Below are 66,917 nucleotides of genomic sequence, written 5' to 3'. Positions count from 1 at the left end.
CCCCACCCAATACTCTGCCCCCAGCCTGGACTAGCAAACAGTTCCAGACTGAGAGGGACCATCAGGCCAGTCAGGTGTCCTTCCTCCTTTCTCCACATGCCACAGAGGGAGAGGGCATGGCCCCCACCCGCTATGAGTCCCTGCTGGAGAAGCTGGATGACCAGTACCCAGAGCTGGCAGGTGAGTGTCGGGGCGCAGCCCGGGGGGAAGGCACAACTTCTCCCCAGCCCCTACCAGCAGGACTTCTCCGGCCTTCCAGAGGAACTTCGCAGGCTGTCAGGCCTCTCCTCTGCGGGCCACGATCGGAGGAAGCGCATGGGCACTCGGCGTGGCCACCATGAGCAAAGCCCTGCTTCAAGATCCAGAAAGGTGAGCTCCCGGCCACCCAGGAGTTGCTAGCTGGGACCAGGAGCCAGGTACGGAGGAGATAGGGACACCCAGGGAGACACCCAGAGTGGGACCCCTACCTGTGGGCCAGACACATATGATGAGAGGCAGACCCTCCACACCAACTCCACGCACATACGCCTCGAGATGGGACACACTTTACCCTGAGACAGGTCCCCGCCACCCCACTGGAGTGCCAGCGCACAAAGGGCAGCAATGTCCTCAGGCCTCACAGATGTGGCATAGGGCCTGGCACACAGTAGGAGCTCAGTGCACAACTGTTGGACGAACTCAATGAAGGCGGCAGCATGTGTGTGATGGCACAGCCCGCACTGGGTTTGAAGGTCCTGTTCCTCTGTTCTGGCAAGCCCGGGGACCTGGCACACTACTGCCAGCTAGCCAAGTTGGACTCAGACCCAAGGGGGTCAGCCATGACCTCTGTCTCATGTGATCAGGTGCAAACAGACAGCAACCCAGCAGGACTCCTCTTGCAGAATCTGGAAATGCTGAGAAGTTGCATCAGCAAGAGGGGCAAGGTCAGACAGGATGTGAGGCCGCTGGGGGCCCCGAAGCCGTGGGTGCAGAGAATAGGATGCAGAAGCAGAGACAAGAAGGGTAGAGGTTAAATTAGCCGGGCATGGTGGCTTGCGCCTGTAGTCTCATCAAGAGGCGAAGGCAGGGGAATTGCTTGAACCCAGGAGGCGGAGGTTGCAGTGAGCTGAGATTGTGCTGCTTCAGCCTGGGTGACAGAGCAAGACTCCATCTCAAAAAAAAAAAAAAAAAAAAAAAAAAAGCGGGGGATAGAGGTGGCAGGCATTTCTGAAAAGGGGGAGATGATGGGTTTATCCTGGGATTTCACCCTCAAGAGTCAGGTGCACTTGGGATTACCTGCTAATGCCTCTCCACACCACTCAGGACTGTCCAAGGTATCTGTCCTGTGCTACCCACGGTGCAGATGGCAACAGGGCTCCTCCTCCCCATCCAGGGCCCTGATTAAGGTGACGGATTGCACACTGTAGTGAGATATCCATCTTGACCCCACCTCATCAGCCAGGGAGCTCCCTGAAGACCGGCCATTGAGAGAGGCACACAAGATGTGGTCTAAAATAAATTCTTTTAATTGCACATTTGTGCCTTGGGTTAACTGGGGGGTGAGAAACCTCCTCACTTGCAATCCCAGCTATCTGCATGCAATCTAGTGTTGTGGTCTAGCTGTTGACGAAGGGCAGAGGTTGATGCAGGGCTGGCCCCTGAGTGCACCGACATCTTCAGGGCAGGGAGCTCAGACCTGCGGAGGGAAGGGCAGCACAGGCTGGTGGTCAGCCTGCAGGTACAAGAGGAGGCTCTGCCTCTCCCCCTCCCTGCCTGGGTCAGGGTCCACTCACCATGGTTGTACTTGCATTGTTTCAGGACCTCGCTGAAGCCCTCACACAGGGACAGGTCACTCTGAGTGGTGGAACACTCCAGGAACTGCCTTATCTCATAGGCGCAGGGCCCCATCTGCAGGGGCTGGGAGGCAACATGGGTGGGCGCCTGGGGGTACAGTGCAAGAGGGTGCAGGATCAGCTTGGAGTTGGTACCTGGAGGTGTGTTTCAAAGCCAGGGACCACCTGCTCCTCCCTACATCCCCAGCCTGGGTGTCCCAAGGATCCTAGGCAGGCTGAGTGACTCAGCAGCGGAGGTGGCCACAGACAACATGTTTCTGTGCCTTTAGAAATGGGCACGTTGGGGGGGGGCAGGGGAGGGAGGAGAAGGCTCTAGAAAAGCCCAGTACTCTGCCTGTGCTCTCAGAGTATGAGCCCCACCCCCACAAGTTCTAGCACCTTCCTGGTTCAGCCACACTAATCCTCATGACCCCTGACCTAGCCACAGAGCACATTTGGCTTAGGGCCGGTTGGGTCCCCAGTTGGGGAAAGGTCATCAGAGACGTGGCTGACCTTCGCCCGTGGGCCCAGCGGTCACGGTGTCCAGACCTGGGTGTAGGGAGAACGGGGGCTCAGGAAATCCAACATCCCTTCCTTCTGCTAGGGTGAGGTGACCTTGCTTGAGTCTCTAAGCCCCCAGGACCTGGGTTTCCCCATCTTTAAAGGGCTGCTTGGTGTTTCTCCCTGGGAGCTTAGGGACCCTGGCCTCAAAGGAGGGGCAGAGAAGCCCGCCTTGAAGTGACAATGAACTCCAGAGGACGAAGACCCTTCCTGGGCAGAGTTCTGGGCTGAGACAACGGTGAACACACTGGACCCTCCTCACTGCACACTTGGGCAGCTCCCTGTATGGCCTGCAGAGAATCCTGCCTCAGTTTCTCTGGGACCCGCTGCTCACCTGCTGGGCGGCAGGCTGGGCCGGCTCCGAGCTCCCCCCGCTGAAGGCTCCGGTCAGGGCGCTGCCCATGACATGTCCCACAGCCGAGCCCACGGCTACCCCTGCGGCCGTGGATGCCATCTGAGCCATGAGGCCCGGCTGGCCCGAAGGGGCGGGAGCCGGAGCTGCTGCCGAGGGTGGTGGGTGCGCGGGCGGGTGGGCAGAGGGCGCGGCGGGGCGGCTGTGGGGGTGGGAGGAAGCAGGGTTAATAATGGCCAGACCCCAGGCCGGGGGGCTGCAGCTCCTGGAAACGACCCCCGGAGAGGTGGACAACCCCTGCCGCCACACGTGGGTGCTGCACCTCCTCCCCTCCCCCCGCCAAGATGGCGCAGCAGCAGCCAAGGTCACTGCGGACGCCCTCGGGGGAGTGCGGACGCTTCCCTAACCCCCTCCCGACCGGCCCTTGTCCCCTTCACACCTGACTGGCCGGGCGGCCGCGCTACGGCTTCCCCGAGGCATGGTGGCGGCGGTGGGACCCGGGCGATCTAGAGACGGCGGCGGCGGCAGCGCTTCTGCCGCGGGGATGAACGCCGCAGCGACCGTCACTGCCGGCGCTAGAAGGCGGGGCCTGGGCGGGGCCTCGGGGACACGCCCCCAGCGGGAGGCCCCGCCCCCAGCCTGCAGCCCTTCTCGTGCCCTCCGGACCTCTTCCAACAGCTCCGGATCTCCGCGCCCGTCTCGGCTGGGACCCTGTTCCCTCCCTGCGCCTGGCAGGCCGTGCGGGTTCTGGGGACCACGGGCCAGTGCCGCAAAGCGCCGAGGGCTTAAAGAGGGCGACAGCTCCTTCTGTTAGGACCACTGCACAGCGTAGGGAGCGGAGTTGGGGGTTTTTCGATCCCTGGTGGGGAGAGGAGACGGGGAGGCGACGGGCTAGGGCCAGCCGGGGAGGGCACGCGAGGCTCCAGGCCGGGCTCCGCCCTCTGCCCGCTCCCACCAGACAGGGTCTGCTGACCACGGCGTGACCTCGGGGTCCCGGGGGGCCTAGAGCTGAAAAGCGCGGCCCTGGGGAAGGCCTGGAGCCACCCATCCCCAGAACCCCCACGAGGGGGCGTCCCAATCCGTCTTCGACTCTCCCGGCCAAAATGCGCTGTTGGCGCCCGCAGCCTGGCGCAGCGCCTGCGGGGGATGAGATGAGGTTCCCCGCGCGGCCCTCAACCCCACCTAACCCCCCGGGCCGGCCCACCCCACCTAGTTCCAGGCCCCGCGGGTGCGGCCCTGGACACCGACGGCCTTTAGGAGACATCCAAGCAGCGTGTCTATCCCAAAGGCCTAGAAGCGTTTGCCTGGCTCTGTCAAACCTAGCACAAGTTTGAATCCTGCGGCCTTGCAATTTTAGCACCTTGGTTCCAGGCCAAGAAGGTGAGCTGGAGCACGGATTTAGAACGCTTTCTTGCTCTTCGGGAACTTGAGGTTTTAATTTTTATTTATTTCTTTTTTTGAGACGGCGCCTTGCTCTGTGGCCCAGGCTGGAGTGCAATGGTGCCATCTCAGCTCACTGCAACCTCTGCCTCCCCGGTTCAAGCGATTCTCCTGCCTCAGCTTCCTGAGTAGCTGGGGCTACAGGCACCCGCCACTACGCCTAGCTAATTTTTTTACTTTTGGTGGAAATGAGGTTTCACCATATTAGCCAGGCTGGTCTTGAACTCCTGACCTCGTGATCCGCCCACCTCAGCCTCCCAAAGTGCTGGGATTACAGGCATGAACCACTGCGCCTGGCCGAACTTGAGGTTTTTATAGACTTTTCTGGGTGACTTTGTAGTGGTTGTATTATTACTCCTAGGTGGAGGAAGGCAGGGACTGTCCCTCATTACTGTTTGCTGTGCTGGCCGAGGACTCCTGGCACCGGGATTGTGGGCAGGGTGCAACCACCAAGAGCAAAAGCACCCACAAGTGGGGTTGTGGGTCACCATGCAAGACAGGGGGCCCTTCTGTAAGGAAGGAGGAGGTCGAGGGGCAAGGGGAGCGGTGGCTGGAGCGTTTGGCCCTGCCTGGCACGCTCAGTTCTGTGTGTGCACCGCTGTCCCCAGCCATGCATGCTCTACGTGGAAGCCATGTGCAGCCCTGTGCTCTCACACACTGCCGTCCGTTCAGCCAGCCTGTGAATAGGGCTCTTCCCCAGCCTGTCTTCTGTTTCTCCTCTCTGAAGGGGGGTGACCACCCACCTTGAGGGTGGCCTCCCAGTGAGGTGAGCATACAAAGCGTGGGCTATTCTTTCCTGGCAGACTCGCCAGACCTGGTCCAGCCTCCCTTGCTCATGCAGTCCCTGCCCACCTGGTTCCTGTTTGCCAAACCAAACAAACTGAACACTCTCTTATCTTGGCGATCCCCTGAGCCTAAACTGCAGAGAGCTGTTACTTCGGCTCCCATAGCTGATGGACTGCAGGTCCCACAAGGCATGGCCTTGTACCTCAGAGGCACCCAAGACCATTTAAGTGAGTTACACAGATGAAAATGAGGCTGAAAGGATGAGACTGAAGCAACCATTGAAATGCCTACTTTTTTTTTTTTAATGGAGTCTCAATTTGTCACCCAAACTGGAATGTCATGGCTCAATCTCCACTCACTGCAACCTCTGCCTCCCAGGTTCAAGTGATTCTCCTGTCTCAGCCTCCCAAGTAGCTAGGACTACAGGCATACACCACCATGACCAGCTAATTTTTGTATTTTTGGTTGAGATGGGGTTTCACCATGTTGGTTAGGCTGGTCTCGAACTCCTGACCTCAAATGATCTGCCAGCCTCAGTCTCCCAAAATGCTGGAATTACAAGCGTGAGCCACCGCACCTGGCAAAAGGCCTACTTTTTAAAAGTGAGTCACTGTAGCAGGGAACAGTGGCTCATGTCTATATCCCAGAACTTTGGGAGGCCTAGGTGGGCATATTGCTTGAGTCCAGGAGTTTGAGACCAGCCTGGCCAACATAGTGAAACCCTGTCTCTACAAAAAAAAAAAAAAAAAAAAAAAAAAAGATTGCCGGCTGGAAGCGTGGCTCACGCCTGTAATCCCAGCACTTTGGGAGGCTGAGGTGGGCCGATCACCTGAGGTCGGAAGTTCAAGACCAGCCTAGCCAACATGGAGAAACCCCGTCTCTGCTAAAAATACAAAAATTATCTGGGTGTTGTGGGCACCTGTAATCCCAGCTACTCGGGAGGCTGAGGCTGGAGAACCGCTTGAACGCAGGAGGCAGAGGTTACAGTGAACCAAGATTGCACCATTGCACTTCAGCCTGGGTAACAAGAGTGAAACTCTGTCTCAAAAAAAGAAGAAAGTAAGAAAAGATTGCCAGCAGTCTAACAGTCTAAGCTGTAAAAATCACTGCTGTCTTACTTCTCCTCGTCCTCTAGGAGTCTCTATGGAGTCTTCTTGGATAAACTGAAGCGTTTCCCCACCTGCTTCCCTTTCTTGGCTCAGGCTTCCTAACAACAGCCTCACCTTAGAGTAGCTCAGAGCCCTGCCTGCCAGGCTGGGAGCCACTGCCTGGATCTTGGCTCTACAGGGCCACCCATGATGGAGCAGATCACCTGGTGAGGTGGTGAGGCCCTTCATCATTTCAGAGGGTGTACAGCAGGACTGGGTAAAGCCAAAAATCAGGGATCAGACTGGAGGATACCTTCCAGAAAGTGGACACACAACCTCCTTTGATTCTTACCTCCTTTCTTTAAGTCTCGGGTCTGCAGGGGCTTGTGGGGCCCTGACCAGGGGACACCCTAAGGGCCCAGTAGCCCACTCAGACACGTCCCACAGCCTTCTGATGGCATCTTCCCCCCAGCTAACCAGCTAGAGGACCTCCTGACCCCTCCACTTGCCTGCTGGTATGGAAAAGCCTGGCCCCTCCCTTTTGGAGCCTCGGTTTCCCTATCTGTAAACTCTGGTCTGCCCCAAGCTGAAGGACTGGCCAGTCCCTGCCATATGCCTCACTTTCCCCTGGGACACATTTTAATGTCCCTTTCTTGGCTGGGCGTGGTGGTTCACACCTGTAATCCCAGCAAGTTGGAAGGCCAAGGCAGGCAGATCACTCCAGGTCAGGAGTTCGAGACCAGCCTGGGCAACAAGGAGAAACCGTGTCTCTACTAAAAATACAAAAATTAGCCAGGCATGGTGGCGCATGTCTGTTGTCCTAGCCACTTGGGAGGCTGAGGCAGGAGAATCTCTTGAACCAGGCAGGTGGAGGTTGCAGTGAGTGGAGATCACACCACTGCTCTCTAGCCTGGGAGACAGAGCGAGACAGTGTCTCAAAAAAAAAAAAAAAAAAGAAAGAAAGAAAGAAAGAAAAGTAATAATAAATAAAATAATATCCCTTTCCTCACAGGGGCTGTGCTGTCATCTTCCAGAAGATCCGTTGAGGCTCTGAGGGGCGGGATAACTTGCCTGTGGGTAGGACCACCTGTAGCAGAGGTCAGAGGTCAGGCCACCAAGGAGACTCAGTGGGATGTGCTTTCCAAAGGTGGGGGTAGGGATGGGACCCATGAAACCCGACTCCCCTCAGACTCTAGCCAAGTCTAAGGCTTTGGATGCCCACCACCCAGCGGAGAAACCGAGGCCCAGAGCAGCACGGGTTTGGCCAGGGTCACTCAGCACCAGACGGGGACTTGGCCAGACCTGGGGCAGGACCCTGCCTCCGGCTATCGACCCCGCCGGTCTGTGCCCTCCCCGTCCACCTCCCTCACCCCGGCCGCGGCGGCCAGGAGAGTTTAGAACAAAAGGCGGCGGGGGGCGGGGCCGGGGCGGGCCGGGGGGGGTGGGGCGGAGGCTATAAGGGGCGGTGGCCCCGCGCGTCCCGGCAAGCCCAGCAGCCCCGGGGCGGATGGCTCCGGCCTCCTGGCTCCGCAGCGCGGCCTCGCGCGCCCTCCTGCTCCCGTTGCTGCTGCTGCTGCTGCTGCTGCTGCTCCAGCCGCCGCTGCTGCTGGCCCGGGCTCGGCCGCTGGTGAGTGCCCGCCACCCGCCGGCCGCTCCTCGCCGAGGGGGCGCCGGGCACGCGGGCTGGGCCCAGCGGCGGATCCGGACCCAAGGGGGCGCCCCGGGTGGCCTCCTGCGCCCGGTACCCGAAACGCTTTCTGGTTCCCTGTGGGCGTGACAGATGGCGAGCTTCCGTTCCCTGGGGGTGTGAAGGAGAGCCGGCGCCGGCATCGCTCGGGCGGGTGGGGACTCCACGCCGGACTCACGCTCGCTCCCAGCGTGGGGACCTGCCCCTCGAGCTCCAGCCACGGGTGCTGGAGTATGCATTGGGGAGGTAGCAGAGGGAGTGGTTACAGGGGCCCCTATTCATCGCAGGGACAAAGCCGAGCAGGTCCCAGGCAGGTGTCAGCCTGCAGGTGTGTGGCCGCAGGTAGCACACCTCCAGGTGTGCAATGGGATGGAGGATAAAGGGAGAGCTGGGGAGGGCGGCGCTGTGCTGTGGGAAATGGGGTCCGATCCTGGAGATGTCCCCCGCGGGTACCTGCCAGCAGCAGCTTCGGGAGGCTTGGAGCCAGGAGTACACGAGTATGAAACGGCATGAGTGCAGTGTGTGTGAGACTGAGAGGTGGCTGTCAGAACGAAGCAGGGAAAGGAAAGGGAAAAAATATGTGCTTAGGAGAGAAGAAAGCCCAGGTAGGAAAGGACAGCAGAGTGAGGAGGGCAGGGACTGCCATGGAGTGTACCTGACAGCTTGCATGTGTTCCAAAAGCTGCCCCTACCCTGGGGCACCTCTGGGAACCAGTCCCAGCCTGGGCCACTGTGGGTCCACAGCTCGTTGGGTGTCTGGGCGGCTCCACCCCACGCGGAGGCATCCAAACAGCTCCAGCAGGGAAGGGAGCAGGAGGGGGTGACAGGCAGGAGTCTTGGGGAGGCCTGGCCATGCTGGGACCCTCTGTCCAGCCACTCGGCTCTGCCCTGGGCAGCCTTATCCTATGCTGGCTATGGGTGCAGAAAGGGATGGGACGCGTGGGGTAGAGTGGATGGGGGCATTTCAGTCTGGAGTCCTGCCTCTTCCCCTGCCCCTCTTGGTCCCCTAGGACTTGGGACAGAGTCAGGAATCACTATGGGTAACCGTTGAACCCACAGGTTTGGAAACTGGAGAGCTCTGGGTTTGAACTATGTGACCCTGTGCCTCAGAATCTCACCCGCTCCATCTCTAATGGGGGTGAGGGTGGGAGGGGGCAACGGTACCTACTGCTGTGCCCACTGCTGAGCAATGAGGTGATGCCAGGCACACTGGAGACACTGCCACCTGTAGCTGCCACTTTGATGCTTGTGCACCGTCAGCGCTGGAGCTGGGGGCCAGCTTGGGGTGGGGTCTGAGCTGGACTGTGGTCTGTCACTCTGCAAACATGCAGGGAGCATTTGGGGTCACCTCTGATATATTTATTGCTGGGCTGCCTTCAGCAGGGCTGGGAGAGCTCTGTAAATATTTATTCAGCCCAGTTCCCAGCTTTCAGGGTTGACGGAAGCCCTGCAGCTCGATGGATGGGACAAAGCTACCATCCCTTCTGGAGCCAGCAGGAGAGGGGTGAGAATAGGAAGATTAGGTGGAAGCTTTGGGGAGAAGATCTCCCTGCTTGCCAACTGGCTGTGCGAGTTGGGCAGGTTGCTTGACCTCTCTGAGCCTCACAGGGGCGTGATGCTACATACCTGCATGGTGATGCTCCCGCTTTCCTCCATAGCCTGGCAAGTGCCCTCCTTGAAGGCCCGCCTCCCACTGACATCAGAAGGCATAACTATGATTAATTATACCCACTGGACCGCCTGCAAACTGAGACCCAGAAAGGGGCACAGCTAGCCTGGCCTTCCCCCATGGCTTCCTGGCAGCCTCCAGTCCTCCCTTATCTCCCCTCTAGCTGGTGCCTCCCATATTCGGGATTGCAAGTTGACCCCCAGGGTGGGGGTGACTCTGAGTCTCAGCTCTGCCAGGACACTGGGTCAGCTGAGAAATTCCTTGAATGTGTCTGAGGCTGAGGTTTGGTGCCTGCCAGAGGAGGGTGGGGCCAAGGGAGCTGAGAACCCACCACAGGGCAGGCCAAGGGAGGCTACTGGCCGAGACAGAGGGAATGCACTAAAGCAGAAATGCTTCTTGGGAAAGTGGGTTTTGGAGAAAAGCCGAGAGCTAGGGAGACAGGAGGAAGCTCTGGAGGTGGGAGGCATGAGCCCCAGATCTAGGCCCAGCTCTTGCATGACTTGCTGTGTGATCCTGGGCAAAGTCCTTGACCTCTCTGGGCTCTGTCTCATCCTCTGGGAAATGCCTGTTCCTCAAACTCCCCAGAAGTGTAGATGAGGCCAGGAGTGGCCTATGTCTGCCACCTCACCTCACTGAATCCCAAGAGTCCTGGGAAGACCCAGCTCACCTGTCTCACAGGTAGCAAGCTGCGTCACGCCAGGCCTTGTAGTTAGGGCATCTGGCGTGAGGCAAAGAGTGTGTGTCCTACCCCAGCCATGGAGAAACTGAGGCCAAGAGCTCATGGGCTCTAAAAACAACCTCACTAGCTAGAGGCCTTGTTTCTAGCCTCTCCCGCTTACTCGCTTTCCATGAATTTAATGAACGACACGTGAACATGGAGAAGAGACCCTGGTATGCCAGGAGACCCTGCCCAAGGCTTTTTTCTCCTCTAGGCCTGAAAGCTCTCTTCTAGCTTTGACTTCTGTTCTACCATTTAAAGCCTGGAGATTTTGCCGGGGAACTGGAGGGCAGGTGGGTGATGGTAGCAGTAGGGACTGGCATGGGTAGATTCCCAAGCATGGGAGGGGACAAGGAACAGGGCCAGGTAAGAGGTGCTTCTCTGTGTCAGATGCTGCAGCAGGCATTACAGAAGAATGTCATGTAGTCCTTTGCTGCAGCACCATCCCCATTTGACAGATAGGAAAATTGAGGCTAAGAGAGGAAAGTGACTTGTCTAGAGTCTCCACGGCATAGAACGAGGCCCTCTGAAGTTCAGTGGCTGGCTCTTTTTCCTACGCTAAGATTGTTATGATCTAGGGCTTTGGGCATGGCGGGGTACCTCATGGGGGAAGGACAGGAAGGGACAGTGGAGGGGGTGGGGTATGTCCATGTCACTCCCTCCATGGCTGGCTGTACCAGGCCTCACTGGAGACCAGAGGAGAGGGGAGATTTATGGCCATGGGCATGGACAGAGCTGGCAGGCTGGGCTCTGGGCTGTTTGGAGCTGCCAGGGGACAGTACAGCTCTGCCCTTTCCAGGGAGGGTCTTCATACCCCTGTCAGGCTGGGGAAAGGAATCTGTTTCTTCTGTAGGTCAAGGGGGCAGTGTGGCCAGGAGGAGGGGGCAGGTCCTTGTGTCAGCCCATGCCCTCCATGGGAGAACTTGGATAGGTAGCATCTCCACCTCCCTGGTGGGTATTGGAAGCACAACGAGCCTGCCTGCAAAGTGCCCAGGAGGTAGCAGGTGCTGAATAATGTGGAGTTCCTTCTCTTCTGTCACCAAGGTGAGGCCAGCCTGGGTCCCTGCTCCAGGGGAAGGGTGACTCAACCCCTGCAGAGCAGAGCAGAGGTAGAAGGGAGCCGGGTGGGCTGTGAGCACAGTCTGCTGCCTGCCAGATGTTACCTGAACAAGCTGTTTAACTCCTCGGAGGCCCATTGGGGTTGATGACGGTGGAGTTGGTGAGAGGTTCCCTCAGGGTCTAAGAGCAAGTCCATGGAGCTGTTGCCAAGGTACAGTGATAAGTACTTACTAACAATAAGCCCAGGCTGGCTGCAGTGGCTCACGGCTGTAATCTCAACACTTTGGGAGGCCGAGACAAGCAGATCACCTGAGGTCAGGAGTTCAAGACCAGCCTGACCAACATGGCAAAACCCAATACAGAAGTTAGCCAGGCATCCCAGCTACTCGGGAGGCAGAGGCGGAAAAATCGCTTGAACCCGGGAGGTGGAGTTTGCGGTGAGCCGAGATCGTGCCACTGCACTCCAGCCTGGGCAACAAGGGCACAACTCTGTCTCAAAAAAAGAAAACAACAGCAACAAAACAATAAGGCCAGAATCAGCCGGAACCCGTGACTCGGTGAGACTGCGCTCTGGCAGGTAACTATGCAATGAGCAAGCTCGGAGACTGGGGGGCAGCTGCTGCAGGCCTCACCCGCTTAGTAGTTCCATAGCCTCCATGTTCAGAAGGCTCCCCTTCATTGTGGGGTGTTCTTGACCGCCCAGCTCTGGGTTTGGGGGCAGGGCGCGCTGGGATGCTGATCAGATCCCTGGGGTGTCTGGAGTCTGGGATTGCTGCCAAAGGCTGAGGGTGAGGCGGGGCCTGAGTGGCCGAGCTCCTGGCCCAAATATGGCTATGGGGAGGCTGCCGTGGCCCAACCCAGCCAGGTGCTGAGCCTCTCAGCAAACAGCACAGCTGCATCCCTCTCCTCCAGTGCAGGAAGGAGACTTGGCCTCTGTGCTGTGTCCAGAGCCAGGCCTTAGCCTTAGGCCTGGGCTGCCAGGGTCCTGGCCTGGCCTTGCCACACCCTTGCTGGGTGACTTTGCAGGGTCTCCCAACCTCTCTGAGCTTCTGCTCTTCTCATGCACAAGAACGGTAACTTCTGGAGACTTACAGAAGGTAGGAGGATGTAGCTCAGGTCTGAATCATCATCTGAGGTCCTGGGGCTTTGGTGCGTGGGGCTGGTCACTTGGTTATTAACTGTCCCCACCCTCCCCGCTTGAAGAGGGCAGGCAGATCACAGATCCAGCTCCCACTGTACTCCTAGCTGTGGTGGGTGTGAGCAAAACTGCCTCTGCCAGAAGCCAGGCCTCAGTGGCCAGGTGCCCTCCCAGATGCTGGGCCTGTGCTAGGTGCTGTATATGCCTCACCTTGTCCAGTCCACAAATCAGTGTCATCGCTAGCAGTCAGGTCACACCGACTTAGGCCACACTGCTGGCTCCATGATGGGGAGGAGGTGGGGGAATCCTGGGCAGGAGAGAGGGCGGAGCCTGTTCACATGACGGGGACCGGGGACAGCAGCATGGGGGGTGACCCAGGTGTGTCTGAACTTAGCAGACACAGGAAGAAAAGGAGCTGGAAGCAAGTTTCTGTGGGGAGCAGGAGGAGCTCGCCTGGTGTTCCCTTCGAGGAAGCTTTTTGAGGCCCATTCCTGGAGTGTGTGGCTCATAGCCAGTCCCAGGTGCCCCACCCCAGACCTCATTGGCCTAAGTAGCTGGAGTAGGTGACAGGCAGCCCAGGGCCCTCCAGGAGGTGGGGGACAGCTTGATGCCTTGGAACAAGGTGCCAGGAAACCAGAGAGCCAGCCAGATGCCAAAGGGTCCTGCCACGTGCCGGGGCCCCTTCCCTCCCCATTTGCCCAGCCACACAGTGGGCTGGGGTTGCACGTGGGTTTGCTGACGGGCCACGCCTCTAACTGTGGGCCATGCAAACCTTAGGCCTGACCAGACCCTCGTGTCATCTCTCCTGTCTAGAATGCCCACCACCGCCGTGCTGAGAGGAGGGGGCCGCAGCCCTGGCATGCAGCCCTGTCCAGTAGTCTGGCACTTGCTCCTGCCACTCAGGAGGCCCCCCAGCGTGCCAGCAGCCTTAGGCCTCCCCGCTGCGGTGTGCCCGACCCACCCGATGGGCTGAGTGCCCGCAACCGACAGAAGAGGTTTGTGCTGTCTGGCGGGCGCTGGGAGAAGACGGACCTCACCTACAGGTAGGGGCCTGGGAGCAGGACTCTAGGATGCCACCTGTGTGTCTGCGGGTGAGCCGGCTGCCCTCACAGCTGCCACTTGAGACACAGACCAGGGCTAGATCTTCATGTCTAACAGACCTGTGTGCCTGCCGAACCCCAGGGAGGCCATCTATGGGCAAACACCCTGAAGCCCCAACTCAGACACACACACCCCTACGGAGACCCTCCCTCAGCAGAGGGGCAGTGCCTCTGTCACCATGCAGAGAGTCCCAGCACATGCCTGCGGATGGGTGTTCAGTCACTCAGGCAGCCATTACTAGGGACCTGTGAGGGCCAGGCTCTGAGAATCCATGGTGAATGAGGCAGACACAGCCCATCCTGTCAGTCTCAGGTGGGTGTCAGCCATGTCATTGTCCCACTCTACCATCACCATTGGGGCTTTGAGCAAGTGGAGACAGTGGTAAGCAGGAAGAGGCCAAGGTGGGCATGTCATTGGGTGACCTGGGAGGACCCTGGGCAGGTCATGGGGAAGCCGGGGCTCACACATCCTGTGGGTGGGGACCCAGCCTGGGAGTGAAGAATGGGTTGGTGTCACACAGCACTGGAGCTGAGACTGGGGTCTTCCGAATTTCCTAGGTGGGGGCCTGGGAACCAGTGGGGGCTTAAGGAGCCAAGGTCTCCCCACAGTGCGTGGCACTGTCAGGTCTAGGACGGGGGTCTCCGGCCCCTGGTCCTGGTTCTTTCCACTGAATGCAGACACTGCCCGAGTAGGAGCAAACCACATACACATGTGCCTGTGTGGCCAGGGACACCAGTGTGCTGCAGCTGAGGCCCAGAGCACACCTGTCCTGTGTCTTGACTGTTCACACACCCACCAAGCATCCTGGTGCCTCAGCCATGAGGGGCTATTCCCGCCCTGAGGTCCAGGCCCCTCCATCTCCCTCCAGGATCCTCCGGTTTCCATGGCAGCTGCTGCAGGAGCAGGTGCGCCAGACGATGGCAGAGGCCCTAAGGGTGTGGAGCGACGTGACACCACTCACCTTCACTGAGGTTCATGAGGGCCGTGCTGACATCATGATCGACTTTGCCAGGTGAATGGGCAGCCTGGGACCCCTCCAGGAACAGCCCCACCTGCCAGCAGCCACTGACCCCGCCCCCACCCATCTGTAGGTACTGGCATGGGGACAACCTGCCGTTTGATGGGCCTGGGGGCATCCTGGCCCATGCCTTCTTCCCTAAGACCCACAGAGAAGGGGACGTCCACTTCGACTATGATGAGACCTGGACTATCGGGAACGACCAGGGTATGGGCTGGGGACCCCTTTTCCAGATGGGGCAGCAGAAGATCATAGAGACTGGGGACTTGCCAGCCAGGCGCGGTGGCTCACGCCTGTAATCCCAGCACTTTGTGAGGCCGAGGCGGGTGGATCACAAGGTCAGGAGATTGAGACCATCCTGGCTGACATGGTGAAACCCCGTCTCTACTAAAAATATAAAAAATCAGCTGGGCACAGTGGCACACACTTGTAGTCCCAGCTAATTGGGAGGCTGAGGCAGGAAAATCACTTGAACCTGGGAGGTGGAGGCTGCAGTGAGCCGAGAATGCACCACTGCCCTATACCTTAGGCAACAGAGTGGGACTCCATCTCAAAAAATAAAAATAATTTAAAAAAGAGAATGGGGACTCACCAAGGTCACTGAGCTGGAGTCTGGAGCTGGGTGTCCTGTCCTGGGCAGAAGGTTTGGGGGTTGCTGAGCCACCTCCCTTTTCCAGGCACAGACCTGCTGCAGGTGGCAGCCCACGAATTTGGCCACGTACTGGGGCTGCAACATACAAAAGAAGCCAAGGCCCTGATGTCCGCCTTCTACACCTTTCGCTACCCACTGAGTCTCAGCCCAGATGACCGTAGGGGCATCCAACAGCTATATGGCCAGCCCCGGCCCACTGTCTCCTCCAGGACCCCAGCCCTGGGCCCCCAGGCTGGGATAGACACCAATGAGATTGCACCACTGGAGGTGAGGCCCTGTCCACAGTCCCCCCTCCTCTGCTGGCCACTGTGGCTGTGGCATGTGCCCTCATCACGTGTTTCTCTCTCCCCCCCACAGCCGGAAGCCCCACCAGATGCCTGTGAGGCCTCCTTTGACGCGGTTGCCACCATCCGAGGTGAGCTCTTTTTCTTCAAAGCGGGCTTCGTGTGGCGCCTGCGTGGGGGCCAGCTGCAGCCCGGCTACCCGGCATTGGCCTCTCGCCACTGGCAGGGACTGCCCAGCCCTGTGGATGCTGCCTTTGAGGATGCCCAGGGCCACATTTGGTTCTTCCAAGGTGAGTGGGGGTTGGGGATCTGCTTGAGAGACTTCCCAGAGCCAGGAATGTCATGGCCAAGGGAAGGGACAGACAGATGGATCCTCAGGGACACGGTGGGCAGGGAGAGATTCCCCAAAGCCTGGGGGCCAAGGGAGAGAGTGTGGCTCATTCCTCAGGCACAGCTAGGAGGCTCCCGGAGGCAGCTCTTGAGCTAGGAGTGGCATGGAAGGGATTGCAAGGTGCGGCCGCGTGTTGGTGCATTCAACCCTCAAAGCTACCCATGGGGTGGGGTTCTGGAGATGAGGCCTCTGGGGCTCAGAGGCAGTGAAATGACTCCCCCAGAGTGCAGTTAAGAAGAGGCAGGACAGGAAACTGATCCAGGTCTGTCATCCCAGAGCTGGGATTTCCATCTTCAACTGGCAGAGTAGAGAGCCTAGAGCATTGCAGATGCCAGGGACTTCACAAACACAGGCACGGCCTGGGAAAGCTGCAGGGGCCCAGAGAGCGGTCAGCAGCCATTTGTCACAGCCAAATGCCAGTGGAAGGAGCAGGAACCCAGGCAGAGAGGAGCCTCACCCGGGCACAATTTACAGAGCATTCACTGCCCTAGCTTATCCAAGGCCTCCCACTTTCCTCCGTGGGTGGGGTGCTGAGCAGGCATTATTGGCCTGCATGTTTTACTAATGAGGAAACTGAGGCTGGGAGAGTCTGTGGTGGTAGCCAAGCAGGTCCACCGTGGCTGGGCATGGCAGTGGTGGCTGGGCAGGTCCTTGCAGCCTTCCCTCTTTGGCAGGTGCTCAGTACTGGGTATACGACGGTGAGAAGCCAGTCCTGGGCCCTGCACCCCTCACCGAGCTGGGCCTGGTGAGGTCCCCGGTCCATGCTGCCTTGGTCTGGGGTCCCGAGAAGAACAAGATCTACTTCTTCCGAGGCAGGGACTACTGGCGTTTCCACCCCAGCACCCGGCGTGTAGACAGTCCTGTGCCCCGCAGGGCCACTGACTGGCGAGGTGTACCTTCTGAGATCGACGCTGCCTTCCAGGATGCCGATGGTGCGCTGGGGGCGGGGCAGCTGGTGGGAGGTGGGTGCAGCAGCCTCATGTCCCACATGCCTGCAACAGGAAGCCTGGCTCTTCATTACAGGTCCTTTGTGCAGCGCCATCTGCCCTCCTCTCGGTGGCCGGGTGGTGCTATATATAGTCTATGTTGCAGATGAGGAGACTGAGGGTCAGAGTGGAGCAAGGACTTACCCTGGTTCCTCAGCCACAGCCAGTAGAACAATCAACCGCTGTGCACTGAGGGCCAACAACACTCTAAGCTCCTTAGCGGTCCCATCCAGTTCCTAGAACAGCCCTCTGATGTGATGCCTGCTGTCAACCCAGTTTCCGGAGGAGCAAACAGAGTCTCAGGCCCTGAAGCCCCTAACCTGGCCTTCCACCCTGGTGGTCCCTGCTCCTAACCACTGACCCACCCGGTCTCCCACAACCACAGAGGGCCAGGACTCAAAGTCCAGTACTCCCTCTGTTGCTGGGCCCCTCTTCTAACCTCTTTCTCCCACATCAGGACCCGCTGGGAGAGCTATCCTAGGGTAGCCTCCAGCTCCAGGACTCCAGGATGCCCATCAATACCCTGGCTAGTGGGTGCAGGAGAGCATGATGTGGAGGGTGGTGGGGGCAACGGGACTTGCTTTCCTGAGAGGTGGGACTCAGGCCTCTGAGGCTCTGGGTACCTGTCCGGCTGAGTACTAACCCAGCCCAGACTCTGGGGCAGGAAGAAGGGCTCCCTAGAGGGAAGAGAGGTTCTGAAAGGTTGGCCCTGGATTCTCCCTCCTCGAGGAACTCAGCAGTGGCCAAGGCCTGCCCACGCAGCCCTCCCTTAGTGCCCATCCCTGGCACAGCCTGACAGGCGGGATTAGGGCCCAGTGTCCACTCGCCCAGGCTTGACCACGTTCTCTTCTCAGGCTATGCCTACTTCCTGCGTGGCCGCCTCTACTGGAAGTTTGACCCTGTGAAGGTGAAGGCTCTGGAAGGCTTCCCTCGTCTCGTGGGTCCTGACTTCTTCGGCTGTGCTGAGCCTGCCAACACTTTCCTCTGACCATGGCTTGGATGCCCTCAGGGGTGCTGACCCCTGCCAGGCCACGGATATCAGGCTAGAGACCCACGGCCATCTTTGCGGCTGTTGGCACCAGGCATGGGACTGAGCCCATGTCTCCTCAGGGGGGATGGGGTGGGGTACAACCATCATGACAACTGCAGGGAGGGCCACGCAGGTCGTGGTTACCTGCCAGCGACCGTCTCAGACTGGGCAGGGAGGCTTTGGCATGACTTAAGAGGAAGGGCAGTCTTGGGCCAGCTATGCAGGTCCTGGCAAACCTGGCTGCCCTGTTTCTATCCCTGTCCCTCAGGGTAGCACCACAGCAGGGCCGGGGGAACTGGAGTGTCCTTGCTCTATCCCTGTTGTGAGGTTCTTGCCAGGGGCTGGCACCAAAGCAAGGTGCTGGCCTTCAGCCCTGGCTGAGCAACTGGGCCGTAGGGCAGGGCCGTTTCCTGAGGTCAGTTCTTGGTAGGTGCTTGCATCTGTCTGACTTCTGGCTGACAATCCTGGAAATCTGTTCTCCAGAATCCAAGCCAAAGGGTTCAGAGTAAACTGGGGAGGGGGATTCTTCCTGCAGGAGACCCCGGGCCCTGGAGGCTGCAACATACCTCAATCCTGTCCCAGGCCGGATCCTCCTGAAGCCCGTATCGTAGCACTGCTATCCTCCAAAGCCATTGTATATATGTGTACAGTGTGTACAAAGCCTTTTTTTTTTAAAAAACAAAAACAAAAACAAAAACTGAGGACTGTCATTAAACACAGTTGTTTTCTACTTGCCTGCTTGGTCTCTTTTTGTGAATGCTCAGCCGGGATCGGGAGGCCTGGCCGCTGTCCAGCGCTATCCTGGGAGCCAGGGTCGCAATCCCCCAACCCAACCCTCTGGCCCTTGGGGCTGGGCACAGTGCTCAGGGCTCTTTTTGCTCCATTACATCACATTTTGCTACAGTGGCTTCTTAACTGGCTGGCCACTTTCCTACTTGTCCCCTCTGTTCATCCTCTAGAGTGGTGGTCATTTTATCTGCTCCTGCCACAGCCCAGCCCATCGTGAAACACACTCAGCCTTCCATACATAGTCTGTGGTTTCTGCATCCATAGACTCAACTAACCTCGGGTAGAAAAAAAAATGTTTAAAAAAAAGATGCTGCAGGGTGCAGTGGCTCATGCCTGAGACCCCAGCTCTTCGGGAGGCCGACGTGGGTAGATCACCTGAGGTCAGGAGTTTGAGACCAGCCTGGCCAAGATCGTGAAAACCCATCTCTACTAAAAATACAAAAATTAGCTGGGTGTGGTGGCAGGGGCCTGTAATCCCAGCTACTTGGGAGGGTGAGGCAGGAGAATTGCTTGAACTTGGGAGGAGGAGGTTACAGTGAGCCGAGATAGTGGCATTGCACTCCAGCCTGGGTGACAAGAGCAAAACTCCATCTCAAAAAATTAATAAAATAAATAAAGGATGGTTGCCTCTGTACTGAAAACGTACAGGCTTTTTTCCTTGTCATTGCTCCCTAAACAATATAGTATAACAACTATTTATATAGCATTTGCATTGCATTAGGTAATAGAAGGAATCTATAGTAATGATTTAAGGTACACAGGAAAACGTATGTAGGTTATAGGCAAGTACGACACCATTTTATATAAGGGACTTGAGGATCTGTGGACTTATGTTATCTTCAGGGGTCCTGGAACCAATTCCCATGATACTGAGGGGTGAATGTACTTTGGTTTCCCACCACTGTGAGGCCACAGAAGAAATCAACTTCAGTCACTGCCCTTCCCAAATCTCCAGGGCCTCTGTCCTACCTTCCAGCCCCATGTGTGTCTTTGTAACAGCATTTCTCATAGTTGCTTTTTTTTTTTTTTTTTTTTTTTTTGAGAGACAGGTTCTCCTTTTGTTGACCAGGCTGGAGTGCAGTGGTGCAATCAGCTCACTATAACCTTGAACTCCTGGGCTCAAGGGATCTTCCTCTCTCCACCTCCCAAGTAGCTGGGGCTACAGGTGCACACCACCACGCCACACCCAGCTAATTTATTTTAAAATTTTTGTAGAGACAGGGACTTGCTGTGTTGTCCAGTCTGGTCTTAAACTCCTGGAGAGTTGGGATTACAGGCATGAGCCACTGTGCCCAGCCACAGCTGCAATTTCAGTAGACTGAACCGTATGAAATCATCAGTGGTGGGCCACTTTTTTACCCACTGCATTATTCAATCGGATACACGATTGCTTTGAGACTTTAGTTTCACTAGCTTCGGGCTGTAGGAGCCAAGAGGTGGAGCCTGTGGTTTCCCGTCCCACCGAAGGGCTCAGGTAAGCAGAGGGTAGAGCTAAGAAAGGAATGGAAGTGGAAAGTGTCCCTTCCCGCTCATGCTCATCTGATGCACCAGCCAAACCAAATACCACCTGGGCCTTTGAATGTCGCCAGTCCTTATCCGCTGTTGTCATTTGCCCACCTCCACAGCTGCAGAAACAGCCGTAGGCCCGGAACTGGGGTATCTGTTCCTAGGGGACCGCCTATCTGCTCAGTTGCATTGCCTGCTTTAGGGGTTGGGAAGCTAAGGCACGAGCCTGGGGTCCCAAACATGCCCAGACCACTCAGGCTTCCAGATACTAGGTCCTTCTCCTTCAAGCCTCACTTCGTTTCTTTTCCCCTGGGCTCCGTTCCAGTCCTGGCTGTAAGACTGGGAAAGCAGTGGCTATTTTTGTCCGTGAGAAGTTTTCCTTTCTACACCACGGCTCGGGAGGCACCCTGGGAGGAAGAGAAATTAGTCGTGGCTCCTTTAAGGGGTCCGCGGAGGCGCGCCCAGCCTTTTGTTTGAGCGGCGGCGCGCACGTCAGCGTCAACGCCAGCGCCTGCGCACTGAGGGCGGCCTGGTCCTCGTCTGCGGTGGCGGCGGCTGAGGAACCCGGCTGAGGCGCCGGTACCCGGCCCGTTGCGCATTTCGCCTTCTGGCTTCGGTTTCCCTCGGCCCGGCACGCCCCGGCCACGCCCAGGCCCCACCCTAGCCCTCCGGATCCCTCGCAGACCGGCTCCGGCCGCCCGTCTCTGCCGCCGCAATGATGATGATGGCGCTGAGCAAGACCTTCGGGCAGAAGCCCGTGAAGTTCCAGCTGGAGGATGACGGCGAGTTCTACATGATCGGCTCCGAGGTAGCCTGCAGCGCGTCCTCGCCCTCCTCGGGCTCGGCCCCGCGGGAGCCCGGGGGCGGGCCCGTGCGCCGAAAGCGCGCGTCTCCATTCATCGGGGCGGGCGGGCGCGCGCGCGCGCTCCGGGCTGCGGGGCGTGGCCTGTTGGGCGTGGCCCCGCCCCCCCACCGGTCTGGGGTTCCTTACCCCTGTCGCCGAGGTCTGTCGTCTGCAATGCTGCCAGGGCTTTATGGCGCCGCGAGAGGTTCCAGTGGTTCCGCGCTGGCTTGGTTTCCAGCCAGACTCAAAGAAATGGAATGTTGGGTTAGCCCCTGCGACGCTTGGGGGACTGCTGCCTTTGACTCTTTTTAGATGTCGTAAAATTCACGTGTACCCCTCCCCCCATTGCTGCTTGTGGGATCCTGAAATGGCAGGTTGGAAACCCCCTGGCTTAGCGAGGGCTCATCCCTGTTGTGTTTGCTGCCACTGAGGTGGGCAGTAGAGGTGTTCTGACCTTTGTCAAAACAGAAACAGTGAAGAAACAGATTGGAGGGAGATGTTTGCTTTCGGGTGGGTAAGGGCCCCATTTCTGAGCTGATGATTCTTTCAGCGATTCTGAAGCAATTGACACTTTCCATTATCTGTGAACTGATTCTGGATTATTACAGGGTCAAGAGAACAAGGATCTTTAATCCTTAAATAGCGTGGCAGTATTTTGTGGCATCAGCTGAATGACTGGCTTCGGAAAAACCCTCAATTGGCCCTTAAACGAGTGTTTGTCCCAAGTATATTAGGTTCTTGTTTTTTTGTCATTTATTTATTTATTTTTGAGACTGAGTCTCGCTCTGTCACCAGGATGGAGTGCAGATCTCGGCTCACTACAACCTCCGCCTCCCAGGTTCAAGCGATTCTCCTGCCTCAGCCTCCTGAGGAGCTGGGATTACAGGTGTCTACTACCACGCCCGCCTAATTTTTGTATTTTTAGTAGAGATAGGGTTTCACCACGTTGGCCAGGCTGCTCTTGAACTCCTGACCTCATGATCCACCTGCCCCAGCCTCCCCAAGTGCTGGGATTACGGGCGTGAGCCACTACGCCTGGCCTTATTAATAGTTTTTATCTTACTTTATTTTATTATTGTAAAAAGGTCTCACTTTGTTGCCCAGGCTTGGTACAGTGGTGCGGTCTCGGCTAACTGCAGCCTTGACCTCCTGGGGTCAAGTGATCCTCCTGCCTCAGCCTCCCAAGCAGCTGGGACTACAGATGTACATCATCATGCCCAGCTACTTTTTGTATTTTTTTTTTAGAGATGGGGTTTTGCTGTGTTGCCCAGGCTGGTCTTGAACTCCTGGGCTCAAGCGATGCTTGTACCTCAGCCTCTCAAAGTGCTGAAATTACAGGTGTGAGCCACCACACTCACACTCAGCCCAGTCATACTTTTTAAACCTTGTGGGTTTTTGCCTTCACAGTTGAGCATAGCATGAATGAATGAAGCCTCTGGATGGTCACACTGAGTCCCATGGATGAGACTAAGGTCAATAGCATCAGAACTTTAGTGTTAGCATTTTTCCACCTTTTTTTTTTTTTTTTTTTTGAGAGGGACAACGTCTGACTCTATCACTCAGGCTGGAGTGGAGTGGTGCATTCTCAGCTCTCTGCAATCTCCACCTCCCAGGCTCACGCCATCCTCTCACCTCAGTCTTTCAAGTAGCTGGGACTACAGGCATACACCACCACCCCTGGCTAATATTTATATTTTTAGTAAAGATGGGGTTTTACCGTATTGCCCAGGTTGGTCTTAAACTCATGAGTTCAAGTGATCTGCTCATCTCCGCCTCCCAAAGTGCTGGGATTATAGATGTGAGCCATTGTACCTGGCTTCCATCAATTTTTATAAAACAAAAAGTGGGGGATGCAGTAACATTTTCTCGTTGTCACTTAAATTGCAACTGTTCAAAGATGACAGTGCTGGGGAGATGGAGCCAGTGCCTGTCCTTCTGCTGCAGTTCAGCATCATCCTCATTGACCAGTTGGCACCTGCCTAACTACAGGGTGCAAAACGTGTTGAGTTTCATCATGTGATACTAGGCGAGTTGTTTACCTGATCTAATGGGTGTAAAAGTAGTTAGTTTGGCTCGGAGTGGGTGACACTTTAAAAGGAAGCTTTTATTTATTAGTTGGAGCAAATTGAGAAGCTGTAAGTGGCCAAGCACGAAGAACCTTGGGAGGCCTGATTTCCAGCCCTGCTCTGCCCTGGTGTCACGTTTCTCATGTGTGTAATGTGATGCTTAGACTAGATGGTCTCCGGGATCTTCCCCAAAGCACATTTTAGTTTTTAGAAAGCTAATTACAGTCTTGTTTTTCAGCCCCCTTCATTCCTGGGCCTCCCAGTAAGAATAGTCTTCCTGAGGCCCAGCCTATGAGACTCAGCTGGAGAGGCACTTTGTTCTCTTGGGCCTGACTTAATCATCAGACCTTTGGAGTTTAGGCAAGGGTTCAAGGTCAGAGCTCTATTGAAATCAGTAGCTCCAGTGACAATAGTGGATGGATGGCCCCTGCCCTATGGAAAACAGACACTGTATTCAGAGAGGTGGGCCAGCTGTAGCAACATCCCCAGTGCCTCCATGCACCTTGAGAGAGCGTCTGCGTTTACTGTGAATATGTGTCACTGTTCTGCCATTAACAGGCAGCTGTATTTACTAAGCCAGAGTCATGGAGCTTTGAGGACCCTAACAGATACCCAAGCCCAGCACCTTCATTTTGTATTCAGGAAACCTAGGTCCCCAGAAGTCAAAGGCTGGTTCAGGGGAAAGCCAGGAAGGCAAGCCCAGTTTCCTAGTTCTGAAGGGGCTTTGTGGGGCATCTGGGAGTCTCAGATCCCTGCAGGGCCTGCACGATAGTCAGAGGGGAGAGTGTTGTCAATTTCTTTTCAAAAACGTAATGGAAATTCTACATTGACCATGATACTGGATGATACTGATGCACAAGCCAAATAACACAGAGGGGTCTCTGCTCTCTGTGTGGAAAGTGGATGACTCGCTGTGGCAGCTTTTCTCTCACAGTGTTTAGCAGCCCTGGTTGTTGATGATGTACATCGCTGATGAAAAATGGAGAAACGTTTTTATATAATAGTATGGCCGGGTGTGGTGGCTCACACCTATAATCCCAACACTTTGGGAGGCTGAGGCAGGAGAATCACTTGAGCCCAAGAGTTTAAGACCAGCCTGGGCAACATAGTGAGACCCTTGTCTCTACAAATGCTTTTTTTTTTTTTTTTTTTTTTAATAATTAGGCCAGATGCGTGGCTCACATCTGTCATCCCAGCACTTTGGGAGGCTGAGGCAGGCAGATCGCTTGAGCCCAGGAGTTCAAGACCAGCCTGGGCAACATGGTAAAACCCCATCTCTACAAAAAATACAAAATTAGCCGGTCATGGTGGTATGCAGCTATAGTCCCAGCCATTCAGGAGGCTGAGGCAGGAGGATCGCTTGAGCTGGGGAGTTCAAGGCTGCAGTGAGCTATGATTGCACCACTGTACTCCAGCCTAGGTGACAGAGTGATACCCTACCTCAAAAATAATCATAATTAAAAATAAATTTAAAAATTAAAAATATATACTATGTTGGGTAGATAAAATGGGACAAATAATAGAAGTGGTCCTTCATGGGGTGAAAAATCAGGGTTGCTGAGCTTTTGGCAGACCAGTAAAGAGACCCAGAAAACTGGAAGTGATCCCTGGTTAAAGACGGAGCCAGCACCTGGCACCCCACCTACTGGTCATCCCCTGCAGTGTGACTCTGAAGTGATCATACTTGAAAAGTCAGTGAGACAATAGGGTGCCCACATAAAAACTTTAGGACTAGATTTATTTTCCTTAAGGAAGTCACACTTTCAGTATTTGGTACAAGCAAACTGAAGCCATTGTTTGGGTCAGTGATGATTTATATAGCAGTCTGGTGATTGCCAATAAGTGCTTTGTAAACCCTTTGGAAAATTCCTTTGGTGTCCCTGGTTTGGGTTTTGTTACTAAACAAAGCAACACAGGCCATGGGGGAAATTATCTGGCATCTGTCTAAAATTAAAAGACCTTTTGGTGTTTATTACATTGTAAAAATATCAAAGTCTCGTCCTTAAGATAAAAGAAGGTCACAGAGGCCTTGCATTTCTGGAAAATGCCAGAGATCCTTAGCCCAAAATCAAAATCACTACGAGCTTCTTGCTAAGCTCTGGGGGCCTCCCTCTCAGGCATCTGGCCAGGCCTTTCGGAACTTGGTTCTGTTGTCGGGATGCACACACATGCCGGCCAGCTGTGTACTGCTCTTGAACCCTTGGTATCAGCAGAATGTGTTTAATGCCGCCAAAGGCTTGGCGCTTGGGGGCCACCTCGAGGCCTCTTTGTCTGTTGCCTGATGCAGTCTGTGCCAGGACCCTCCCCTTCCTGTGGCGCTAGGACCCTCCCCTTCCTGTGGCGCTGCGAGCCTCATAATGAGCCTTCTTGCTTTACTCACAGGTGGGAAACTACCTCCGTATGTTCCGAGGTTCTCTGTACAAGAGATACCCCTCACTCTGGAGGCGACTAGCCACTGTGGAAGAGAGGAAGAAAATAGTTGCATCGTCACATGGTAAAAAAACAAAACCTAACACTAAGGGTGCGTCTTCACGAGGGTTTGTAAACCTGTTTCAAAACCACTCGCTTATGTCATGAAGATAAAACGTTTTCACTCCAGAGTGTCTTCACTGCAGCCTTGGCCTTAGACGGGCAGGGAGCATCCCAGGGGCGGGCCACCCTGTGGGCACTCCAGGTGAGGAAGCAGCTCCACGGAGCCATTGGTGGTCCACCATCAGGTATTTCCAGCAGGGCCAGTGGGTACGTGAGTGGGCCGGGGCCAGGACACTAGCAGGTGCTGTGAAGACATGTTGGTCTCAAAACGTTTTAGGAATGCTGCAATGCTCTGCCATCTGCCGTGGGTGTGTTGCCATAATCATCTTCCATGCAGCCCAAGTGGCGGGTGGTGGCCCCAGCTCCCACTCCCCTCTGGGGCTTTCACGCTTGCGTCCCAGAGCACATCCATCCCATAGCACTTCATCCTGGCAGCCAGCGTGCTAGAGCTCGTGTGCATGTCCCTGCTCCTGGTGGCCCGAGCGTGCCTGGGGCTTGCTAGTTGAGCCACCCGACGCTAGTGAAACTAGTGGGCTTTGGGTCACGGCAGCTCTGTGCAGGGTGAAAGGGTGCTTCAGACACTCTGGGGGCTCTGTGGGAGACACTCCCATGGAGACATTGGGATATGGACACAGCATGCCCTTTGCCAGGTGGCGAAACTGCCTCCCACGTGGCGATGGCGCCTTGTAGACAGCTGCCTTGGACCTGGGTGTGTCTGTGAGTGCGTGTGCAGTGCTTCGTAGGCGCAGTGCTTCCTAGTCTGTCCTGTCCTGTGTGTTTGTGTCTGTAGGTGCTGCTGTGGTTTTGTCCACTGTGGGAAAGTAGTGGTTCTTTTAATGCAGGAGCCGGAGCTGCTTTTTGATCTGCTGCTTTGACATTTCCACTCACTTGCTTAAAACAGTTTCCTTTTTGTTCCCCCTCCTCCCCTAGCAGAGCATCAGTTGCTAACAGTGAGTCCCCAGCTTTGCTTCCCCCTCTGCAAGTCCCTGGGCTAAGTCTTGGGAGATACCTTCCCCATAAGCAATTGATTTCTCTAGGAGAAGCCAGGCTGGGCCCGCAAATAGGCAGCAATTCTTGACGGAGGATCCCCGCAAGAGCTAGGGGTCTAGCCACCTAGTATCTGTCCTGCTTTCCAGGCAGCACGTCTGGACCGGCTTGGGGATGGAAATTCGTGTTTGGTGTGAAGCAGCTCTTTCCAACTCTCTGGGCTCTTGTTTTAAAAGAAAAGTATTCTTCCATCTTCCATTCCATCTCCCCACCTCGCATCGTGTTGTGGATTGTGGTGGTGTCAGACCTCTTCCCACTGGGGTGTTACTCTGAGGCTTTTCTTTTCCTCTGAGTGAGGACCAAGAGAATATGTTCTGGAGTGGAGTGTCCCTGCTGGCTGTGCTGGATTCTAGTTGTTGGTGCTGCCCTGAGCACTTCCCTCTGCCCCTGAGCCAGTGGTCCTGGGGCAGATGAGTCCAAGTCAGTCCCGTTGGAGGCTCTACCCAGTAGGACTTGGAAGTAAAGCACTCAGTCCAGATTGCCCTTTTGGAAGAGGCCAGCATTCGGCAGTAGTAAGTTTGACACCTTGCTTTTCCCACCTCCCGCATGCGAGGACCTTGATGTGCTGCATCCACTTGGCTGGCTGCTGTGTGCCACCGCCACCAGCAGAGTGACCCAGTGATGTTTCTCTGTTACAGATCATGGATACACGACTCTAGCCACCAGTGTGACCCTGTTAAAAGCCTCGGAAGTGGAAGAGATTCTGGACGGCAATGATGAGAAGTACAAGGCTGTGTCTATCAGCACGGAGCCCCCCACCTACCTCAGGTAATTCGTTCCTGGCCAGGGCATCTCTGGGGACACCTGTGAGGTCTTTTCTCAGACTCAAGAACTGCTTGGGTTGAAGTTGAATTGAAATGTCTTTTTTTTTTTTTTTTTTTTGAGATGGAGTCTCTGGAGTGCAGTGGCACGACCTTGGCTCACTGCAACCTCTACATCCCAGCTTCAAGCAATTCTCCTGCTTCAGCCTCCCTCCCAAGTAGCTGGGATTACAGGATTACAGGCACCCCCCCCCCCACCACGCCTGGCTAATTTTTGTATTGAAACACTTTTTAACAGTTTCCTCTGTGCTCGTGCATTTTCTTTGCCAGGTTTATAAGCTTCTTCTGTGTCATTGGAATTTATAAGAAACGTAAGCCAAGTCCTGGATTCTGGAAACAGTTATGAATGCTTGGAAAGTGAGACTCGTAGAGCACAGTGGCTCACACTTGTAATCCCAGCTCTTTGGAAGGCTGAGGCATTGCTTGAGGCCAGGAGTTCACAAGCCTGGGGCAACACAGCGAAACCTCATCTCTTAAAAAACAAATTAGTGGGAATAATTTGTCAAAAAAATTAGTGGCTCACAGAAACTCACAAAAGAAACAAATAATAGATTTGAATGTATACAAACTTAGAACCTGCCCAGGTGCGCTGGCTCACGCCTGTAATCCCAGCACTGGGAGGCCAAGGTGGGTGGATCACCTGAGGTCGGGAGTTTGAGACCAGCCTGACCAACATGAAGAAACCCCGTCTCTACTAAAAATACAAAATTAGCCGGCCATGGTGGCATATGCCTGTAATCCCAGCTACTTGGGAGGCTGAGGCAGGAGAATTGCTTGAACCCGGGAGGTGGAGGTTGCAGTAAGCTGAGATCGTGCCATTGCACTCCAGCCTGGGCAACAAGAGTGAAACTCCATCTCAGAAACAAACAAAGCACCACCACCACCAACAAACAAAACTTAGAACCTTTAGAAGAGTATTTACAGTAATAATTAAAAAGACAAGTAAAAGTTATGATGTTATATCTAGAATCTGTACATCTTGATTTATACAACAAACTTGGATACCCCAGCAAATAGGTAGAAGATGGTCCACACCTTGAAGTACAAAGAGTAAGCAGACGTGGGAAGAATTTGCATTCATGCATAATTTCAGAAATTTCAGGCATAAGACTGGGCACAGTGGCTTATGCCTGTAATCTCAGCACTTTGGGAAGTCAAGGCAGGAGGGTCGCTTGAACCCAGGATTTAACTATGTTGCCTAGGAGACCAGCCTAAGCAACACAGTGAGATCTTGTCTGTACTGAAAGTTAAAACAATTAACCGGTTGTGTGATCACACCACTGTACTCTTTTTTTTTTTTTTTCAAGATGGAGTCTTGCTCTGTTGCCCAGGCTGAAGTGCAGAGGTGCAATCTCAGCTCACTGCAGCCTCCACCTCCTGGTTCAAGCTATTTTCCTGCCTCAGCCTCCTGAGTAGCTGGGACTACAAGCATGTACCACCATGCCTGGCTAATTTTTGTATTATTAGTAGAGATGGGGTTTCACCATATTGGCCAGGCTGGTCTTGAACTCCTGACCTCACAATCCGCCTGCCTTGGCCTCCCAAAGTGCTGGGATTACAGGCATGATCCACCGCGCACAGCCCACACCACTCTACTCTAGCCTGGATAACAGAATGACACCCTGTCTCAAAAATTAAATAAATAAATAAAAATTCCAAGCATAAAACAAAAAACTGGCAGGGAGGCGGTGGCTCACACCTGTAATATGGTAAAACCCCATCTCTACTAAAAATACAAAAATTAGCCAGGCATGGTGGTGTGTGCCTGCAGTCCCAGCTACTTGAGAGGCTGAGGCAGAATTGCTTGAACCCGGGAGGTGGAGGTTGCAGTGAACTGAGATTGCACCACTGCACTCCAGCCTGGGCAACAGAGCGAGACTGCGTCTCAAAAACAACAGCAACAACAACAACAAAAAAAACAAAAAGACTGATAGTGTGAGAAACTGGGGAAGGTGTGTTAGAGCTGCACTCATATGTGCTGGAGGTGTTTTTTTTTTTTTTGAGACAGAGTTTTCACTCTTGTCACCCAGGCTGGAGTGCAGTGGCACGATCTTGGCTCATTGCAACCTCCGCCTCCTTGGTTCAAGCAATTCTCCTGCCTCAGCCTCTTGAATAGCTGGGATGACAGGCACATGCCACCATGCTTGGCTAATTTTTTTGTATTTTTAGTAGAGATGGGGTTTCACCATGTTGCCCAGGCTGGTCTTGAACTCTGGACCTCAGATGATCTGCCCGCCTCAGCCTCCCAAAGTGCTGGAATTATAGGTGTGAGCCACCATGCCCTGCCAGGGGGTCCTCTTTTTATAAAGCATCCTGACATCAAACTTTTTTGTTCTCTGGCCCATTAATATCACCTTGGGGAATTTGTCCCAAAGAAACATTTTTAAAGAACAAAATGAATCCCAGCACTTTGGGAAGTCAAGGCAGGAGGGTCTTGACTGTATATACTGAGATTAACCCACTATATATACAGAGATTCTTTGTAGCATTATGAATAATACTGGAGAATATGGAGTCGCTTAAGTATCCAGACTTAAGGAACACCTAGGTAAGTGACGGGTCAGCCACTTGAATGGACAAGGGTGTGACCCATACATGGTGTAATTAAGTAGATTCTGCAGTGAGCCGAGACAGGGCTCCTGTGGGTGAGATGTGCAGAAAACAAGATTGTACCCATCTGCCTTGTGCATTCAGCTCTCAAGAAAGTATGCATTTCTCTGCACAAAGCCCAAGGAACATTAAGGGAGAAAAAGGATTATTCAGAGTGATGTGGCTATGGAAAATCATTTCTTTTTTATGATTCCCCCAAAGAAAGGTGGCATGCCTCCAGGCTGGCCAGTGTTACAGACGTGTGCTTTGCAGATTCTTCTTCCCCCAAGGGATGTGGTAAGAACATAAGGATGGCTGACCTTCCCAAGGAAGTTGCAGAAGGAAATTGTGTACATATGGACGGCACTTTAATTCTGCACACGTCAGCTGGGAATCTTTTATAGGGCGATAAAACAGTTTCATGGTGATCATGTCATGTGAGGAGCAGCTGCAGGAGTGGAATCCTATTACCCTGGAGGTCAGGTCTCCAGGGGTGGGGGCTGGCAGAGGTTTGAGGGAAGTGGCTTTGGCTTGGCTCCACACTACTCAGTCGGCCCAGTAAGGAGACTGGCACCCTCCCCATCCTGTCACTGGGCAATTCGAGCAGAGGCTGAGTGCCCTCTCTCAGGGATCCTGGGATTGCAATGGAAGGAAGGTTTGTTTATTTATTTATTTAGTTATTTATTTATTTACTTTTGAGACGGAGTTTTGCTCTGTCACCCAGGCTGGAGCACAGTGGCGGGATCTCAGCTCACTGCAGCCTCTGCCTCCCAGGTTCAAGCCATTTCCCTGCATCAGCCTCCCAAGTAGCTGGAATTACAGATGCCTGCCACCACACCTAGCTCATTTTTTGTAGTTTTAGTAGAGATGGTTTCACCATGTTGGCCAGGCTGGTCTCGAACTCCTGACGTCAGGTGATCTGCACGCCTCGGCCTTCCAAAGTGCTGGGATTACAGGCGTGAGCCACCATGCACGGCTAGAAGGTTGAATTTTATGACTTAGATTTGCAGATTCTGTGTATGACTGAACATGTTACATGCACTGTGTCTGGTGATACTTGCATTGTCCACTTGAGGTGGTAGCAAGACCTAGAAATGAGAACTTGCTACTGACATAGGTTAGGATGAGGGGCAGGGGCTCAGCCCAGGTTTAACATATCCAATCAGAAAAAAGGAAAGATGGTCAAGATTTGTGGTTTCCAAATACAGGCTGAGCTGCCTGGGAATCACCCATGGAAGCTGCAAAGAACCTGTCTTCTTGGGCCCCTCATCAGAGGTGGGAAGTCACTCCACCTGGGTGGGGCTCAGGAATGTGCTACTTAAAATTTTGCATTCTGGGGTCAGGTTTGGTGACTCACACCTGTATGCTCAGCACTTTGGGAGGCCAAGGTGGGAGGATTGCTTGAGACCAGGAGTTTGAGACCAGCCTGAGCAGCATAGTGAGACCCGATCTCTATAAAATTAAAATTTTTTAAAAAATTGCCCTCTTTGAGTCTGAGTGGCCAGGATTAGGAACTATGACCCAGATAGGCTATAGTGGGGACCCCTTTCTTGCTGTCCCCTCTCTTAGTCCCTGCCCAAACTGATTCATGTTCTCCAAATTGGGTACTACAAAACTCTCCCTCTCCCTACCAGCAATCAACGGGTAGTCCCGTCCTTCGCATCAGACGTGTAAGTGACCGCCACTTTAGAAGGGAAAGGAGTTAAAGGGGCCCAGAGTCCAGGCAGGTCTTGGCCATTGCTTCTGCCCTCCCCCACCCCCTGGAAAGGAGAAGGACCTTTATGCTGTCCTCGCGGGTTCCTCTTTAGAGGGCGTCGTCAAACGTTTGTCATCGCTTGCTCTGAACTGTTGAGTAGTTGTTGCAGAAGCGGTTGTGCAGGTGTTGGGGCCACACAGGGAAGTGACACGCAGTTGCTGCCTGCTCCTGCTCACAGCCTTGCCGGGGAAAAGGAGAACGCACAGAACACAGCAGGCACCAAGTGCTCTCATTTGTCTCAGCCCTCCCTGGAGCCTTCGTTTAAAATAGCTTTTTTTTTTTTCTTCGAGATAGGGTGTTGCTCTCTCGCCCAGGTTAGAGTGCAGCGTCATGATCTCGGCTCACTGCAACCTCCGCCTCCCGGGTTCACGTGATTCTCATGCTTCAGCCTCCTGAGTAGCTGGATTACAGACATGTGCCACCATGCCTGGCTAATTTTTGTATTTTTGGTAGAGTTGAGATTTCACCATGTTGGCCAGGCTGCCATTGAACTCTGTTTTTTTCTTTTTTTTTTTTTTTTTTTTTTTGAGATGGAGTTTCGCTCTTGTCACCTAGGCTGGAGTGCAATGATGTGATCTCGGCCCACTGCAACTTCCATCTCCCTGGTTCAAGCAATTCTCCTGCCTCAGCCTCCTGAGTAGCTGAGATTACAGGTGCCTACCACCACACCTGGCTAATTTTTCTATTTTTAGTAGAGACAGCATTTCACCATGTTGGCCAGGCTGGTCTTGATCTTCTGATCTCAGGTGATCACCCGCCTTGGGCTCCCAAAGTACTGGGATTACAGGTGTGAGCCACCATGCGTGGCCCCGTTTCAAACTCTTGATCTCAGGTGATCCTCCCACCTTGACCTCCCAAAGTGCTGGAGTTACTGGTGTGAGCCACTGTGCCTGATGCTTTTGATACTTTCTTAGTAGTAAAAGCAACCTGGAATTTGGGAGAAAAGATCAAACTCTTAATGGGACATGCATTATTTAAATTACTTTGGATGTCACCTCTGCAAGGTATTTATCAACCCATCTTCTCACTTCTCTGGAAGCTCAGAGGCCAGAGGCCTTGCCTAGTGTATCTCAGGATGGCCAGCACATCTAAAATCACAGCCTGATCATGTCTCCTCCTTCAAAACCCTGGGGATTCCCAGCCACCTGCTGAGTAAAGTCATCTTCTTATGGAGCATGTGAGACCTGTGATCAGCCCCCTCCCTGGGATCCTCCTCGCTGGACTGCCCCTTGGTGTCTCCCTGCTGCCGCCCATGCCCCTCCCCCAAGTGAACCCTGACTCAGTGTCTAAGGCTCTGCTCTGTTGTCCACGCCTTTGGGATGCCTCCTCGTACCACTGCCCTGCATCCAGGAAGTGCTTCTATGGAGCCATGCCCGGCTCACAGTGCAGCACACCACAGTTGTGGGTTAGCTGCTGACCTGCATGTTGGGCTGTGTCTGGTGCCCTTCCATACCTTCGCCCTTGCCCATGTACCTCTAGCATCTGATGACAGCCTGGGGAGCAGGCCCCTGCAAAATCAGGTGCACAGACAACTCCCACCGGAGCCTCGAGACTGACGGAGGTACAGTGGGCATCCTCTGAGCATGAGTTGATGCCTGGTGGGCAGGATCAGGCTCCTAGACTAATAGGAGGGCTTTTCTTGTATTTCCTCAGGGAACAGAAGGCAAAGAGGAATAGCCAGTGGGTGCCCACCCTGCCCAACAGCTCCCACCACCTGGACGCCGTGCCATGCTCCACGACCATCAACAGGAACCGCATGGGCCGGGACAAGAAGAGAACCTTCCCCCTTTGGTGCGGACGCGCCACTGCGCTCACTCTCGATACTGATTCCACTTTAGCTCTCCAGCGGATTTCAGTTCCCTCCTCCCCAGAAAAGCACTGCTTTGACCTTGTGTTCCCCATAAGGCTGCAGTACCTCCTCCTTTTCGAACTGCTGTTTCCCTGACTTCCAGGACGTCATGGACAGTCTCCCTGGCTCTGCCTGCTGTCACCTTGCTGTGTCCTCCTCGCCTCCCTGGCCCCTCAAGTGGAGTTCTGGGGGTGCAGTCCTCGGGCCCTTTCTCTGCCCTCAGCTTCTCACAGCCTGGTGCTGCCACCACCACACTCCGCCCAACTCTCACCCTGCCTCAGGCCTGAGAACACGCTCACTGCTGTCAGAACACCCAGATCTCCTGCCCTGCAGCTCCCTGTGCTGAGGCTCAGGCTGGTTCTCCCTCTTCCCCTTTCCTTTCCTCTTTCCTTCCTTCCCTCATTCGTCCTTCCTTCCTTCTGTCATTCCTCCTTCCCTCCCTCCCATCCTCCTTCCTCCTCCTTTTCCTTCTCTCTTCCGTCCCTCCATCTCTTCCCATCCCTAGTTGACTGTCCCCTTCTCCATTAGAGGGGCCACCCCTTTTCTCCAGCATCCTTGTCCCTTTCCCGGTCTGTTTCCCCGTGCATTCATGCCTGACCCTCAGCTCATTTCTCTCCGTGTCTTCCATCTGCTTCCCAAGATCCCTGGGGGCACTTCTCAGCCCTCTCCATGCTTCCAGACGCCCTTAGGTTTCTTCTGTCCTCCAGCGCCATCTTGCCAACCTGCCTGCCTGACTCTTCCCTCTTTATCGTCCCAAAATACCCAACTCCATTGCTTGGAATCCTCCTGGGACTCCCTCACGCCGGTGGCCAGTTTGCATAGCCTGAGAGGAGGACTGTGGGTGCTTCAACATCCTCTAGCTTTGCGGCATCCCGGACCACTGCTCCTCAGGGCATCTGCGCTCTGTGGTCCTGGTGCATCCTCAGCAGTTCCTCCATTCGCCTGCCTTGGCCTTGCTGGAATATTTCCTCTGGAAATGTCCTTCTCCTTTCCCACAGCCTTCTATGAAAGTCCGACTGACTTTCAGGCTTCAGTATACCTTCGAAGTACGTCTGGGTTTTGTTCCAACACTGCCCAAGTCGATCCTATTGCAGACAGCCTGGTGCTTGTCATTTATGGCCCCACCTGTCCCCTTAGACCGTGGCCCCAGGATTCCTGTTGGGCTCATCTGCTCCCTCAGCTGTTAGCTGACAAGTGGCCTTGTTCTCCAGATGGGTTTGCAGAGGCCTGCTGTGCAGAGAGGGAGGCTGAAGACTCACATCCCTAGGGCCCTGGCACCCTCACTGACTGTTGCTGCCATTTTGCTTTCAGCTTTGACGACCATGACCCTGCTGTGATCCACGAGAACGCATCTCAGCCTGAGGTGCTGGTCCCCATCCGGCTGGACATGGAGATCGACGGGCAGAAGCTGCGAGACGCCTTCACCTGGAACATGAATGGTACAAGGCAGTCGGGCTCTGCTGGGGCTGGCCCCAGCCCCTGTATGTCATGTAGGAACAGTCCCCTTTCCTGCCAGCTGCCTGTCAGGCAGATTCTGGACCTGACACATAGGACATCAGGGCACAGTTTTGGAGTCTGGGAGTCTGGGTTCAGTCCTGGTTCTGCTGCTGTTTACTGTGGATTGGGCATGTGAGCATTGGACTCCTTTCCCCATACTGAGGTTGGGTAGCCCAAGGGGCCTGGCATGGGAGGGGGCTGGTCCGCATAGCATGGATGATGATGACAGTGCCCCTCGGACCCAGTTCAGCCCCCAAGCCCTGCACACACCCGCCTTGGGTCCTGTCCGCCACGCTGCTTCTGCTGTCGGGGCTGCCCACGTGCTCCCGTGCCGCTCTCCTCCCCTGACTGGTCATCTCTTTGGACATCCCTACGCTGTAAGGCCTGGGTCAGATGCCGTCTATTCTGGCTCTTCCTGAGCTTCCAAAGCCTGAAGAACTCTGTCTTTGTGCAAATGTAGACAGCAAAATTAGAAGGATATGCATCCCAGGTGTTTAGAGTGCTATCCCATCTGGGAGGGAGGATTGTGCATGCATTTATTCGTTTCTCTATTTTTTTCTAAGTCTGTTAGAATGTATTTTTAAATTTTATTTTATTACTTTTTTTTTTTTGATACAGTCTCACTCTGTTGCCAGGATGGAGTGCAGTGGCGTGTTCTCAGGTCACTGCAGCCTCTGCCTCCTGGGTTCAAGCGATTCTTGTGCCTCAGCCTCCTGAGTAGCTGGGATTACAGGCAAGCACCACCACATACAGCTAATTTTTGTATTTTTAGTGGAGATGGGGTTTCACCATGTTGGTCAGGATGGTTTCAATCTCCTGACTTCGTGATCCACCTGCCTTGGCCTCCCAAAGTGCTAGGATTAACAGATGTGAGCCACCACGCCCGGCTATTATTACTATGTTTTTTTTTTTTTTTTAGATCTTACTGCATACCAATTTTTTTTTTTACTTAGTGTCTGTATCCTGCTGAACTTTTTTTTTTTCTTTTTAGCACCTGCTGCTCTGAATTTTTTTTTTTTTTTTTTTTTTTGAGACGGAGTTTCGCTCTTGTTACCCAGGCTGGAGTGCAATGGCACGATCTCGGCTCACCGCAACCTCCGCCTCCTGGGTTCAGGCAATTCTCCTGCCTCAGCCTCCTGAGTAGCTGGGATTACAGGCATGTGCCACCATACCCAGCTAATTTTTTGTATTATTAGTAGAGACGGGGTTTCACCATGTTGACCAGGTTGGTCTCGATCTCTCGACCTTGTGATCCACCCGCCTCGGCCTCCCAAAGTGCTGGGATTACAGGCTTGAGCCACCGCGCCCGGCCGTTTTTTTTTTTTTTTTTTTTTTTTTTAAGACGGAGTCTTTCTCTGTCTCCTGGCTGGAGTGTAGTGGAATGATCTTGGCTTACTGACACCTTCACCTCCCCGGTTGAAGCGATTCTCCTGCCTCAGCCTCCCAAGTAGCTGGGACTACAGGTGCCCGCCACCACGCCCAGCTAATTTTTGTGTTTTTAATAGAGACTGGGTTTCATCATGTTGGCTAGGATGGACTCAATCTCTGAACCTTGTGGTCTGCCTGCCTTGGCCTCCTAAAGTGCTGGGATTACAGGAATGAGCCACTGTGCCTGGCCCTGAAAGAATTTTTATAGTTAATATATTCTTTATGTTCAGACAAAGTGCAGTGAATATCATCTTTATTTATTTTATTTTACTTTTTTTTTTTTTTTTGAGACAGTCTCACTCTGTTGCCCAGGCTGGAGTGCAGTGGCGTGATCTCGGCTCAGTGCAACCTCTGCCTCCTGGGTTCAGGCAATTCTTCTGCCTCAGCCTCCCTAGTTTTAGTAGCTGGGACTACAGGCATGGGCCACCATGCCCAGCTAATTTTATTTTTTTTGTATTTTTAGTAGAGACAGGGTTTTACCATCTTGGCTAGGTTTTACCATCCTGACCTCTTGATCCGCCTGCCTCGGCCTCCCAAAGTGCCGGGATTATAGGCGTGAGCCACCGTGCCCAGCCTCTCTCTGATTTCTTTAATCTGCAAATGGTGTGGCATAGTCTGTTGGGTTGAGGTTTGGCCTTTGTTTGTGAAAACTCCCCTTGCCCTAGATGTCTCCACAGCAGATGACATAGTTGCAGCATTTTTCTCTCAGAAGGGATTTCCTCAGGGAGGCGAGTATGAGTGGTTGTTGATGTGTGGCTGCCTTGAGCTTTCTGGCAGGATTAGGCTGCTTCCTTTGGTTATCTTCAGGCACTCAGCGTGCTAGGCCTGAGTCCGAAGGCTTCTGTCCAGCCCTGAGAAGAAGGCCTGAGAGCCATGTGCCCAGGTGCCTGTCCCCTCGGGCCCACAGGCCCGCTGGTAACGGGGGTTGCCAGTGGGAGGAGCCGTGGGTGAGGGAGGACATTGGTGAGAGACTGCAGGAGGTTGTGTTGAGTGTAGATGGGGACAGGTACAGTTCACTGGCCATGCCCCAGCACAGGGACAGGACAGCCCGTGGGGACCAGGCCACCACCAGTGCTACACAACGCCTGTTACCTCTGCAGAGCTCCCCGCTTATCTCTGCTTGCTCACATTATAGTTATTTGTTAATTCTTGTCTCTCCCTCTCCATTTCAACTCTTTAAGGTCAGGGGCCTTGGTTTTTTTTATTGCCGTTTTTCTTTATTTTTTTCCAGGCAGAGTTTTGCTCTTGTTGCCCAGGCTGGAATGCAATGATGCTATCGTGGCTCACTGCAGCCTCCACCTCCCAGTTTGAGCAATTCTCCTTCCTCAGCCTTCCAAGTATCTGGGAGTACAGGCATGCGCCACCATGACTGGCTAATTTTGTATTTTTAGTAGAGATGGAGTTTCACCATGTTGGTCAAGCTGGTCTCGAACTCTTGACCTTAGGTGCTCTGCCTGCCTTGGCCTCCCAAAGTTCTGGGATTACAGGCGTGAGCCACCGCATCTGGCTGCCTTTTCTATTAGCATAGAATCTAGCCCAGCATAGGAACTTAGTTGTTCAAACTGGATCAGTCCATGCCCTGTCTTGTTACCTTTCTTTGGGCAACATACAGAAAGTTCCTGTTTTTACCCCTGCCCTGTTCCAGAAAGGATGTAAGGAAGCTTACAATAAGGGCACTGGGCCCAAATGACTAAAGCAAATGAAAATGGAGTGGTTAGGAAAAACTGGGTAAAGAGGAAAATGAAGCTAGGTGGTCTAAGAGGCAGGTCAAACTCAGATTTTATTTGGTGAACATGGCTGGGAGTTGGGCATGGCTCTGGGCCTTTTTAGAACCAGGCAGAATGAAACGTGAAGATCATTTGCACACTCAGTGTGGTCTAGGTTAGCAGCACCCTGTGGCTCCGAAGAAGTAGAATCACAGGTGGTCCTGAAATCTGAGATTTCCTACAGCCCTCAGGAAAAGGGCATGGTGCAGTAAGTAAGGAAGACCAGGATTGCCAGCGAACTCTGCAGTGAGTTTCACTGGGCTGTTCCTCCTAGGAGTCTTCATGTAAAATACGATGCCCATGGAAAGTAATTTAGAACAAAGTCTTGTCTTTTTTTTTTTGAGACAGTCTCACTCTGTTGCCCAGGCTGCTGGAGTGCAGTGGTGTGATCTCGGCTCACTGCAACCTCCACCTCCTGGGTTCAAGCGATTCTCCTGCCTGAGCCTTCTGAGTAGCTGGGATTATAGACACGCACCACCATGCCTGGCTAGTTTTTGTATTTTTGGTAAAGACAGAGTTTTACCATGCTGCTCAGGATGGTCTCAAACTCCTGACCTCGTGATCTGCCTGCCTCAGCCTCATACAGTGCTGGGATTATAGATGTGAGCCACTGCGCCCTAGAACAAAGTCATAACAGGTGGAGAACCAAAATAGTGTTGTTCTGTGAACTCTTCCTCAGCTCTGGGTGGTATTTGGCATTTGTAAGAACTGTGATTCTTAACTGGTAGTTAGAAGGCCATGCCAAAATTGCTATTGATTTGCTTTGAAATTTCAAATCATCTTAAAGGTGGACATGAGAGTCTCTATCACAGAGGGATTACTTATGTGAAGTAGCATTACTTGAGTAGCTCGAATGAACTGTATGTTCTTCAGGCCACCTTTGGAATCAGGATTGGTCAGGCACAGTAGCTCAGGACTGTAATCCCAGCATTTTGGGAGGCTAAGGAGGGAGAATCATTTGAGGCCAGGAGTTTGAGACCAGCCTGGTCATCATGGCGAAACCCCATCTCTACTAAAAATATAAAAATTAGCTGGGTGGGGTGGTGCATGCCTGTAGTCCCAGCAACTTGGGAGCCTGAGGCATAAGGATTGCTTGAACCCAGGAGGCAGAGGTTGCAATTAGCTGAGATGGTGGCGTTACACTTCAGCCTGGGCGACAGAGTGAGACTGTCTCAAAAAAAAAAAAAAAAAAAGGAGGCCAGGCAGGTGGCTCACGCCTGTAATCCCAGCACTTTGGGAGGCCGAGGTGGGTGGATCACAGGGTCAGGAGTTCAAGACCATCTTAGCCAACATGGTGAAACCCCATCTCTACTAAAAATAGAAAATTAGGTATGGTGGCATACCTAATGGCTGGCTAGGTATGGTGGCACATGCCTGTAATCCCAGCTACTCAGGAGGCTGAGGCAGGAGAATCACTTGATTTGGGTGGTGGAGGTTGCAGTGAGCTAAGATCCCACCGTTACACTCCAGCCTGGGCGACAGAGCAAGACTGCATCTCAAAAAAAGAAAAAGGAATCGGGATTTTTCTCAGGCTTCTGCTAGGTGTTGTGATGAGTTTGAGGTTATTGTCTCTGAAAAGGACTTGAAGTAGGGGCTTTTCTGAATCACTGGCGAAGTATGGTGTCACCTGCCTTAACAGCCTGCTGAGGGAGGGAAGTATTAAAATCTTCCACAAAAGATGAGTTGCCTAACTAGAACACATGTGGACGTAGATGCCACCTGCGCCCAAAAGGGGAACAAGGGAATCCCCTGAGGAAGAGGTTTGGAATCTGCCTTGACATATAGGCAAAGGAGTGATTAGGGCCCTTAGTGTCTACACTTGACTATAGGAGGCAAGTTTTTTGAGATTTATATCCACATGCTTGTTTTGTCCTCTAAAAAATTAAATGAGGCAAGGCACAGGCAGATCACTGTAGCCCAGGAGTTAAAGATCAGCCTGGGTGACACGGTGAAACCCCATTTCTACAAAAATTCACCAGATGTGGTGGTGTGTGCCTGTGGTCCCAGCTACTTGAGAGGCTGAGGTGGGAGAGTTGCTTGAGCCCGGGAGATTGAAGCTGCAGTGAGCTGTGATTGAGCCACTGCACTCCAGCCTGGGCAACAGAGTGAGACCCTGTCTCAAAAAAATATTTTTTTAAGTTAAAAATAAAAAATCAAATGATAGATTCAAGAAGCCAAGTAAGCAACATGATTAACCCAAAGCAATTCATGCAAAGACACATCATAATTAAACTTCCGGAAACTAAACACAAAGAAAAAAATCTTGAGAGCAGAGAAAAAGGACAACTTCCTTGTAGGAAGGAGACAGTAAGAATGATGGTAGATTTCTCATCAGAAACTGGAGGCTGGAGGAAGTGGCGTGGTATTTATCAAGTACTGAAAGAAAAGAACTATTCATCTAGAATCCTCTACCCAGTGAAAATAGCGTTCAGGAGTGAAGGGGACTTAAGACATTCTTAGATGAAAGAAAACTGTCACCTGCAGAGCTTCCCTAAAAGAGTGGCTGAAAGAAAGGAAATGATAAAAGAAGAAACCTAGGGACATCAGGAAGGAAGAAGGGAAAGCATCATAAGCAAAAAATGGGGACAGATAAAGTAGACTTTCCTCTCCTCTTGGGTTTAACAAATTATGTTTGACAGTTGAAGCAAAAATTTTAACAGTGTCTGCTGTGGTTGTAAATGTATTTAGAAAGATTTAAGGCCAGGCATGGTGGCTCATGCCTGTAATCCCAGAACTTTGGGAGACCAAAGCAGGTTGATCATGAGGTCAGGAGTTCGAGACCAGCCTGTCCAACATAGTGAAACCCCACCTCTACTAAAAATACAAGAAATTAGCTGGTCATAGTGGTGTATACCTGTAATCGCAGCTAGTTGGGAGGCTGAGGCAGGAGAATTGCTTGAACCTGGGAGGAGGAGGTTGCAGTGGGCTGAGATTGCACCATTGCACTCCAGCCTGGGCAACAAGAGTGAAACTCTGTCTCAAAAAAAAAAAAAAAAAAAAAAAAAAAAAAACCTGAAAAATAGAAAGATTTAAGACAATTCTAAATGGGGAAGGGTGAAGGATATAAACTCTGGTAAGGTTTCTGATCCCCACTTGAATTGGTAAAAGAAAAAAGCCTAATAGACTAGTAAGTTACACATATATAATGTAATACTCAGACAACCACTAAAAAATACTGTACAGTTACCCTCAGAAATACCATAGACAAGTGAAAATGGAATTCGAAAATGTTCAAGTAACCCACAGAAAGACGAAAAGAAAACAGAACAAACCAGAAAACAAAAATAAAATGGCAGACATAAGCTCTAACGTGCGAATAATGACCAGTTAAAAGACAGATTGGCAGAATGGAGTTTTTAAAAAATGACCTAACTAGGCCGGGTGCAGTGGCTCACTCCTATAATCCCAGCACTTTGGGAGGCCGAGACGGGTGGATCACGAAGTCAGAAGATTGAGACCATCCTGGCTGTCACAGTGAAGCCCTGTCTCTACTAAAAATAGAAAAAATTAGCTGGGCATGGTGGCACGCACCTGTAATCTCAGCTACTTGGGAGGCTAAGGCAGAGGAATCGCTTGAACCCGGGAGGCCGAGGTTGCAGTGAGCCGAGATCGAGGCACTGCACTCCAGCCTAGGCCACAGAGCAAGACTCTGTCTCAAAAGAGAGAAAAAAAAAAAAAACCTAACTATATGTTATCTGCAAGAAACTCATTTGAAGTATAATGAAGAAAGTTGGTTGAAAGTAGGAAGATGGAAAAAGAGGAAACGTTAATCAAAGGAAAGCAGGAGTGGCAATGTTAGTATCAGTAAGGCAGACGTCAAAGAAAATGACCAGAGACAGAGAGGGACATTAAATAAATGATAAAAAGATAAATCCACCAAGAAGACAGAGCAGTCCTAAGTCTGTGTGTAGCAAACAACAGAGCTGGGAAATCTGTGAAACAATACAGATAGAACTGAAAGGAGAAATACGCAAATTCGCAGTCATATTGGAGACCTCAGCATCCCTCTGTCAAAAACGGATGGAACTGGACAGAAAATCGATAAAATGATAAAAGATCAAAAACACCATCAACCAACAGAATCCGATTCACATTTATAGGACACTCCAGCACAGCTGAATGCACATTCTTTTCAAGTGCCTGTGAAACATATACTGTATAAACCATATATAGATCATAAAACAAGCCTCAACAAATAAAAGAATTAAAACCATCCAGAGTGTGTTCTCTAACTGCAACTGACTCAGATGCTTTTAAGCTAAATAACAGACTTCTCCGTGGTTCAAAGAGGAAGTCTATAGGGAAATTTAAAAACATACACGGACCTAAATGAAGATGAAAATGCAGCATATTAGAATTTATGGGATAAAGCTAAATAGTGCTATGCAGATTATCTGTAGCACTAGTGCATACATTAGAAAACAGGAAAAGCTTTCCTCAAATCCGTAATCTAAGCTCTTATCAAGAACCAAGAGAAAGAAAAAATGAAACCAAAGCAAGCAGAAGGAAGGACATTTGAAGAGCAGAAATCAATGACACTGAAAACAGAAATCAAACAACAGAGAAAGTTAATGAAATCTAGCTGGTTCTTTGAAAGATGAATAAAACTGACAACCTCCAGCAAGGCTGATCAAAAGAACGTAAATTATCAATATCGGGAATGAAATGGGATGTCACCACAGACCCTACAAATATCAAAAGGAAAGGAATACTGCAAACAATTCTGTACTTAAAAGTTTGACAACTTACACAAAATGAATTCCTTGCAAAACGAAAATTACTATAGCTCATTCAATATCAAATAGCTAATTTGGGTTTCCCTATAACTATTAAGGGAATAGAATTTGTAATTTAAAAACCCTAAACACTATCCAGGCATGGTGGCTTTTACCTATAATCCCAGGTCTTTGGGAGGCTGAGGTGGGAGAATTGCTAGAGGCCAGGAGTTCAATAACAGCCTGGGCTGCATAGCAGGATCTGATCTCTAATTAAATTTTCAGATATAAAAAATTATTTCTAAAAAGGAAAAAAAATTCTTCCCCAAAATATATCTGGGCCCAGGTGATTTGACCAGAGAATTCTGTCTACCAAATGTTGAAAAAATGAATTAACACCAATTCTACACAGTCTCTTCTAGAAAATGGAAGAGGAGATTGCACTTCCCAATCAGTTTTATAAAGCTTGTGTTACCCAGATACCAAACCTAAAGACAGTACCAAAAAGGAATAATACAGGCTGGGCATGGTAGCTCACGCCTGTAATCCCAACTACGTGGGAGGCTGAGGCAGGAGAATCACTTGAAACTGGAAGGCAGAGGTTGCGGTGAGCTGGGAGCATGCCACTGTGCTCCAGCCTGTGAGAGAGACTCCTCAAAAAAATAAAAATAAAAAAGAAAATTTTTACAGACCAGTATCCCTTATAGATGTAAAATCCTTAGCAAAATATTGGGAAATAGAATTTAGTAATATATAGAAATAATTATACACTGTGACAACGTGGGATTTATTGCAGGAATGGAAGGCTGGGTCAATATTTGATGCTCAATCAATGTAATCCACCATATTAACACACTAATGAAGAAAAATCACAGGATCAGTTTGATTGGTGAAGAAAAAGCATTTTGTAGAACTCAACACCTGATGATAAAAATGCTCAGAAAAATAAGGATAGCAGGAAACTTCCTAAAAAGAGCATCCATTTAGTACAAAAAATCCTGTCACTAACATTTAATAGTGAAAGGTTACATGCTTTCTGCCAGAGATCAGGAACAAGCCAAATATGTCTCTTGTCACTATTCTTACTCAGCATAGTATCGGAAGTTCTAGCTAATCCAATAAGACGAGAAAAGGAAATAAAAGACATGCAGAGCCAGGTGCAGTGGCTCACGCCTGTAATCCCAGCACTTTGGGAGGCTGAGGTGGGCGGATCACAAGGTCAAGAGATCGAGACCATCCTGACTAACATGGTGAAACCCCGTCTCTACTAAAATATAAAAATTAGCTGGCATGGGTGCGATCCTGTAGTCCTAGTTACTCTGGAGGCTGAGGCAGGAGAATTGCTTGAAGCCAGGAGGCAGAGGTTGCAGTAAGCCGAGATCGTGCCATCCAGCCTGATATCTGGTGACAGAACAAGACTGTCTCAAAACAAACAAACAAACAACAACAACAACAAAACATGTAGATTGGAAAGGAAGAAATCAAATTCCATTTGCAGATGACATGATAGACTTCAGTGGGTGAATAAAGTGTGGCCCCTTTGCACCACAGAATGTCACTTGGCAATAAAAAATAAGTGACAAACTGGATGAATCACTGGATAATTTTGCTGCAAAAGTGAACCCTAGCTAATTTTTGTGTTTTTAGTAGAGACAGGGTTTCACCGTGTTGGGCAGGATGGTCTCGATCTCTTAATCTCATGAGCCTCCAGCCTTGGCCTCCCAAAATGCTGGGATTACGGGCGTGAGCCCTTTATTTTTTGTAAAGATGAGGTTACCGTGTTACCCAGGCTGGTCTCAAACTCCTGGGCTCAAATGATCCTCCCATGTGCTGGGATGACAGTTGTGAGCCACTGTGCCTGGCCTAGAACATTCTTGAAATGGTAAAATTACAGAAATGGAGATGGTTAGTGGTTTCCAGGGGCTGGAGAGGGTGATGGGAGTGGGAGGGAAGCATCTGTGGCCATAAAAAGGCAATGGAGGGGGCCTCGTAGTGGTGGAAGTGTCCTGTATCTTGACTTTATTGGAGGAAACTGGGTGCAATGTGCATGGAATTTCTCTGTGTTGTTTCTTGTAACTGCACATGAATCTACAATTGCTTCACAATAAAAAACTTAATTTTAGGGCCGGGCGCGGTGGCTCAAGCCTGTAATCCCAGCACTTTGGGAGGCCGAGGCGGGTGGATCACGAGGTCAAGAGATCGAGACCATCGGGTCAACATGGTGAAACCCCGTCTCTACTAAAAATACAAGAAATTAGCTGGGCATGGTGGCGCGTGCCTGTAATCCCAGCTACTCAGGAGGCTGAGGCAGGAGACTTGCCTGAACCCAGGAGGCAGAGGTTGCGGTGAGCCGAGATCGCGCCACTGCACTCCAGCCTGGGTAACGAGAGCGAAACTCTGTCTCAAAAAAAAAAAAACAAACAATTTTAAAATGCTCTGGGCAGTGTATTCACAGGGCGTTTACCCTGTGCACTGGAGGTTCCTGCTGCAGTCTCCACGGAGAAGCACATTCGCTCGCCCAAGGAGCCGTTGCTGCCTCTCAGGCTGTTAGGATGCTGGTCTCCAGTGTGTCTTCAGGGCATGGAGGAAATAGCGAGGCTGTGGTCTGTTAGGCAGACATGCTTCTTGGTGATGGAATCCTGCTGAATGCTCTGAAGGATTTCTTTTCTTTTCTTTTCTTTTCTTCTGGCTTTTTCAGCTTATCCCAGCAAGGCGTCTTGTCCGTAAGATCTAGGCGAAGCAGGGAGAGAATGTTAACTGAGCAGGACCTTGCTGAGGTTTGGCTGGCCACAGATGGTCCCTGTGAGCTCCCATCTGTTGCAGCTACTTTTCCTGGATCCGGGATCTGTAGGGACCTCCATGTTTGTGACCTTGTTAAGGCCCTGCTGCTGCTACTGCAGTCACAGGCCTGGAAGTCGCCATGGCTTGGCACAGTGTGTTTTGCTTACACGGAGGCCTGGTGTTGGGCCAGCCTCTGCGCCATCATGTTGCCAGCAGTTCAGCACGGAGGGGAGTGGAGAGATGGGCACACAAGCTTCCATGTGCCTTTGCTGGCCTCTCCCAGAGCTTCTCATTAGTCAGGATAATCTTATGCGCCCTACCCACAGTGAGCTCCTGGAATAGGGGGAGTGTTTATGGCCATGACCACCCCCAGGGCATGGATCAGGAAGTATGTGCAGAATGAAGGCTGGGGGCCTGCCAGCCATGTGCTTCCTCCTCCCATTTCCAGTTTCCAGGAAGGCCACCCTCAGTGCCCTGCTCGTGTCTCCTGCATCTGGAGATGTTTGGCTTCGAAGAGGAAGGGGTTGGGGAGCCTGGTCCATGCCCAAGCATGGTGTAATCTGTTGGCATCCCTTCCCTCTCTTGATTCCAGAGAAGTTGATGACGCCTGAGATGTTTTCAGAAATCCTCTGTGACGATCTGGATTTGAACCCGCTGACGTTTGTGCCAGCCATCGCCTCTGCCATCAGACAGCAGATCGAGTCCTACCCCACGGACAGCATCCTGGAGGACCAGTCAGACCAGCGCGTGATCATCAAGGTGGGTGACTTCTTACCCAGCACTGGAGCCTTCCTGGTCCTTGGGGTGGGTGTTATCATGGGGCACTGAGGGTATACCAAGGCCTTAGCAAAAGCCCCTCTTTGGGTTCTGTGTCCTCTGGAAAGTCATAGCACCTGGCTCTGCTCCCTGCAATCCCCCAAGAAGGGCATAGGCTGACTTCTCATAGTAAAGTGTTACATTCTGGACACATTCTGGGGGTGCCTCTGAGGTACTGCCAGCCTCTGAGCAAAGCCCAGAGTTCTAGAGGAGGTGAAGGCAGCTGATTGGCTGGGCAAGGCTCAGTGTTCCAGGGTGGCCCAGTAACCCAATAAGATGCTGCCTTAGTGACCATATTACAGGTGAAGAGGTGGGCATATGGAGAGCTGAGATCACCTGCTAAAGTCACAGACTGGCCAGCTGAGAAGTGGTAGGGCTGGTGATTGAGCGCAGGCCTGCGTCCTGCAGAGCCTGCAGCATAATCCTTGCTGTGCTGAGCCGCCACTGCTGGACTGTGTCTTGAGGGTGAGGGGAGCTTTGAAAACAAGGATATGAGAAGTAGCTGAGATTGGCACATGTGATGACCCTAAAAAGGTCAGGGGTTTGGTTTGATTTGATGCCGTGCCTTTGGTTTCAATTTTAGATAAACATTGACGTATAAGAATAAAAGCCATGGCCGGGCGAGGTGGCTCACGCGTTATCCCAGCACTTTGGGAGGCTGAGGCGGGTGGATCACGAGGTCAAGGATCGAGACCATCCTGGTCAACATGGTGAAACCCCGTCTCTACTAAAAATATAAAAAATTAGCTGGGCATGGTGGCGCGTGCCTGTAATCCCAGCTACTTGGGAGGCGGAGGCAGGAGAATTGTTTGAACCCAGGAGGCGGAGGTTGCGGTCAGCTGAGATCACACCATTGCACTCCAGCCTGGGTAACAAGAGCGAAGCTCCGTCTCAAAAAAAAAAATAAATAAATAAATAAAAGCCATGTTACAAAGGGTTCCTGAAAATAGTCTTTGGAGCGGAAGAACCTTGGGAGGAGGAGTGCCTCTGCCCCGTCCGCCAGATGGAGCCTGGGCCTACTACGTCCCATTGTGTTTCTCTGTGATACTTTACAAAGATTTTGGAAAATAAAGTGGAGGAATCACCAGCAACTTCCCCAAGTAGAGAACAACTGCATATCTTTATTTATTTACTTACTTATTTGTTTACAGACAGAGTCTCACTCTGTCGCCCAGGCTGGAGTGCAGTGGTGCCATCTCGACGTACTCCAACCTCCGCCTCCCAGGTTCAAGCAGTTCTCCTGCCTCAGCCTCCCACGTAGCTGGGAGTATGGTGCCTGCCACCATGCCGGGCTAATTTTTGTATTTTTAGTAGAGATGGGGTTTCACCATATTGGTCAGGCTGGTCTCAAACTCCTGACCTCAGGTGATCCACCCAGCTCGGCCTCCCAAAGTGCTGGGATTACAGGCATGAGGCACTGTGCCTGGCCTAAATACTTTGTTTTCTTGATTAATATTTTAAAATTATGATAACATTGATAACATAAAATTTACCATTTTAACCACTTCAGTGTAAATTCAGTGACAATACATTCACATCCATTGCTGTGTAGTTATCACCGCCATCCATCTCCAGAATTCTGTCATCATGTAAAACTAACTCCCCATTTCCCTTCCCGTAGTCCCTGGCAAGCACCATTCTGCTGTCTCTGTCAATCTGACTACTCGAGGTGCCTCATATACATTCCTTAAGGGAATCATGCAGTATTTGTCCGTTTGTGACTGGCTTATTTCACTTAGCAGAGTGTCTTCAAGGTTCATATATGTTGTACCATGTTAGGATGTCCTTCCCTTTTAAAAATGTGTATATTTTGCCGGGCCCTGTGGCTCACGCCTGTAATCCCAGCTCTTAGGGAGGCGGAGGCGGGAGGATAGCTTGAGCCCAGGAGTTCGAGACCTGCCTGGGCAATATAGCAAGACCCCGTTCTCCACAAAAAGGAAAAACAACAACAACAACAACAACAAAAAGACAAAAATGTGTATATTTTTAGACAGAGTCTTACTCTGTTGCCCAGGCTGAAGTGCATTGGCACAGCTACGGCTCACTGCAACCTCTGCCTCCTGGGCTCAAGGAATCCTCCCAGTTCAGCCTCCTGAGTAGCTGGAAAGCTAGGACTAGAGGCACATTCCACCATGCCCCACTAATTTTTTGTGTTTTTTTTTTGTGGAGATAGGGTTTCGCCATGTTGCCTAGGCTTGTCTCAAACTCCTGGGCTCAAGCCGTCTGCCCACCTCAGCCTCCCAGAGTGCTGGGATTACAGGCGTGAGCCACTGTGCCCAGCCTCCTTTCTTATGAAGGCTGAATAAGATTCTGTTGTATGGCTCTATTACATTTTTATTTATTCATCCCTTAAGGACAAACACTCGGGTTGCTTCCACATGTATCTATTGTGAACCATGCTGCTGTGAACTTGGGTGTACAAATATCTACTGGCGGGAGCTGGGCGACAGGGGAGGAAGTTGGGGACATGGTGCTGCTGAGATTTGAGCCATCGGACCCTGTGGCACTGTCCATGCCCTGTCCGGAGAGTGCCTGGGGTGAGATGTGAGTCAAGACTGGGAAGGTGGGCAGGGGCCTGGCCCTGCTGTGTGCCCACTTGGGAGTCCTGGCCCTGCCTTGGCTCTGTGAGTCCACCTGGAGTCCAGCACTCCTCACTGCCCCATCAAGGCCACTGCCAGGGGGCTCCCTCCCTCCTCGCCTTCCAGTACAGGTCTCAGCATAGCACCTCAGCCCGTGTCTCTTCTCTGACTAAAACACTCCAGAAGCTTCCCACATCCCTCTGTGGAAGCCAGGCCCATCCAAAGGCTTCAGGGCCCTAACTGCCCTCTGCTGCAGTTTCTCACTACCCTCATCTCCTCCCTTCGTCCCCTCACTGGGCCAACCCACGTGCCAGGCCTTGGCTTCTTTTACATCACTGTGTCCCCCACCTGGGACTGTTCTCCCCCAGGCAGCCACATTCCTTCTCGCTGAACACATTCAGTTCTTCCTAAAGGCCACCTTTCTGGAAGCCTTCCTGGCCTCCTGACTTGTGAGGCCAGCCTAGACTTTATACCCCTCCCTGCCTTTCCTCCCTGACACTCCCGTGCTGTCTGACTCCCATGTGCTCACTTAACCTGCTTAGTGTCTGTCACTGCCCCCAGCAGCATGGCTTTTTTTTTTTCTTTTTTTTTCTGAGACAGTCTTGCTGTGTTGCCCAGGCTGGACTTGAACACCTGAGCTCCAGTGATCCTCCCACCTCAGCCTCCCGAGTAACTGCGACTACAGGCGTTGTACCACCTCAGCTTTCTCCGAGCAGCCTTTTGAAGATTTGTCTCTCCTGTGGCTCTCCTTGGTAGATACACAGTCTAGACTCTGGAATAAATGAATGTGTTAGTGACTGAATGGCAGGGGACAGGCAGCCCCATGCATAAGCCCAGGGTAGGAATGGCTTTCTGGGTGAGAACCATGTGCCCATGGTCCTATGGGATCCTGGCAGGTGTGTCCATGGGCTGTCGGCTGCTGCGCTTTCTTGCTGGACCCAGCACCTACGTGGTTTGCTTGGCATTGGATTCCAGTTGGAAGGGCCAATGCCTCCAGTTCCATTCATCACCAGGCATGGGTGTACGTGGAGACAGCAAAGGACATGGGGGCTCAACTGCAGCCCCATTGCCTGGCAGTGTGCCATGTGCAGGGTGCTGCAGCTCTGCCCCTTGGCTTCCTCCCTCTGTGTGAGGATTCCTTGATTCCCAGAACAAATACCACCCTGCCTGTGCTAGGATTCCTGGAGGCAAATGATTCAGATTGTTTCAGACAGTCCTGGCTGGGCGCGGTGGCTCATGCCTGTAATCTTAGCACTTTGGGAGGCCGAGGTGGGCGATCACTTGAGGTCGGGAGTTCGAGACCAGCCTGACCAACACGGAGAAACCCTATTTCTACTAAAAATACAAAAAAACTAGCTGAGCATGGTGGCACACGCGTATATTCCCTGCTACTTGGGAGGCTGAGGCAGGAGAAACACTTGAACCTGGGAGGCAGAGGTTGCAGTGAGCCGAGATCACGCCACTGCACTCCAGCCTGGGCGACAGAGCAAGACTCTGTCTCAAAACAAAACAGACAGTCCTAAGTGCTGTGAAGAAAATAGGAGAGGGGCCATGCATGGTGGCCCACACATACAGTCCCAGACTACTCAGAAGACTGTCAAGGGAGGATCTTTTGAGGCCAGTCCTGGCAACACAGAGAGGCAACAGAGAGCAGAGGGCTCAGCCACAGGTCTCTTCTCCACCCAAAACACTTGATGTATTGCCTGGGCCTTATAGACACCTTGTCCCTACAAAAAAAAAAAATTAGCTGGACGTGGTAGCACATGCCCGTAGTCCAAGCTACTCAGGAGGCTGAGGTGGAAGGGTCTCTTGAGCCCAGGAGTTCAGGGCTTTAGTGAGTCATGATCATGCCATTACACTCCAGCCTGGGTGACAGAGTGAGATCCTTTCTCCAAACGGAGGAGAAAATGGAGAGAAGGGTGTGGAAAGGGGCTGGTGGGTGGGGAGTTCTCCGGAGCCGGCACTTTGGCTTAGACCAGGATGCTAAGAAGAGGCTGGTCCTGCCGGGCGAGGGGAAGAACATTCTAGCAAGTGGTGGTGTGCAGGGCTCAGAGGCACGGGGCTTTATGAACATGATTGGGGGTTGGGGTGCCCTCATTTCTCTAAAAGGAGGCAGAAGTCCTCCGAAGGGCTGGGCTCCGAGGCAGTGGTGAGCTCTCCATGCAGCTGCCCACCCTGATCCTTGACTTCAAAGCTAAGGGCCAACAGTGAATGGGCAGGTGCACCATGGCCTGCCTGCCCCGTGGGGCACTGAACAGCAGTGAGGGATGACTCCAGCCCCACACTCTAATGGGAGGAGCCTTGCAGGCATACACAGAGGGAATGAAACTGGACCCCAGCGTCCATCCTATTCAGAACAGCCACACCTGCTCGGGGGACCGAAGTCAAGATGGTGCCGCCTCAGCGGAGCAGGTGTAGGTGGGAGATCCTAGGGTGCAGTCTGTTCTCTCTGGCTGGGTGCTGGCTTCCCAGGTGTCCACTTAGGAAAAATCCCTGACTGCACTGGCGGGGCCCGAGCCCTCTGGCTGTGAGTCACGTGCTGCAGGAGTCCTCTGGGGAGTGTGGGAGGAGCTGGCCCAGCACGGCGCTCCCGCCATGTTGGCCCAGGGTGGAGAGCCTCTGTGAATATGCTAGGCAGGGTTTTCTGAGAGGGGCAAGCTCTGTAAAGGGCATAGACTTTGGCTTAAGAGCGGGCTTAGGGATGCCTTAGCTGAGCCCTGCCTGGCCAGTGTAGCCACGTAAGACGGATGGCAGCAGGAATGAAGGGCAGAAAGGAAGGTCCCTGTCAGCATGGGGCACAGTGGGGATGGGATGAAGGTAAGGTGGGACTCGGGTGCTCCTGGGGCCACTTTGGGGCCTCTCGCGGGTGACCATGCTGGCCCCTGAGCCAGAGCCCCTCGTGGCAGACAGGAGGGCTGTGGGGTCAGCTCTGTTTTGGGGGTGAGGAACGGAGGGACAAGGGCTGCCTGCAGTTATCAGCTGGTGGGTCCTGGTGGGCAGGGCACAGCCCAGGTCTGGCAGGCCCTCTACTCTTGCGGCCTCCCTGGGCTGGGGACAGTCCCAAAAGCTCTAACTCGTGTCCTTTGGTTGTTGCCTCAGCTGAACATCCACGTGGGAAACATTTCCCTGGTGGACCAGTTTGAGTGGGACATGTCAGAGAAGGAGAACTCACCGGAGAAGTTTGCCCTGAAGCTCTGCTCAGAGCTGGGGTTGGGCGGGGAGTTTGTCACCACCATCGCATACAGCATCCGGGGACAGCTGAGCTGGCATCAGAAGACCTACGCCTTCAGGTAGGATCATGCACGAGACTCTCCTTCCCTCCCTCATCTCCCCGCAAAACCGTTTTGAGAAAGACTTGTCTGTGTGAGTGGTGACGCCTTCGAGGCTTTCTCAAGCTTCGCAGCACGATCTGGCTGGGGTCTGTGTGTTTGCTGTGTCCTCCATCACCCTGCGTGTCTCACCGGTACTCCGCTGTGCCAGGTAGGGTTCGAAGCGCCTAACACAATAGCTGGCAAAGACTTGGAGCTCTGTCAGGGTAAATCTCAAGTCCTTACCTCCACGGAGCTCTGGGCCCATCCTTGCCATCCACGATTCAGCTATCCTATCCCACACCCTCTCTCTCTGCTCTTGCCTAGACTGTTACTTGGTCAGGATGGCCCCTGCCCAGGGTTCTTCATCTGTTGAACTTGAATTCTATCTTAAACACAAAGACCCGCCCCAGCTCTGGGGAGTCAGGGGTCCCCTAGCAGCTCCTCCCTACTGCAGTGTCTCTGCCTTCGGTCAGTCAGAGAGCATTTGATGAGTACCATGCTGGACTGGACCCCATCCTGGCTGCGCTGGAAGATAGAGACAGGTCACCTTGATCCCTGCCTGTAGCATTCGGGCTGGCTGAGATGGTGGAGGTGCAGACAGAACATTCCAGTTCAGTGTCCTCTGTGCAAGGGATGGGGATGGACCCAGGGGAGGCCCTCCTGTTCCTGGTAGGAGGCAGGACTCAGAGTTAAAAGTGAGGTCAAGGCCCAGTGCGGTGGCTCACACCTGCAATCCCAGCACTTTGGGGAGCTGAGGTGGATCGCCAGAACCCAGGAGTTTAAGACCAGCCTGGGGAACATGGCGAGACCCCATCTCTACAAAAAATACCAGAATGAGCCAGGCATGTTGGCACACCCCTGTAGTGTCAGCTACTCAGGAGGCTGAGGTGGGATCGCCTGAGCTCAGGAGGTCGAGGCTTCGGTGAGCCAAGATCATGCCACTGCACTCCATCCTGGGTAACAGGGCGAGACCCTGTCTCCAAAAAAACAAAACAAAAGCAAAGTTGAGCTCTCCTAGCTCAGCAGGACTCCAGGACTGGGGAGCCCCGTGGTTTCTAACCCTGTCCTCTGTGTTGGGTTGGGGGTGCGGCAAGTATCCCTACATCAAAACAGGATGTTCAGATTTAGTCCGCTCATCAGACTATCATCATCCACATCTGCAGTCACCACTCAGGGATGACAGCTTAAAATGCCACAATGAGGAGCAAATAGGAAGGTCTCTTCTGCAAGGCCGTGACAGTTAATGGAGCTTGTTAGGTTTGTGTCTAACTTGTTTTCCCAGACATCCCAAGAGACAGCTTTCTACGACTTCCCGTAAATCTGAGAAAGGAAGAAGGAATGAGAGCCACCCACGAGGCTCGAGGGCCCTGGGCCTGGGAAACATCTGAGCCCCTGCCTGAGCACCAGCGGTGCTGAGATCCTGTGACCTGCCCCCAGCAGCCCTGCCAATCACATGGTTCTGCTTCACAGATAGGGCAGCCCTGAGAGGAGGCTGGGGGGCTGGTGTCTTATGCCTCTCTGTTCCCTCCGGGTGCCGCCTGGGAGTGCAGCTGTAATGTCCATTCACCCTGCATGGAGCCAAGCCCTATGGCCGGAGAGCCAGTCTCGGGTGGCCTCACTCCACCAGAGTTGACTCTGAGGTCCCGGGAGACAGTGATGTTGCGCACATCGACACTGAGCACCTCCTCCCACAGAGGCCGATCCAGTCAGAACCCTCATTCTGGGCTTCAAGCATCCAGGCCCTGACGGTGCTGACCCTCACCCAGCCCTGCAGGCGCTGACAGTGCCCACAGGGCAGGCTCAGGAGCTGAATTCCCCAGGGCCTCTTGACGGGTCCTCGAAGCATTTTCTTTCAGCCACCGCAGCACCATGCCTCCTGCTCTGAACCGAAGGTGACCTGAGCGCAGATTCCTTGCCAGGCTCCGGGCCCTCTGCAGTTTGCAGAGTAGCTTCAGAGCTTCAGAGCAGGTCCCCTGGGGAGTCCCTGGTGGTGGCGGATCAGGACTTCTAGGCAGATGCCCTCTTTATATTAGTGACCACCTAAAGAATTACAGTTGTGGCACTTGGGGACATCACAGACCCTGCCCCCTTCTGTCTCTTATGCTGAGTGTGCAGGTTTCAAATCTTTGAGGTTAAAGGCAAGGCCACCGTGCTGAGACCAGGGGAGCACACGTCCCCATCACAGCAGCCAGGTGGGAGGGGTCTGGGGACCTGGGAAGTGTCCTGAGTGACCTCTTAGCATTAGGAGGGCTGCGTGTGTCTTCCCACCCCCCACACTAGAAGACAGCCGCAAGGATAGGACATGACCTTAGGGATGCGCTGGCTCATCCCCAACTCCAACCCACGTTCCCCCACTGCACCACCCCACCCCATGGGATCTTAGGAGGGACTTTTTTTTTTAACTCTGTCCCCAGGGAGACCAGTGTCAGTCCTGCCTGGGGAAATGATCGGCCACTCAGTCCCCAGGGCCAGGGGCCAGTCAGCCCACAGAGAGCTCGACCAGGAGTCCTGGCCTGGTCTCTGTGCCACGCACAAAGCTTGGCAGCGGCTGTGTCACATGACTTCCCAAGAAGGGTTTTCAGCTATAGGCTTAGGTCACCCATGATGGAAGCACTCTTGATTACCCAAGAGCCAGTGCCTCCATCTCTCCCAGCCAGAGCCCAGTGCCTGGCTGCCGTACCCTCCTCTGCAATGGGGATGTTGGATCCACAGTACAGTGGCGAGCTGCTGGCCATGGGACATGTGTGCTCAAGGCCACTATGCCCACATGTCAGGGGAACCAGGGGAGAGAATAGGCTGCTCCCTTGGGCAGTGGGACAGACAGGAGACAAGCATGAAGGGGAAACAAGGGCGTGTGACAAACGACTCAGAAGCCCGAGGCTCCTAGAGGACAGACTGGGACCAGAGTGACACAGACGTCCCAGAGCAAGTGGAATGGGATGGCGGGCCAGTGACAGGAGGAAGACAGGGCTTACGGGGAAGGAGGCTGGGCTAGGCAGAGCCTCTGAGGAGAGCTGATCCTGTAAAGTTACTGGCACCTCCCCTGGGCCAACCCTGTGTTCCTGGCCAGCAACGAGAGGAGACAGTGCCCTGTCTGGCAGAGGAGACAGGTTCATGTGCATGGCCATCAGTGTGCCTTCGCCACAGAAAGCATTGGAGGCTGTGGGCATGAGGAAGGGCAATGGGGGGCATAGAACCTGGGGTGAGGGTAGCCAGGGCAGGTGCTGACGGGGGACTGCAGCGAATAGGAGGGACCCAGAGGAGGCCAGGGACAGGCAGGTGCTCGAGAAGGAAGGTGGGGCCTGCCCGTTTCTGCATGGCCTGTGGATCAGGCAGGGCGTCTGCCTCGGGGGGCTCTGCACACCAGCAGCCCTACACGTACAGGGTGGGGATGAAGAGAGACTAAGGGTCAGGGAGCTTGGCAGCTGGGCCTTTGTGAGGGACAGACAGGCAGTGTCCCTCTGATGGCACAGCGTCAGGAATTTGGAGGATGCCAGGGATACATTGGGCTGATTAAGTATGAACCTCAGAGGTTCCTCTGTAAGCTCTGCCCGCCAGCCCTGGCCTGATGCCAGGTTTTATTTATTTTTTAACAGCTTTATTGCAATATAATTAATAAACCATACAATTCACATATGTAAAGTATATAGTTCAGCAGTTTCTGATATAGTCACAGAGCTGTGTAAGTATCACCACTGTCAATATTAGGACTTTTTCATCACCTCAAAAGGACGCTCCATGCCACCTCTCAGCCCGAAGCATTCACTCATCCACTTTCTGTCTGTAGATTTGCCTCTTCTGGGTACTTCATAGAAATGGAACCTAATATGTGGTCTTTTTTTTTTTTTTTTTTTTTTTTTTTTTTTGAGACAGAGTCTCCCTTTGTCACCCAGGGTGAAATGCAGTGGCACAATCTTAGCTCACTGCAACCTACGCCTCCTGGGTTCAAGTGATTCTCCTGCTTCAGCCTCCCAAGTAGCAGGGACTACAGGCATCCACCACCAAGCCCAGCTAATTTTTCTAATAGAGATGGGGTTTCACCATATTGGCCAGGCTGGTCTCGAACTTCGGACCTTGTGATCCACTCACCTTGGCCTCCCAAAGTACTGGTATCACAGGTGTGAGCCACCATGCCTGGCTGGATTTGCATTTTTCTGATGACTGATGATATTGGGCATCTTTGCATATATTTCTGGCTGTTTATCTTTGGAGCAAGTGCTTTGTCAGTGTCTTAATTGGGTTGTCTTTTTATTGTTGAGTTGTAACTGTTCTTTATATATTCAAGCTACAGGTCCCTCATCAGATATATGATTTGCAGATATTTTCTCCTATTTGGGGGATTGCCTTTTCACTTTCTTGATAGTGCCCTTGGAAGCACAAAAGTTTTCATTTTAATGCAGTCCAAGTTTTTTTTTTAGTTTGTCGCTAGTGCTTTTGGTTTCGTATCTAAGAATCCATTGTCAATCCAGAGTCATGTTGTCCCAGCACCATGTTGAAAACTGCTCTTTCTCCATTGAGTGGACTTGGCACCCTTGTAGAAATCAGTTGAGGCTCCTGGTAGCCTCGGAGGTGTTGATTGCAAACATAAGACGACACCAAGTTTTGGCATCTCCCCTTTCTGGTTGAATGGCTGTGGGCAGATCTCACTTTCAAAGTGAGATCACATTGACGGTAAACATCGCCGGGTGTGGTGATTCAAGCCTGCAATCCCAGCACTTTGGGAGACGGGAGGATCACGAGGTCAGGAGACAGAGACCAGTCTGGCCATAGTGAAACCCCATCTCTACTAAAATAAAAAAAAATTAGCCAGGTGTGGTGGCACGCGCCTGTAGTCTCAGTTACTCAGGAGGCTGAGGCAGGGGAACACTTGATCCTGGGAGACGGAGGTTGCAGTGAGCTGAGATCGCACCACTGCACTCTAGCCTGGTGACGGAGCAAGACTCCATCTCAAAAAAAAAAAAAAGAAAGAAAGAAAAAAGAAAGTAAACTTCAAGATACTCAACTGGCATCAGTCCTGGCTTCCTCTGTCACCTCAGACATGACCATGCCCTGCCTGGGTATCTTTGTCCACACCTGGACACTTTGGGTGGTAGGAAGGTCTAGAGTCCCTGGTGGCCTTGAAGCCCATGAATCAGAATTCGCTGGGAGGAGTGGGGAGCAGGAGCAGGGTGGCTCCCAGAGCCCCCAACACCCTTTGGAACTCAGGGCGGCATCTCCCTGCCCACATGTCCCCAAAACCCAAGGCAGGCTAGTCCTGGCTCCAGGCCCATTCTTACATGGTTGGTTCGAACAGTTCTTATTTTAGAACAAACCCACTGGAGTGGAATCTTCCTGGAGCCAAGGGGAGGTAAACAAAGGGGCCTCTGGGACTCACTCGCCAGCTCTTGTTTAAGTTAAGAGGAAAACATGTTTTGCTTCCCTCGGTGTGGGGCTTGGTGCCTTTCATGTCTGCCTTCCAAGGAAGGCTGCTGGGAGCCCCCACAGTGAGGGATGAGGTTTGGGGTTTGAGGCTGCAGCAGTCCCTAGCTTGCTAAACCACCCGGTGCTGGCTGAGGAACAGCTGTCAGGAGCTGCTGACGATGGGTCAGCCCCGGAGGGCCACAGGGGTGGGGTGCCAGCACTGCCTCTGGCCCTGGCCTCTGCATCACCAGCATGAGCTCGAGCTTCTGGGCCTCATGGGCCTGGAACTGGTGTTCTGAGCTTCAGCTGTGAGGGTCAGGCCTGCTGCAGGGAGAGCCAGCCACAGCCAGTGCCCTGCGTGCTTACAGTCCCTGAGACGCCAGGCTGAGGAGAGCAGCACTGAGCCTGGAAAGGGCTTGAGGCTACTGGTGCTGGGTGTGTGTGCACTGGTGTGGGTGTGGGGAGTCGGGGCTGTGCAGGCTGACCTCTGCAGCTGACCGGTCCCACAACCTCGAGCACCAGCTACAGGGAGTCTGTGAGAAGGTCCCTGACCCCTAGAAAGCTCCCTCAATGGATGTGTGTTGACTGCTTTAGTAACATCCTTCAACAGCCTTTCACAGCAGTAAATGTTTCCATATTCCAGATGAGGTCTGCAGGGACCTGTCCTCTCATTCTGTCAGTGTCTGCCTGGCACCTCCCCTGAGCCCAGCCTGCCCTTGCTCCTCTGAGCTCACGGTGTTTTGCAGGGCCGCAGGCTGAGGGAGAGCAGGGTGACCTTCTCCCAGGGAACTGAGCCTACAGAGAGCCAAGTGAGGTACCCAAGTGGAGGAGAAAGGCAAGGGCCACGTGAGGGGAGGGGAAGCAGGAGAGTCGTGCTTAGGACCTCAACGCTGAGGCTTTCTGCCAGGCCGGGGGTTTGGTGTCACTCAACCAGGAAACACTGTCAGCAGCCAAAGCTGTTCTCTCTCAGGTGGGAGTGACAGGAGCCAGCGCACGTGGGAAGCACATGGGCCCTGTGGCACCCACAGCTGTGGTCTCCTTAGCATCCTGTCACACTGACTTGCAAATCAAGGCCCAGAGAGATGACAGCCAGCCCCCCTCCTCCAGCGCTCCTGCGCCCACCCCATGTCTGTGTAGCCTCTGCCCATGCTGCCCCCTTCCTCCACTGTGTCCTCTTGGCAAGAGGAGGGTACCTGGGGGCAGAGTTGGGTGGTCTTTGTGAGAGCCAGGGCGGAGTGTGGTCCAGGGATATGGCTTCAGTCCAGCTCCCTGCCAGCCAGCTGTCTGACCCTAGGCACACAGCAGCCTCTCAGGGGGTTGGTTTGGTCGGGAGGTGGGCTGAGGTGTGAGTGTGTGGAACAAGCAGGAGCAGGCTGTGCAGTGGCCTCAGCAGTGGGGCACTGGGGACTTCGGGGAGGCTCTTTGGCTCCCATTTGCCATCCATCCCTTTTCCCTAATCAGTGGGCCCTAGCTCTGGACACTGGGTGGAGCAGACAGTCCTCCTGACCGAGGCCCAGGGGCATCAGTGTGGCCCAGCCTGTGCTGTCCTGTCAAGGAGGACTGCCACAGCCAGTGGCCCCTCCCCCATCTCAGAGACGGAGAGATGCTGGGCACAGAGGGCCTCCTGAAAGTTCACTTTGAAGGGAAGCCCATGATGTCACCGTGGCAGCACTGTTCTGGGGACGGCCTGGCACCTCCGGCAGCTCCCTTGAGGTTCAGGTGACAGGAGCATTCCTGGGTGCCAGCAGTGCTGCTGGGAGAAGCAGGGCACAGACAGGCGCCAGAGTCCCCTGGCCAGAGCTTTCTGAGGACCCTTCATCTATAGCTGGAAAAGTGACTCCTCTCACTGCCTCCCCTCCCTGTAGTGAGAACCCTCTGCCCACGGTGGAGATTGCCATCCGGAACACGGGCGATGCAGACCAGTGGTGCCCGCTGCTGGAGACTCTGACAGATGCTGAGATGGAGAAGAAGATCCGCGACCAGGACAGGAACACGAGGTACCCCTGGCGCTGTGGTCCGGCTCTGCCCATAGTCACCTGGCTTTCCCGGCAGGGACAGGGCCATTGCCTTTCCCAGTCTCCCATGGTCTCTGGAAGAGTGGGTACCTCTAGTGTTGCTAGAGGCAGGCAGGCTCCTGGGTGATGAGGCCCCATCCAGGCCCCAGGGTATGTTTCCCTGAAGGGAATAAACGCAATTCCTCAGGCTGGATCTGACCACAGCCCAGATGCAGGCTTCAGGGTCCCTGGAGTGATGGGCAGGGTCAGAGCAGCAGACAGGTGAGGCTGAGAGAAGGCCGGGTCCAACCCTGCTGGGGGCCCACATCCTGCCTCTGTGCCCACCCCCACACACCTGGCTGCCCTGGGGAGCCTTAGGAAGGGCAGTGTCCGGCTGGAAGCTGGCCCTGCTGACTGCCCTCCCCAACTCCTTCTCCAGGCGGATGAGGCGTCTCGCCAACACGGCCCCGGCCTGGTAACCAGCCCGTCAGCACGTGGCTCCCACCGAGCATCTCAGAAGACCGGGCCACCTCTCCTCCATCTTCTGGCAAGGACAGAGGCGAGGGGACAGCCCAGCACCATCCTGAGGATTGGGGCGGGGGTGGAGTGGGGGCTTCCAGGTGGCCTTCTCCGGCACACATTCCATTTGCTGAGCCCCAGTCCTGTCCCCCAACCCGTCCCCAGTCTCTGGGGTCAGGAAGAAACGTGATTTTGGGTTGTGTTTTGTTTTTGTATAGGAGCCCCAGGCAGGGCTAGTTACAGTTTTTAAATAAAAGTCAACAGGTCATGTTCAATTTCTTCAAAGTTTTAGCATAAAAATAATGAGAGCCAGGAGCGGGGCTGGGGCCTGGAGGGACAAAGGTGGCATGTGAACAGGCTGGCAGGCAGGCCTCACTCTCCTCTGCCTCAGATTCCCAGGTAGGGGGTGGTGGTGAATGGGGCTCCTGGTAGCACCTCAGTCGTCTCAGCCTGTTCTTCCAGACCCAGAGAGCTGAGAAGAGTGGCTGTGGGGCTCCCTGCCTTTCAGCAACAGCCCTGCTCCCCTTGCTTGGCCTCAGGAAGGAGCCGTGAGCTCTTCTGCTGTGTCCAGATGATCAGGCTGCTGCCAGCTGGGGCCTTGCTGTTCTGGAGTCCCCCGGTGGAAGGCCTGGTCCTTTGTGGGCACTGCTGGGCTGTCGCCAGCCTGGGTGCAGGAGGGCTGTTCCAGCTCCAGTGGTGCCCATAGCAAGATCAACTGGGGCCCTTTCCCCACCCCAGCAGGCGCTATGGCCTGGTGTCAGCTCTGTCTACAAGGAGTTCGTGTCCCCTCTGTTCTCATCTGTAATATGGAGGTGTCCCCATTCTTTAAAATGGACGTAAGATCTAGGAGGGCAGCAGACTGGCTCGAAGCCCCAGCCTTACTGAAGAGAATGGGCACAGACCCCAGCACAGGCCGCCTCAGCTGTTGGCAGGTCCCCTGTTGCCAGGGCAGGGCTAGGGTCAGAGACTGCTGTGCTCCCTGGAAGTGGGGTAGGGCTCGATGTGGGGCAGAAACAGAGCTCCGATTAGGGATTGGGGTTCTTGGTCACTGGGGTGTAGGTGAGATGGGGGCTCCTTTGAGCAAGCCTTAGCATGGGACTCTTCCCAGGGAGTTTGCACTCAGGGCCTCTGCCTTCCATCAAAGAATGGAACTCCCAAGAGGCCCCAGCAAGGGACAGCTGGGCCTTCCTGGAAGGCCCTTGAACAAAGGGGTATCTTCCATGGACAGGAACAGGTTTCATTGCTGAGGTATTTATTCTTTTCGTCCATGGGGCAGGAACCTTGTTAATGAAAGGGTGAAGCAGCCCTGTGTCCCCACAACTGGTGGGATGGAAGGAACCTTGGTGGCTTCAGCCCACAGGTCAGGCAGGCCCACCTGGCTGGGAGGTGCCTGGGAGGCTGGGCCCTCACCCCTGACCGCCACCTCACACCGCCACAGAGTCAGCTGCTGCTCCACAAGGTCTGGCTACAACATGAAGGGCAGACTCAACAGAACAGTGTTGTTACCACAAAAATGATGACCTGTAGCTGGAGGAGCCCCCATGCCACTGAGCATCCAGACACAAACCATACGGACAGGCCTAGAGTAACAGGGAAGCTGCCAGGTCAGAAGAGAAAAGTGAGCTGCAGGGTTTGGATAAGGCTCCCACGGGTCCTCAGCTAAAAAGGGCAGGAACAGAACCTTCCAGAAGTCCCTGCCTCACCCAGTCTCAAGACTCTGCTAAGGTGCAAAGGTCAAGGCTCTGGGGTCATAGAAGGGGCAGAAGACCCAGTCCTGGCCCTCCTCTGCACCTGACTCTGGGGCCTTGGTGTTACCAGATGAAAAATGAGGCATAGGCCCACCTGTCAGGTGGCTGATGAGGGACAGGAGAGGCTAGATCAGCATCAGCCTGAAGGCACCATGGGCAGGGACACCTGTAGGCTGGCTCGGCACAACCTAGGAGAGGCCTGTCCTGGCCCTGGCAGCCAAAATCTGGTGAACTTGCCCACTGACCGGCAGGGAACAGAGGCCTGTGGTGGGCAGGACTTGCCCAAGGCCCTGGTTGGGCCAGAAGGAGAACCATGAGCCCGTCACCTGTGAGCTCAAAGCTCTGCCGGGCAACCATGGGTACTCCTATCCCACCACCTACAGTTGGGCTGAGAGGCCACACTGAGTGAGGACGGGGAGGCATAGTAGGATGTGGCCGGGCGAGGTGGGGAACCAGTGCCATGAGCCAAGAGGCTGCAGGTCATTCTGTTTATTCGGGTGGGTCCTTGAATGGGCCCAGCCTTTAGGGTGGGTTTTCTGCCCCAAGTAGGGGTCACAGGTAGGATAGAAGCTGCCAGAAGTCTCTTAGGCCTGGCCCTGGGTGGGGTCACTGCTGTGGGGGTGGCAGGTGGGGTCCCGGCTGTTCCTCAGGGAGGGGCAGGTAATTGGGGTCTTCCGCAGGGGCATCCAGGAGCAGCTTTCTGTGGGGAGGAGCCTATGCTGAGCAGAGGCCAGCAGAGGTCCCCATGGGTGGGGGAGCCATCTGAGGGCGGGGAGAGGGAGGGAGGGCTCTCAACACTCACAGGAAACCAGGGGTCAGCAGGAGCCTCTTGCCTCCAGGCTGGTTGGGGAAGACATCCTCCAGGAAGTAGTAGATGTGGCCCACGGCAATCCCTGTGAGACAGCCATGGACTGTGGGGTCACGCTCCACAGCCCAGAGTCCTAGACGAGCAGAGCCTGCCCTGGGCCCCCATCCACAGCCTGGAGGCCCTGTCAGGCCCATAGGCCCTGCAGACCCCAGAGCATGAATGCCCCAAAGTCTTGCAGAGTGCCAGCCCAGGGCCGGCCAGGGTTGGCCCTGAAGGACAAGCTTAAAGGGCCCAGAAACAGTCAGGACCCAGGGGAGGGAGGGCTCGAGAATGGTGGCGGAGTGGGAGCCACGGGGCAGGAGCCGTGACCCGCCCATCCCCACCCCCATCAGGACCAGGCAGTCTTCAGCAGGTCAGCCCTGAAGATGCAAATCCTGTGGGCTGTTTGAAGAGCACAGCAGCTGCGAGGGCAAGAAGATGGGGCAGGGAGGCAGATGCGAGGTTCAGCTGTGAGGAGAGGTCCAGCACAGATGGGAGAGGACCCCAGGGCATAAGCAGTGTGTCCTGAGGGGAGTGGCCAGCCTGGGGCGCACTGGATGTACAGGGAGGCTCACCCAGCAGGTCCACGAGGATGGAGTTGCCCAGCAGCAGCGAGAAGCCCATGAGTGCCCAAGGCAGGAACGGTGCCTGGAAAGTGACCAGGCCAAAGAAGTTGACCCTCACCCGAGGGCTGCGGCGGCTCCACACGTACACCAGCATGGCCACGAGGGCCTGGCCCAGGAAGAACAGGCTACCCAGGAGTCCCAGCAGCTGGGCCAGAGTCAAGGTGCTCCAGTGCAGGCCTCAGCCCATGCCCAGGGTCCCCTCTGATTTCCTAAGCCTCTGGAATTCCTTCCTCATTGCCCCTATGTGCCATTCCGTCATCAAGACGAGCCTGCCCAATAAAGGCGACACTCTGCAGGCTTCAGGTCCCACGGGATCTGCCCTGCACACCTACAGCCTCATCCTAGGGCCCAACCACTGCCTGTCCCTGCCCCAGTTTCTCCGGCTGCTCACATTCAGAGCTCAGCCAGTGGCTGTCACCCCACCTGGCTCGTCTGTGCATCGCCTTGTATTTTGCATACAGCACTGAAGATCTAGCCCTGGCTCCCGCAGCTGAGCACACCGTGGACCCTGAACACATACTGAGCTGGAGAGAGAAACTCTGTCCCTGGCATGGCTGTTCATGTCAGGCCCCAGGACCCACACAGGCCGAAACCTCGAGGCTCCAGAGCCCGCGGGAAGGATACGGTCATAAGGACCCCTCCGAAGAGAAACATGAAGACAAAGTCGGCCGTGCGGCCACGGAAGGAGCCCTCTTCCAGCATGCGGCAGTAGCGGAACCTACGACGTCAGTATAGGAAGTGCCACCAGGTGGGGCCTCAGTTTCCCCGCCCCGGCCTCTCCCAGCCCGGCGGGCCTGCCCTCCACCCAGCCCGTGTCCGCGGGGCGCAGGATACACGAAGAGCATGTTGAAGAAGAAGCTGAATCCCAGGGGCCCGAAGAAGAGGAAGTTGGTCACGAGCCTCCAAACCTGCGGGGGACGGGCGGTCAGGTGCGGGGTGGGCGGGCTGAGTCCGCAGGTGCGCGGCGCGGGGCGGCCTCACCTGGAACTTCCGAAACACGAGGTGCGGGTTGAAGTAGAGTTGGAAGGGGCTGAGGAGCTCCAGTTGCTGTGGAACCAGGGGCCGGTCATGAGCTGCCCGGGAGCCACGCTGTAACCATGGCGACCCTCACCCCCCACCAGAGGCTGTAACTAGGGCGCCGTCCGGTCCGCCCGGCCCGCTTACCACCGCAGCGGTGGTGAGGACGCAGGCTGCGGTGTAGGCCCGCGTCACCGCCGGCACCTGCAGGAACTCGGCCGCCAGTCCCTGCCACGCCATTGAACCTTCTCAAGCACGCGTGGTCTGGCCGGCAACCCGCTCTTTAACCCGCCTCCCGGCCCCGCCTTCGGCCAATCCGCGTCCAAGACGCTGCGCGCCCCAGTCTGAAAAGAGAGCCCTTGAGCCAATGGAAGGAGGAAGAGGGAAGTTAGGGGCGGAAAGGGAGGGTGGGCGGGTAGAGGCTGGTGGCCAATGGGCAGGCGCCAAGATTGAGCACGTGGCGGTTGTTGTGGCTGCGGTAGCGGCGCGGGAGAACGTGTGGCCAATCAGGAATTGGTCACTTCGCGGCTTTTTAGGAGAGGACCAATAGTGAGGATCCACGACACCCCGGGGGCAGGGCTAAGATCGTAGGGTTGGTGGCGCAAAGACCGGAGCAGGCGATTCAAAACCGGAAGGGGTGGGTGTGGCGGCGGGGGCGGGGCAGGGAGTGGGGCGGCCCTGACAGTGCTGGCCCGCCTCCAGCTCGCTAACGACCTAGCCTCCACGTTCTCCTTGCTGCGAACCCAGGACGGGCCCACCTAACCCACAGCAGGGAGGCGTTCGGGTACGTGTCCAAACCTTCCCGAACGTCCAAGTCCCCACTCAAATGTGCCGGCTCCTGTCAGGGGTCTTCCCGGGTGCCCACGGAAGGAGAGGCTGGACTCGGGGATTGAAACCCCGGGTGGGGCTCGACGGTTGAGAGGCATCAGAGCGAGTGGACGAGGAGAGGGCTTCAGTATTTTTGTGGAAAAGAGAAATTTTATTCATTTATTCAACAGTTTGCTAAACAACCGTATGTCCATCACTGTTCTAGATGCTGGGGATACGACATCCAGCAGAAGACACTGTCCCTTAGGGTCCAGCCAGGAGGCAGTCGATACAATGAGCTAGTGCTGACACTAGATGAAAATATTCCCAAGTGAGGGGTCGGGCCACGTGGGGGTCCGCAGTGCTAGGTGGGTGACCTGGGATGCCTCTGGGAAGATGTGAAGTTTGACTGTCCCTTTACAAAGATCCCTGTGTCCATTAGGATGGTGACTGTGAAAAGCAAAACAATAAAGTAAGTGTTGGTGAGGATATGGAGAAATCGGAACCCTGGTGCACCATTGATGGGAATATAAAATGGTTAATCTGCTGTGCAAAACAATATGACCATTACTCAGAAAGTTAAAAATACAATTATTGTATGATCCAGCAATGCTACTTGTGGGTACATATCCAAAGAATAAACAGCAGGGACTTGAACAGATGTTCATACAACTGTGTTCATGGCCCCATTATTCACAATAGCCAAAAGGCAGAAGCAGCTCACGGGTTCAGCCACTGATGTGATAGGCAAAATATGGTGAATACATGTAGTATAATACGAATCAACCTTAAAGGAGTGGAAGTCTGGTCTATGATGCAGCATGGATGACCCATGAAGACATATGCTCAGTGACAACACCAGTCACAAGGCTGTATGCGGTGGCTCGAGCCGGTAATCCCAGCATTTTGGGAGGCCAAGGCAGGTGGATCACAAGGTCAGGAGTTCAAGACCAGTCTGGCTAACATGGTGAAACTCTGTCTCTACTAAAAATACAAAAATTAGCCAGACGTGGTGGCCTGTGCCTGTAATCCCAGCTACTCAGGAGTACGTAAGGCCTCTTCCATGTATGGGAGGTTGAGGCAGGAGAATCACTTGAACCTGGGAGGCAGAGGTTTCAGTGAGCTGAGATCATGCCATTGTACTCCAGCCTGGGTGACAGAGTGAGACTGTCTCAAAAGAAAAAAAAAGTCACAAAAAGACAAATACTGAATGGTTCCACTTATGTGAGAGGGGAACAGGGAGTTGTTTAATGAGCGCAAGTTTCAGTTTGAGAAGATGAAAATGTTCTGGAGGTGGATGTTGGGGATGGTTGCCTAAGAATGTTTAATACCACTGAACTGAACACTTAAAAATAGTTTGGACAAATTTTATGTTGTCTAAACTTAAAAAAAAAAAAACAAAAACCTCTGTGTCTGCTGTTAGGGTAGAGGATTGCCAGAGAAATCCACGAGCGAGGGGTGGGGGGTGATGACTTGGAGAGGGTGGAACCGGCAGGA

General features: G+C 53.6%; 5 protein-coding genes across 17 annotated transcripts in view; 3 read left to right on the top strand and 2 right to left on the bottom strand.

Annotated features, from left to right (window-relative positions):
- Positions 1 to 1,512, top strand: part of C21H22orf15 (chromosome 21 C22orf15 homolog) — a 2,975-nt gene extending 1,463 nt beyond the window's left edge. For 2 of the 9 annotated variants that reach the window (XM_003938517.4, XM_010349216.3), the window contains exons 4-6: positions 106 to 180; positions 260 to 369; positions 1,373 to 1,512. In XM_003938517.4, coding sequence (XP_003938566.2) covers positions 106 to 180; positions 260 to 369; positions 1,373 to 1,384 — 197 coding nt within the window. In that variant the 3' untranslated portion in view covers positions 1,385 to 1,512. Of the gene's footprint in view, positions 1 to 105; positions 943 to 1,372 lie in introns of those variants that run through there. The other 7 variants (XM_010349215.3, XM_074390821.1, XM_039462552.2 and 4 more) reach the window with 6 other exon arrangements.
- CHCHD10 (coiled-coil-helix-coiled-coil-helix domain containing 10) lies at positions 1,483 to 3,319 on the bottom strand. Its single transcript, XM_003938519.4, has 4 exons — positions 3,164 to 3,319; positions 2,707 to 2,926; positions 1,773 to 1,920; positions 1,483 to 1,675 (listed from the first exon to the last, which is right to left on the bottom strand). Exons 1-4 carry the CDS (start codon positions 3,202 to 3,204, stop codon positions 1,656 to 1,658), a joined length of 429 nt encoding a protein of 142 aa, XP_003938568.1. The 5' UTR covers positions 3,205 to 3,319; the 3' UTR covers positions 1,483 to 1,655.
- A 4,199-nt stretch (positions 3,320 to 7,518) lies between these two features.
- Positions 7,519 to 18,500, top strand: MMP11 (matrix metallopeptidase 11). The gene is made up of 8 exons (XM_039462350.2): positions 7,519 to 7,665; positions 13,122 to 13,351; positions 14,278 to 14,421; positions 14,501 to 14,634; positions 15,105 to 15,346; positions 15,437 to 15,653; positions 16,429 to 16,686; positions 17,595 to 18,500. Exons 1-8 carry the CDS (start codon positions 7,546 to 7,548, stop codon positions 17,726 to 17,728), a joined length of 1,479 nt encoding a protein of 492 aa, XP_039318284.2. The 5' UTR covers positions 7,519 to 7,545; the 3' UTR covers positions 17,729 to 18,500.
- Positions 18,501 to 20,587: 2,087 nt separating this feature from the next.
- Positions 20,588 to 60,650, top strand: SMARCB1 (SWI/SNF related BAF chromatin remodeling complex subunit B1). 4 transcript variants are annotated; one of them, XM_039462345.2, is made up of 9 exons: positions 20,588 to 20,876; positions 25,358 to 25,469; positions 27,193 to 27,322; positions 33,374 to 33,511; positions 34,881 to 35,008; positions 46,349 to 46,515; positions 52,251 to 52,441; positions 59,728 to 59,859; positions 60,296 to 60,650. In XM_039462345.2, exons 1-9 carry the CDS (start codon positions 20,781 to 20,783, stop codon positions 60,333 to 60,335), a joined length of 1,134 nt encoding a protein of 377 aa, XP_039318279.1. In that variant the 5' UTR covers positions 20,588 to 20,780; the 3' UTR covers positions 60,336 to 60,650. The 4 variants fall into 4 exon arrangements, with proteins under 4 accessions (XP_039318279.1, XP_010347523.1, XP_039318278.1 ...); XM_010349221.3 differs by having other exon boundaries at positions 20,589 to 20,873; XM_039462344.2 differs by having other exon boundaries at positions 20,589 to 20,876; positions 25,358 to 25,496.
- Positions 60,651 to 60,669: 19 nt separating this feature from the next.
- DERL3 (derlin 3) lies at positions 60,670 to 64,987 on the bottom strand. Of its 2 annotated transcripts, none has more exons than XM_074391111.1 (7): positions 64,761 to 64,987; positions 64,578 to 64,643; positions 64,431 to 64,504; positions 64,221 to 64,314; positions 63,546 to 63,741; positions 62,926 to 63,016; positions 60,670 to 61,003 (listed from the first exon to the last, which is right to left on the bottom strand). In XM_074391111.1, the coding sequence occupies exons 1-7, from the start codon at positions 64,851 to 64,853 to the stop codon at positions 60,880 to 60,882; spliced, it is 738 nt and encodes a 245-aa protein (XP_074247212.1). In that variant the 5' UTR covers positions 64,854 to 64,987; the 3' UTR covers positions 60,670 to 60,879. The 2 variants fall into 2 exon arrangements, with proteins under 2 accessions (XP_074247212.1, XP_003938571.1); XM_003938522.3 differs by having other exon boundaries at positions 60,896 to 62,823; positions 64,761 to 64,979.
- Positions 64,988 to 66,917: the final 1,930 nt, after the last annotated feature.

The sequence above is a fragment of the Saimiri boliviensis genome, chromosome 21 (genome assembly GCF_048565385.1).
Source record: "Saimiri boliviensis isolate mSaiBol1 chromosome 21, mSaiBol1.pri, whole genome shotgun sequence".
NCBI classification, from domain to species: domain Eukaryota; kingdom Metazoa; phylum Chordata; class Mammalia; order Primates; family Cebidae; genus Saimiri; species Saimiri boliviensis.
Note: the sequence above shows the minus strand (reverse complement) of the source record. Positions and strands in the feature narration are given on the sequence as shown.

What these genes read in the sequence shown, in the direction of transcription:
- CHCHD10 (XM_003938519.4), bottom strand. Translation starts at nt 3,204, where the DNA reads ATGCCTCGGGGAAGCCGTAGCGCGGCCGCCCGGCCAGTCAG. An exon ending in GCGGCCGCCCGGCCAGTCAG is followed by an intron (nt 2,927 to 3,163) that starts GTGTGAAGGGGA and finishes CCACCCCCACAG; the next exon opens with CCGCCCCGCCGCGCCCTCTG. An exon ending in CCCAGCCTGCCGCCCAGCAG is followed by an intron (nt 1,921 to 2,706) that starts GTGAGCAGCGGG and finishes CTGTACCCCCAG; the next exon opens with GCGCCCACCCATGTTGCCTC.
- MMP11 (XM_039462350.2), top strand. Translation starts at nt 7,546, where the DNA reads ATGGCTCCGGCCTCCTGGCTCCGCAGCGCGGCCTCGCGCGCCCTCCTG. An exon ending in CCACATTTGGTTCTTCCAAG is followed by an intron (nt 15,654 to 16,428) that starts GTGAGTGGGGGT and finishes CCTCTTTGGCAG; the next exon opens with GTGCTCAGTACTGGGTATAC. An exon ending in TGCCTTCCAGGATGCCGATG is followed by an intron (nt 16,687 to 17,594) that starts GTGCGCTGGGGG and finishes TTCTCTTCTCAG; the next exon opens with GCTATGCCTACTTCCTGCGT.
- SMARCB1 (XM_039462344.2), top strand. Translation starts at nt 20,781, where the DNA reads ATGATGATGATGGCGCTGAGCAAGACCTTCGGGCAGAAGCCCGTGAAG. An exon ending in AACAAAACCTAACACTAAGG is followed by an intron (nt 25,497 to 27,192) that starts GTGCGTCTTCAC and finishes TCTCTGTTACAG; the next exon opens with ATCATGGATACACGACTCTA. An exon ending in ACCAGCGCGTGATCATCAAG is followed by an intron (nt 46,516 to 52,250) that starts GTGGGTGACTTC and finishes TTGTTGCCTCAG; the next exon opens with CTGAACATCCACGTGGGAAA.
- DERL3 (XM_074391111.1), bottom strand. Translation starts at nt 64,853, where the DNA reads ATGGCGTGGCAGGGACTGGCGGCCGAGTTCCTGCAGGTGCCGGCGGTG. An exon ending in TTCTTCAACATGCTCTTCGT is followed by an intron (nt 64,315 to 64,430) that starts GTATCCTGCGCC and finishes CTGACGTCGTAG; the next exon opens with GTTCCGCTACTGCCGCATGC. An exon ending in CATCCTCGTGGACCTGCTGG is followed by an intron (nt 63,017 to 63,545) that starts GTGAGCCTCCCT and finishes GCTGTCTCACAG; the next exon opens with GGATTGCCGTGGGCCACATC.